The 72,089-nt window shown below is 41.1% G+C and overlaps 1 protein-coding gene across 8 annotated transcripts; it reads left to right on the top strand.

The window, feature by feature from the left end:
• Positions 1-16,774: 16,774 nt before the first annotated feature.
• Positions 16,775-64,027, top strand: Dipk2b (divergent protein kinase domain 2B). Of its 8 annotated transcripts, NR_132634.1 has the most exons (9): positions 16,797-17,170; positions 18,565-18,650; positions 28,763-28,895; positions 30,352-30,616; positions 54,477-54,650; positions 57,558-57,846; positions 58,948-59,870; positions 61,405-61,452; positions 62,101-63,313. NR_132634.1 is itself a non-coding variant. In NM_175228.4 (5 exons), exons 1-5 carry the CDS (start codon positions 16,932-16,934, stop codon positions 59,286-59,288), a joined length of 1,308 nt encoding a protein of 435 aa, NP_780437.1. In that variant the 5' UTR covers positions 16,797-16,931; the 3' UTR covers positions 59,289-59,767. The 8 variants fall into 8 exon arrangements, 3 of the variants coding, with proteins under 3 accessions (XP_006527772.1, NP_780437.1, XP_006527771.1); XR_386876.3 differs by lacking the exons at positions 18,565-18,650; positions 28,763-28,895 and having other exon boundaries at positions 16,775-17,170; positions 62,101-64,027; XR_386875.3 differs by lacking the exons at positions 18,565-18,650; positions 28,763-28,895; positions 61,405-61,452 and having other exon boundaries at positions 16,775-17,170; positions 62,101-64,027.
• The last annotated feature ends 8,062 nt before the right edge of the window (positions 64,028-72,089 follow it).

The raw sequence follows: 72,089 nt of genomic DNA, 5'->3' as shown, positions 1-72,089 counted from the left end.
ACAAAGATAATGTGTCTCTTCCAGAAATTAGCACCCTCACTGTATTGTTCCCTGGGAAAAACAACTTAACTAATGCAAAGACAATGACTTAAAAGCAGCAATTATACATATGTTCAAAGAACTCACATGCCTGAATGAGGACCGTGAAAACATAGTCTGAAACTAAGATTGAAAATACACAAAATGGCACAAGGAAAATATAATCCCAGAATAAAATGAAATAATTAGAACAATAAAGATATGACAATGGAATTTATTAAAGATGTGGAATTTCTGGGGAAATTCCAAATTTAAATAAAACTCCAAATGAAAGACTAAGACAGTCAAACACAAAGCTCAAAAGAAATTCTAATGAACAAATTGAATAGAGTGAAAGAGAGAGTATCAGGTCTCAAAGAAAATAGAAAAAGAGGAGAAAATAATTTATCATCCAGTCAAACAAAATGTTAATTTAAAAAAATTTAAAATTTTAATCCAGCAACATAGTTGCTCTGGCAAGAGATCACAACCAAAGACCTTCTAGGTCTATATGATCTGGCTGGAATGCAGACCTGCCCTGAATTTTAGTATGATCTGACTGGAACATAGACACACTCTTAGTACACACCTTTAATCACAAACAGTGTAGAAAAGGTTAGTTTGTAGCATATTGAGAAAGACAACTGAGATTGGGGTGCATCTCTGGAAAAAGTTTGAAACCCAGTGTAATTGAAACTCCCTGGAATCTATGAGGGTGACCCTCCAATGGGAGATACAGAGCCTGAACTGGCCATCTCCTCTGATCAGGCAATACTTCCAAAGTTAATGGATTTCAGATGCCAACCCAACCACATAACCTTCAACCTACAATTTATCTTACAAGATGTGTTGTAGTAATGGTGATGCAGAAATTTTGGGAATGGCCAACCATAGCTCCAGCCTAAAACCAATGCCACAAGAGGGAACCCACACCTGACACTGCCTGGATGGCCAAGACTCAGAGCTGGATCATCCAGAGATCTAGAATAGAACCAAACAGGACTGCCAAAAAAAAAAAAGGCCAGTGAAGTAATTCTATAATGGTTTGAATATGTTTGGCCCAGAGAATGGCACTATTAGGAGGTGTGGCCTTGTTGGAGTAGGTGTGGCCATGTTGGAGTAGGTCACTGTGGGCATGAGCTTTGAGACTCTTGTCCTAACTGCCTGGAAGCCAGTGTTCTCCTACTGGCCTTCAGGTGAAAATGGAGAACTCTCAGTTCCTCATGCAACATGATGGCCTGGATGCTACCATGTTCCTGCCTTGGTGATAATGGACTGAAGCTCTGAACCTGTAAGCTGGACCTAATTAAATGTTTTCCTTATAAGAATTGCCTTGATCACAGTGTCTGTTCACAGCAGTAAAATCCAAACCAAGGCAAATTCCTAATAATAGTCTGCTATACTCATAGATTGGTGCCTATCCCAATTGTAATCAGAGAGGCTGTCTCCAGCAGCTGATGGAAGCAGATGCAGAGACCCATAGCCAATCATTAGGTGGGGCTCACAGAATCCTGCTGAAGATGGGGAAGAAGGATTTTAGGAGCCAGAGAGGTCAAGGACACCACTAGAAAACCCACAGAATCAACAAATTGAGCTCACATAAGCTCACAGAGACTGAACTGAAAACCAGGAACCCTGCATGGGACTAATCTATGTCTTCTGCATATATGTTACAGTTGTATAGCTTTGTCTTCTTATGGGACTCCTATCAGTGGGAGCAGGGGATGTCTGACTCTCGTAGACTTTTGGGACCCTAGTTCTCATACTGGGTTGCTTCACCAAGCCAAGGAGGTACCTTGTCTTACTTTAACTTGATAATGCCAAGTTTGTTTGCTATCCAGGAGAGGTCTGCCCTTTTCTGAATTGAAATTGAGGTGACATGGCAGTAGGCAACAGAGAGGAGGTTGGAAGGAGAAACTAGGAGGAGAGGAGGGAGGGAAAATTACAGTCAGGATATAAAATGATGATGGGGGTGGTGGTGATGATGATGATGATGATATTGTGAAGTTCTTATCCCTAAATGGGACCTACATACCACACTCCTCACCACCAAAGACAGGCAGACGAAAAAAGGGAAGGAAGGAAGGAAGGAAGGAAGGAAGGAAGGAAGGAAGGAAGGAAGGAAGGGAAGAAGGGAGGGAGGGGGGAAGGACGAAGTTGGGCAGCTAAGAGAAGTTGAATATGATGATCAAAATATACAGTATAAAATTGTCAAAGAATTAATAAAAGTATCATTTTTTAAAAAATTAAAACAATACAAGTACCTAGAGACTAAAAACTTTCAAGTTTGCTGCGTTGTTGTTGGTGGTGGTGGTGGTGGTGCTGCTGCTGCTGCTGCTGCTTCTGCTGTGTGTGTGTGTGTGTGTGTGTGTGTGTGTGTGTGGTCTCTAGAAAATCTCCTTTCAAGCTCTTATAGCAGGCATTGGAAATTACTACATAAGAGTATGGGACCACAAGGAAAATGACATGGTGGTACATGTTTTCAGAATATAATGTAACCAACCAAGTATTTTGTTGTAATGTAAATTTTATAGTATAAATGGATTTCAGTAATATATTTATGAAGATTATTATTATCAAAAGGGGTGGTTAAAAGAACTTGGAAATAGTTAATTTGAGTACATTCTGATCAACTTAAGCAATCATATTAATGGAACTCAATTAAAAAGGCTTACATCAGATCAATCCATTTGTCTAAAAATGTCATGAATTCATTTTTTGTAATAGCTGAGTAATATTTCATTATGTAAATGTACCACATTTTCTGTATCCATTCCTCTGTTGAGGGGCATCTGAGTTCTTTCCAGTTTCTGGCTATTATAAATAAGGCTGCTATGAACATAGTGGAGCATGTGTCCTTCTTACCTGTTGGGGCTTCTTCTGGATATATGCCCAGGAGAGGTATTGCTGGATCCTCAGGTAGTACTATGTCCAACTTTCTGAGGAACCGCCAAACTAATTTCCAGAATGGTTGTACCAGCTTGCAATCCCACCAACAATGGAGGAGTGTTCCTCTTTCTCCACATCCTAGCCAGCATTTGCTGTCACCTGAGTTTTTTATCTTAGCCATTCTGACTGTTGTGAGGTAGAATCTTAGGGTTGTTTTGATTTGCATTTCCCTGATGATTAAGGATGTTGAACATTTTTTTAGGTGCTTCTCTGCCATTCAGTATTCCTCAGTTGAGAATTATTTGTTTAGCTCTGTACCCCAATTCTAATAGGGTTATTTCATTTTCTGGAGTCCAACTTCTTAAGTTCTTTATATATATTGGATATTAGCCCCCTATCAGATTTAGGATTGGTAAAGATCTTTTCCCAATCAGTTGGTTGATGTTTTGTCTTATTGACAGGGTCCTTTGCCTTACAGAAGCTTTGTAATTTTATGAGGTCCCATTTGTCGATTCTTGATCTTACAGCACAAGCCATTGGTGTTCTGTTCAAGATTTTTTCCCCTGTGCCCATATCTCTGAGGTTCTTCCCCACTTTCTCCTCTATAAGTTTCAGTGTCTCTGGTTTTATGTGGAATTCCTTGATACACTTAGACATGAGCTTTGTACAAGGAGATAAGAATGTATCAGTTCACATTCTTCTAAGTGACGCAACCCAATCACAAAAGAACACACATGATATTCATTCACTGATAAGTGGATTTTAGCCCAGAAGCTCAGAATACCCAAGATACAATTTGCAAAACACATGAAACTCAAAAAGAAGGAAGAACAAAGTGTGGATACTTCAATCCTTCTTAGAAGAGGGAACAAAATACCCATGAATCTTAGGAAGGAGTTACGAAGACAAAGTTTGGAGCAGAGACTGAAGGAATGACCACCCAGAGACTGCCCCACCTGGGGATTCATCCCATAAACAACCCAGACACTATTGCAGATGCCAACAATAGCTAGCTGACAAAAACCTGGTAAAGCTATCTCCTGAGAGGCTCTGCCAGTGTCTGACAAATACAGAAGTGGATGCTCACAGCCATCCATTGGACGAAGCACGGAGTCCCCAATAAAGCTACAGAAAGTACCCAAGGAGCTGAAGGGATTTGCAGCCCCATAGGAGGAACAATATGAACTAAGCAGTATCCTCAGAGGTCTCTGGGACTAAACCACCAATCAAAGAAAACACATGGAGGAAATCATGGCTCTAGCTGCATATGTAGCAGAGAATGGCCTAGTCGGTCATCAATGAGAGGAGAGGCCCTTCGTCCTGTGAAGGTTCTATGGCCCAGTATAGGGGAATGCCAGGGCCAGGAAGCAAGAGTGGGTGGGTTGGTGAGTAGGGGTAGGGGGGAGAGGATAGGTGATTTTCAGAGGGGAAACTAGAATAACATTTGAAATGTAAATTTAAAAAATCTAATAAAAAAAAAGGATTACATCAGCAACTAATACTCAAGTTCAAAGACCCAAAAAGTCTTCTTCTAGTCCTAGCACTTTTCCTTCATTCCTAGATTCAATCAGTAGTACCACAATTTACTAAACACTGAAATTTGAAAATTCTGAGCATTTCTGAGCTCCTTCCTTATGTTGTTGGTTCCATTTCCAAACCATGCAGATCAAGCTTCTTTTTACCTCCCACATTGAGCCTTTGCTTTTATGATCACTGACTCATCTCTAGCCCTGGGTGCCACTGCTTTCACCCAAGCTGATGTCACAGTGTCTTACATGAACATTAACCCATCTCATACACTCTTGCCTCCTCAATGGCTAGCTAGCCAAGGCCCCTGAAATCAAACCTTTCACTTGTCCATGTATTTCATCCCTGAATTAGACAAAGTATGGCGATTGTTATGCCTCTTTCCAGATGATGTTTGCTGTGCTGATTTACTTCAGTGCTGAAACCTCATATTTTCTTAATTTTCTGATGTTTCTGAAAATAGGAAAGAGTTTATAGAGTCCAGAAGAAGCTTAGAGGAGAGAAAGTAATCAAAGGGTCTTCCCTGTTGATGACTATAAGAATTTTGTTTAAAGACTTGACTATAACAATTCATCCAATTGTTATAACAACCATATATTAAATTTCTGTCTTGACCCAAAGAAGTTAAATAGGAAGGAAGGCATAATCATAGAAGGGGGAATTAAATAGTCATAAGAGGCAGATAGAGAAAGGCAACTGGGTAGGAGAGGGGATGGGGAGGGGAATGGGGGGCATTGAGGATCAGATGTGGGGAGGGAAGGGAGGAATGACCAGATGGCCATGAGAATGAATGGAAATCTGCAACGGGCAGAGATGGGGAGGTGGGGGTCATCTCCAAGACAAGACAGAGACCTGGGATAAGAGAGGCACCCAAAAATCAATGGGGAGGTGACCTTAGCTGTGACTCATAGCATTGGGGATATGGAACCCAAAGACTCCACCTCCTGTAGCCAGGCAGAAACCCCAGTGGTGAGATAGGGTCATCAACCCACCACAAAAATTTAACCCAAAATTTATTCTGTCTACAAGTAATGCATGCATGTGGGGGTAGAGCAGAGACTGATGAAATGGCCAACTAATAATCAGCCCAACTTGAGACCCATCCCATGGGCAAGCACCAATCCCTGACACTATTAATTATACTCTGTTAGTCTGCAGATAGGAGTCTAGCATGGCTGTCCTCTGAGAGGCTCCACCCAGCACCTGACTGACAGGTGCAGACACAGACCCCCACAGCCAACCAGTGGATGGAGCTTGGGAACTCTTACAGAAGAATAGGAGGAAGGATTGCAGGTCCCAAAGGGGATAGGAACACCACAGGAAGGCCAACAGGGTCAAGTAACCTGGACCCTTGAGGCTCTCAGAGACTGAACCACTGCTGCAGACCCTCTGGGCCCCTTTGTCTGCGTGGAACGGGTCTCTAGTCGCAGGTGGGCAAAGCGTAGGATGGAATGACAGACAGATGCACACAGGAGAGGTTGTGTAGAATCTGAATGTAATTTGTCAAATCGAGCATCAAACTTTTTATGCAGAAGACAATAAGAAAGTTGGGTGACATACCCGCAAGGTAAAAAGAGGTTACTGGATTCTTACATAAAACAGAGGAATGCAAACACAGGTCTAACAGGAACCACCTGGGATAGAATTCATTGTTAACAACTGGGATCAACAAGAGCTTCACCTAAGATTCACTTAATCTTAGAAGCCAGGGTCAAGGGCTTTGTGCCCTTGCCATAGTTCCTATTTTAGTCTATTGTATAGTCCACCTTTCCCTTGGGCCATTGTAAATACGTGTGTATGGGTGTAACTCAGCTATCTATAGTTCTAAGTATCTATTCTGGTTCCTTTTTAGGTCTCAAACTTCCTTCTTCCTAGAAGATGGTAAATTCCTGTGTAGGGCAGTGACTTAGCTTTTATTCAAAGTGATAGTGTAATTCTGAATGTCACTGAATAGCAACATTCTTACTGAATTCCAAGCCCATGGTCTGCTCAAGGACTTTCTAGGACATTGGAACATTGGCGAAGGCTTGGCTATGGCAGAATTCAATCTTAAAAGGCACTTATAATAAGATAATACTAAAAGAGAGCACGTGGATCCATACACCAGACTAACGTAGGAATGGAATATTAATGTATGGGTTAGAGAGGATGCCAGACTCCAGGAGGTGAGTTTCCATGAAACTCTTTGCCTCATGAGTAGCTTCCAAGCCTCTCGGCCTGTCAATCTGACTCAACCAGAGTGCGTGGCAAACCACCAACCAAAGAACATACACAGGCTGGACCTAGGTCACCCTGCACATATGTAACAGATGTGCAGCTTGGCCTTCATGTGGTTCCTGAACAACTGGAGCAGGGGCTATCCCAAAAGCTGTTACCTGTCTGTGAGATATGTTCCTCTAGCTGGGCTACCTTGTCTGGCCTCAGTGGGAAAAGATGAGCCTAACCTCACAGAGACTTGATGTGTGAGGGTGAGGGGATACCCAGGAAGACCCCACCCACTTGGAGAAGTTCTCAAGAAGGGGGTTGGAGGAAGGATTGTGGGAGGGCATGACCGGGAGGGTGGCAATGAGCGAAATGTAAAATGAATAAGTAAAAAAAAAAAAATGAGTCTTGAATTTTCACTTAGCTTGAGGTAGCATATGGTAGAAACTGCTCTGGATGATTGAAGCAAAACAGACCAAAAAAAAAAATCTCTACACTAGTGATGTATCTACATGATGAGCAATTTCTAGAAAAATCTGCCCAGGGTCTGTATGACTTTTAAGCAAAGATCTTTAGCTGTTAGCAACAAACAACTCAATTAGAGGAAATGGAAATAGTTCCAAAATAAACTGTACATACAAGGAAAACCTATTTTACTCTATGTGGAAGAATTTCCTCACCCCTACATCTCTCCCATTCCCCTTTTCCCAATGAACCTCTCTACCCCTAGAATTCCCCTTCCAATTCCTTATCTCATGAGTTCTACTTTATCTTCCCCCAAAATCCTTCCTAAATCCTCTTTTCACCAATGTTACTAACCTTTTTATAATTTTCTAGTCTCCATATACACGTTTTACAGTTAGAAGCTAGGATCCAGATATAGGAGAGAACATGAAGTATTTGTTTTTCTGTCTGTGTCACCTTGCTTGATACACTTTCCAGATCTATCCATTTTCCTCTGGATTTGATTTCCTTTTATTTATAACTAGATAAAACTCTATTATGTATATATAGCATGTTTTAATTATACATTTATCAGTTGATGAGCATCTGAGCTGATTCTATTCCCAAACTGTTTTATGAATAAACAGCATGAACATATGTTTTGTGACACTGTTTCTAGGGAGAAATGAACAAATGTCTACACACCCCAGATAGGAAATGGGTACCCGATCAAAGTTTATGAATATCACTTAAGTCTAACTTGGTAAACCAATGAATTTTACTGTAGTCACTTACAAAAATATGGGTGAGGGGTTACTTACAGGAGCAGAAATGACTCAAAGACAGCTGCAGCACCAAAGCACACCCAGCATGGGTGATTGTTAAGACTAACTGAGCTGCTGATAACAGGCTCAGACCAAGATCCTGGAAGAACAGACCAGTTATGCAGCCTACAAGAAGCAGACACTAGCTGAGCTGCTTAGCTCAGAGAAATTGAGCTGGAGTGTGCTCCAGGTTTCCTGCTTTCATGAACTTTACTGTTTTTATACTGTTGGGGAGGGAGGGACCTTATGAATCTAGTTGGTTTCAGGAACTTCTTGAAGCCATTTTGAGATGCTTACTTCCTATTTTAAAGAGCTTCCCCAGAGTATAGGATGTTTCTTCTCTCCTTTAACACCCCCTGTCTCAAAGAGTTTGCCTCCAAGATGGAAAGTTTTACTCTCAGAAGAAACTGATATACAGTGTTGAAGAGCAGGTATGTACAGTAAGGCAGAGTCCTTTGGATATGTACCTGTGTCATATGGTAGTTTTGGTTTCACCATTCTGAGGAATCTCTAGTCTTTCATTTCAGGGTCACTTGCTTGCACTCTCTCCAGCAGTGAATAAGGGGTGGTCCTCTTTCCCAAATTCCTCACCCGCATGAGGTGCCACTTGTTTTGTTGATCTTAGTCATTCTGACAGGTGTAAGAAGAAATCTCAATGTAGTTTTGATTTGCATTTCCCTGATGACTAAAGATGTTGAACAATTTTTTCAAGTACTTATTAGCCGTTTATATTTCTTCTATGGAGAACTATCTATTAACTCATTAGCCCATTTACTGACTGCCAGTTTGTGTGTGTGTGTGTGTGAGAGAGAGAGAGAGAGACAGAGAGAGAGACAGAGAGAGAGAGATACAGAGAGACAGAGAGAGACAGAAAGAGACAGAAAGAGAAGCAGAGAGAGAGAGAGAGACAGAGAGAGATTTCTGCAGTTCTTTATATATTCTATATATTAACCCCTTGCTTAAAGTATAACTGGAAAAGATTTTCTTTTGTTCTATAGGCTGTTCACTTGGCTACTAGTTTTCTTTGCTGAGCAGATACTTTTATTTCATGTTGCCCTACTTATTACTTCCAAGAGTTATTTCCTTTGCTACTCAGAAATCTTAATTTTTGAATGTATTTTCTGAGTTTACCCTACCTCTTGCTACATATCATTTTAATTAAAATCTTTAATCCATTTTTATTGAAGTTTGTGCACACTGAGAGATGGGGATCTAATTTATCTTCTGAAAGTGGGTGGCCAGTTTTCCTAGAACCATTTGCTAAGTAAGCTGGGGTTCTTTTCCAGAGTATGTTTTTAATACCTTTGGCAAATTTTGGGCATCCATATTTCTGTGTGTTTATTTCTGGGTCTTCTATTCTGTTTTATTGGTCTACCTGCCTGTTTTTGTGCTTAGATTACAGGCACACAAGGCTGTGGCTGGACAAATTCATGTCCTTTTTTTTTTTTCATTTATTTATTTTTTATTAGATATTTTCTTTATATACATTTCAAATTTTACCCCAAAAGTTCCCTATACCCTCTCTCCGCCCTGCTCCCCTACCCACCCACTCCCACTTCTTGGCCCTGGCATTCCCCTGTACTGGGGCATATAAAGTTTGCAATACCAAGGGGCCTCTCTTTCCAATGATGGCCGACTAGGCCATCTTCTGCTACATATGCAGCTAGAGATACAAACTCTGGGGGTACAGGTTAGTTCATATTGTTGTTCCACCTATAGGGTTGCAGCTCCTTGGGTGCTTTCTCTAGCTTCTCCATTGGGGGCCCTGTGTTCCATCTTATAGATGAGCATCCACTTCTGTATTTGCCAGGCACTGGCATAGCCTCATACGAAACAAATTCATGTCCTTATTACTACACAGCAAACATTTTCCTGACTAAGCCAACTCCCAGTCCTTCATCTTGTTTTCAATCCAGCTAGTCTGCATCTTTCTGTTAGTGTGTTCATGTCATTTATGTTTAAGGTTATCATATATGTGCTATTATTTTCCTGGGTAATGTTCTGTTTGGCTGAATTACATTTCTGTTCTCCATTCCACTTAACTTGGGGGTTTTTGTTGGTTTGAATAGGAAATGCCCCCAGTATTTGAAGACTTGATTCTGAGTTGGTGATGCTGCTTGTGGAGGTTTAGGTGGTGCAGCCTTGTTGCAAGAAGAGTGTCTCTTGGTGGAGAGGAAACTTTGAGATAAAAAAAACAAAAACAAAAACAAAAAAACAAAAACAAAAACAAACAAAAAAAAAAAAACAATCCTTCCAGTAGTCCTTTCTGCTTCATGGCTGCATCTTCCTGCTCCTACCACAACACCTGCTACTTGTGGCCATGCTTCCCCACTATGGTTTAAATATTCTTGACCCATAGGAAGTGGCACTGTTAGGAGGTGTGACCTTTTTTGAGGAAGTATATCACTGTGGTCGTGGGCTTTGGAGGTCTCCACCCATTGTGGAAGACAGCTTCCTCATAGTTGCCTACTGATGCCAGTCTCTAGTAGTTGTCTTCAGATCAATATGCAGAGCTCTCAGCTCCTTCTCCAGCACCATGTCTGCCTGAATATTGCCATGCTTCTGCCATGATAGTGGACTGAATCTCTGAACATGTAAGCCAGCACCAATTAAGTGCTGTCCTTATAAAAGTTGCCTTGGTCATAGTGTCTCTTCACAGCAATGTAAACCCTAAGACACTCACCCTGGTGGATTTTTATTAATTTGAACCATAAACCCACATAAACTCTTCTATAAAAGCTACCTTAGTTATCATGTTTTATCAGAACAACAGAATGGGGCAATTAATAGAGGATTTCATTTTCTTTATGGAACTGATCTTTTCTCAGCTCTTCTTTATTCAGGTATTCTTTTGTAGAATTTATATTTTCATATCTTCTCAAAGATCAGACTATCTTCTTCCATTTGTATAGTATTCATTTTAGAATCTTCTACAGTATTAGCTTGGTTGTAGTGAATTGCCTTAATTTGTATTTTTCTTAAAATATCCTTATTTATCCATCAATTTTGAAAGATAACTTTGATGGTTATAGAAATCTTGTTTGACTGTTATTTATTTTCAGACCTTTAAGTATATCATTTCATGCATCCCTGGATTTTAGGACTGTTAATGAAAAAGTTATTCTGATATTTCCACCTTTGTATGTGAGTTAGTGTTTTCCTTTACATACATTAATATTGTTCCTTTGTAGTTTTTACATTTTGACTATGATACATAGTGTAGAATTTCTTCTCTGGTCTTATCTATTTGGAATTCAAAGTGCTTCTTGTGTTCAGATATTAACTTCTTTCTCTAAGTTTGAGACATTTTTAACCATAATTAAATGACTTGTCATTTAGCCTTTATCCCAGATCCTCCTTCTACCCCACGATTCTTAGATGTGATCTCTTGAAAGTATACCAGAGTTGAAAGTATAAGACATGTTCATTAATTTTGGTCTCTCTCTATATCTGAGTATAGTATTATTTGGACTTTGTAATTACTTCTGAAAATTCATTCTTCTACATGTTCTTGTCTGGTGTTGGTGCTTTCTGAAGCAACTTTTATTTGACTGTTTCTTTCATTTTCAGAATTTTGGTTTGGTTCATTTTCAGTCTAGTAACTCCTCTGTATTTTATTTTTGACTTTCTGTTTCGTTTCACACTGAAGATTGTCTTGTTAAGGCCTTGAATCCATTTTCTAAGTTCATTCATATGTTTGAGTTTTCTATGTAGCCAGTGATCTTTTTTTTTAATTCACTTTACATCTAAATTGCTGTCCCAACTCCTGGTCACCCCTCCTACAATCCCTCTCCTCCACCCCCCTTCTCCTCTGAGAAGGTGGAGGCCCACACTGGGTATTCCCAAAGTCTGGCACCTCAAGTCTCTGCAGGGCTAGATTCATCCTCTCCCATGGAGGCCAGGCAAAACAGCTCAACTAGGAGAATATATCCCACAGACAACCAAATTTAATTTAATAACAAAACAAAACAAAACAAAACAAAACAAAACAGGGAAGGACGCTTCATACTCATTGAAGGAAAAAAAGAAAATCTACCGAGATGACACCTTAGTCCTGAGCAATTGGAGCAGGGGCTGTTCCAAAAGCCAGTGATCCTTTTAAAAATAGAATTCTGGAATCTTTCTCAGATAGTTCAACTATACTGGAATTTTTTTTTTTATTCCATTAGAGGAGGATTGAGAGGTTAGGAATCTGACCAAGTTGAGAATAGCACAAATACAAAAATATTTGGACAATATTTTGACATGACCATTTGATGAAACAACAGTAGGTCTACTCCACACACACCATGGCCTATGACCTACTCAGTCATAGACTTTTGACTAGGTTTATGTTGCCATACAGAAATCTCTCCTTCAACTCCAACTAGAAAGTTGTTCATTACTCCATTAACATTATGCTGCTATTATTCCAATAGGCATATCTTGCCTCACAAGTTGGTATTGTAATATTCAGGGTTTATTTCTAGGTAAGACCATGGATATCGTTGCTCCTCTTGCAGCCTATATAGCACCATCCAGCTCTACGAAAGGTAACAGCACAGAGTTTCTTGATCATTTGAGGTTGATTTTTCTATGTCCTGTAAGCCAAGTGTATAGTGTCTTCAAGCATACAGTCATCCTTACAGTGAGTAATCAAGATAAATAAAAAAAGTCAATGTTGTTTGGGTAGCCTTGGGGGCCTCCCTGCTAATAATTCATAAAGAGATATGAATACCAGTCAGGTATGGGGGTCCCTGAAATGAGGGTCCTTGAAGCTAGGTGGGTAAGGATTTGGCAGTGACAAACAGAAACAAACACAAAGGCATTTTGAATCTGAGTGTATTTTGCAGCTCTCGAGCAGGGGATTTTATACATTAAAAAACAAGCATTACATCTCTTAGAAACTATATCCAGTAAAACAATCACAGATACCAACAAAAATCATTTGGCAAAATAAAGCACAAAAATCATCCAAGCATTACAACTCTAAAACTATATATTCAGTGAATCACAAACAGAACAGGTATCATTATAAATCATCAAAATATAACAATTCTAAAAAGATGTGTTCAGTGGGGGGCTATCGTCCAAGGCTAGTGGCTTATTTCCAGGAGCAGGTTAATAAATCTTTAATGGTCAGTGCTCTTGACCACTGAACTAACTTTCCAGCCCCATGGTCAATTATTATTTAACATGTAGTGCCTGATTTTTTACAAATCTCCAATGTATAAATTTAAACTATTTTAATTCTTTCTAATTAAGGCTTTCTTTACCATATACCAAAATCTACCTCTGATGACACATGTGTAGCCATATGAAATTTTATTGTTGGGAAAGTTTTTATCATAATAGTTTTGTAAATGATTTAGAAAGTAAAGTGTTGGTTTCCCTGGGAACAAGGTTATATTAGTGGCCCCATCTCTAGGGATGGTTTCTTACCCATTACTCTTGCTTGAGATCTTGGTCTCGGCTACCAGGAACATGTAAATAAGAAAAGGGATAAGAGAAAACAAAGCAGATAGATTGCCATAAGAAGTACAGTTCAATATTTTTTCTCTGGTGAAGAGTTCCACAACCAGTTCCAGGAGGCCTCCCCTTTTTGAGGTCAATTGCCTCAGACTGTGGAACTTGTCACACAGATCCTACTGGAGGTGGTGTGGCAAGATATCCCATGTCTGACACTGAGTCTTTCATTTAATAACCCATGTCTTCTAGGAGCAGCATTGTCTACCTATGCAAGATACCTCTGTTCAAACCCTCTTTTTAAATAAGTTACCTATAAATTACCTTTAAAGCTACTGGATTTAAATAAGGCTTCTCCCTACATCCTTAGTTTTGAAATGACTGAAAAATGACTAAATCAAGAGAGTCAAGGTACACATTGTGAAAGGAAGGCAATTATTGAGAGATTAGAAAGGAAAGAGGTTCCCAATAGAAAGCTAGTTCAGAAATTATACCTGAAAAAAAATGTATGAATCTCTTCCACTCAGAATGGAAACATGGAGCAGAAGAATAGCTGGACAAAGATCAATTTCAGTAGGTTATCATAAGTAGAGCTACCCTATTTACATGGTAGGAATCATATAACAGGAAGTTACAGGCAGTTTCTCCCTCCCTTCCTGAGATGTAACACTTACCAGTCCTGCTGTGATCCCTGGAATTTTTTTTAATTTAACTTAATTTTATTTTATTTTTATTAGATATTTTCTTTATATACATTTCATATGCTATTCCAAAAGTTCCCTATACCCTCCCTCCGATTTAGAAGCCAGAAAGACTGTAAGTTGCAGACAAGCCTAGACTGTATAGTGAGACCCTATTTCAAAAAGGAAGGGAGGGGGAGTGAGGGAGAGATGGAGGGATGGAGTAGCAGAGAGGGGAGGGAAGTAGGTAGCAATCAGGGCCACCAATTAACTTGTAAGGAATGCACCATCTAAGAGAAAATATTCATAAGCCAGAGAGCTTTCCATTCCTGTGACAAATACATGAGAAAACCAATTTATAAAGAAAAAAGTTTTATTTCTATCTTTCAGTATATGATTAAAAGGCTCAGCCATGGCATGTGGTGAGGCAGCACATCACACAGAGAGTGCTCGGTAGAAGAATAAACTATAGTTGGGAAGCAAAGAAGAATGATGAAGAGACTCATGGCCTACAGTCTCCATCAAGGGTCAGGCCTAGAGAGATCTCCTACTAGGCCCCACCTCTTGAAGTTTCCATAACTTTTCAACAGCACCACAGGCTGGCTGGAGAACACTTTAATACATCTGTCTCTGGAGGACATTCTAGGTTCAAATTATAGCACCACATAGCCACCAAAGACCTAAGATCTAGAATATGTTTTGAAGTCTCAAAAATTAATAGTGCAAACAGGGAGATGTCTCAGCTGTGGTTAACAGCAGCACTTGGCACACAAGAAGGCCTGGGTACAGGTCTCTGGATCTCATGTGAAAGCTGGACACAGTGGCACTTGTTTGCAATCCCAGTACTTGTCCAAGAGAGTGGGAGGCAGAGCCATGGGGATCTCCTAAACCTCAGGGGCCAGCTGACAACTACATGCACTCCTTGTATACATACACAAAAATAAATGAATGCATTTTATAAGTCAGCAGTAACAAATGATCAACTGAATCACCGAGAACACAAAGATAATAAGTATAAGTTTAATTCCCAGAGAGCTGCCCTTAGCCTGCTCTGCTCATTACTATTTAACCAAATTCATTACCTCCCTGACACCATTCCCATAGCCTGTAATCTTCCTTTTCCTCTCCCCCAGCCCTGTCCTCCTGTGCACAGTAGCCTAGCAAAGTACTCCCAACCCTTGCACAAAGTCAGACAACCTGATTTGGTCCTCAATGACTATTCCCATCTACTCCATGCTGTGAACTTCATCTTAGTATCCAGAGGAAGCCAATCCTGAGCACTTAAACCCTCCCAAGTCAGGCAGTGCTGAGAAATGAGGCAAGGTGGTAAAGAAAAGAAAGGCTTTGGGGCCTCTAAAGAAGGTTGGGCACAGCTATGTACAGCAGAGTTCCTTCTGACACTGCCTTCATAAAATTGCAGAGGCCACCAGCTTCTCTCCCCTCTCTTGTTCCCAGATCAGCAAAAATGGACTAATCTGGGGTTTTCTACTCCTTAAGCAGTGTTAAATGTGTTCCTTAATGGCCAGCAAAATAACCTCTACTTATTATATGATGGAATTTGGTGAAAGTCAGTGTTTGACTACGTGCAGAATAGATTATCCAGGGCAGAGAAGGGGAAAGTTGGTGTGAGGTGGTGGTGGTGGTGGTGGTGGTGGTGGTGGTGGTGGTGGTGGTGGTGGTGGTGTGTGTGTCAGTCTGTGTGTATATGTTAAAATCTCTGTGTGTGTTACAATCTCTGAGTGTGTGTGAGTCTGTGTGTATGTTATTGGATTTCTGTTGTGAGGTACATGTATATGTGGTATGAAGAGTGTGTGTGTGTGTACACATGCATGAATGTGTGTGTGAGAGAGAGACAGAGAGAGAGAGATGTGAGGCAGCATTTGTATCTGTGTGTGTTATGGAGGATGAGAATAATGGTATTTTGTGTGTGTGTGTTAGGTTCTGTGTGTGTGTGCATGTATGTATGTATATATATGATAGATTCTATGTATGTATGTGTTTGTTATGGGGTTTATGTTATGAAGTATATGTGCTGTGAGATGTTTGTGTGATGTGGATGGTGTATATGTTTATATGTGAGTATATGTGTCTTGTGGAGGATGGGGATAGGGGTGTGATGTGTGTTAAACTTTGTGTATTTATGTGTGTGTTTTGGCATTTGTATTTTGAGGCATTATGTGTGTGATGTGGGGTACATGTGTATATGGTGTGAGGTTTGTGTGTATGTGTTGTGATATGTGTGGGTGTGTAGTATGTCTTGTTTCTGTGTGTTAGAATGTGTACATGTGTGTGTGGTAGGCAGTGTGTGTGTGTCTGTGTGTGTTATAGGGTTTATGTGTGAAGTGTATGTGCTGTAGATATGCGTGTGTTTGACTCTGTGTATATGTATGTGCATGGTAGACAGTGTGTGTGTGTGTGTGTGTGTGTGTGTGTTCTACAGGGACAGATGTACCCAGAATGAAAACAGTGGAGGGTGGAGGCCTTCAGGATTCTTTAAAACTCCCAGGTGGATCCTAGGTTCAACACACATCCTGCGGCATGGACCTTTCCTGCCCAGCTGGGATATCCTGTGTTTGTCAAAAGGACTACATGGGGAAGCCATAACCATTGTTCTTTCCGAAATTTGCCAATGTGCCCCTCCCCAGACAGAGGCAGCCGCCCCAAGCAGAGGAAGAGTGACTTTGGAAATGTGTTATCAGTATCCTCCATGGACTTCCTCACCTCCTGCCCAGCCCCATTAGCTGCTAGCTCCTCAGCATCCCCAGACAGAAACCTCAGAGGCTTGGACAGGGTCAGCATCCTGAAACCAGCTGCTTTGGGCAGCTTCCTTTCTGGTCAGGCCTAACCTCTGTGCAGCTCTGAGTGTACCGCTGACCACCACGGCTGCAACACAGAGCGCAGGATGGAGTCCCAATGGCGTGGTGCTGCAGCTACCGCCTTCCACCAACACTGGCTAGCCCGGCTGCTGCTGTGGGTCTCAACCCTGAGCTGTTCTTTCTCCTTGCCAGCTTCTCTCCCTCCTTCTCTGGTACCCAGAGTCAGAAGCAGCTACACTATGGGAAAGACATTCCTCGGTCTTGATAAATGCAATGCCTGCATCGGGACATCCATTTGTAAGAAGTTCTTTAAAGAAGAAATAAGGTCAGAATCGCCATCAAATAACTCCAAGGAGCAAATTGAGCTTATCTTAGTGTGAAGATGTATAATTTATGGGTGGGAGCTGAGAGAAAGGCATTTAATAGTGGTAATGGGTTGATATAGGAGGGCAAGGGTGGAAACCAAATTGCCACCCTAAACACTAAATTCAAATGTTCCTTTTGAAACTGAAAGGTGAACATTCTTTTCTATGACTGTAGTAGCCTGGGACTGTTGAGTTTTCCCATTCATTTTTCATAATGGGAGGAATGAAATATATAGAAAGCTACTATGAGGCAGACATTTTAAACTATTCCAGGTGTTGACAGTTTGCACCCATTATTCAGACAGTAAGCAAACATAGTAGGTTAAGGAATTTGCCCAAGGAAGACCTGGGATGCAAACAAGGACAGTTTGCTCCAACATTTCAGAGCCTGTTCTCTGTCATGTGATATTGATCTGAGGAAAAATCAGAGTTTAGTTCACTGCAATGCATGTGGTTCTCACAGAAAGAAAGAAAGAAAGAAAGAAAGAAAGAAAGAAAGAAAGAAAGAAAGAAAGAAAGAAAGAAAGAAAGAAAGATGGCCTATGAACACAGAATCACAGAGTATTTAACAAGGCTAAGAACCAGCAGGGACCAAGTGGGAGCAGCCACCACAATTCTGTTCTTACCTTCTAGATGGTCAGAAAAAGAGAACAAAATTACAAATAATAGTGAGCTTTGGTCCGATGCATGCCTGAGTACAGGAGTGCCACAGACAGGAGACACTGGTTCCAGAGAGAGATTTTCTGGAGACAGGATTTCTTCTGAACATGATCATACAGGATGAACTGAAAGTTTTTAGAAAGGAAAGGATTAAGACAGAGGAAGCATTTTAAGCAAGGCAGCAGCATGGGAAGAGGTGAGAGTTGCTGGTGGCTACGGACAGTGGAGAAGCCTGGGGGAACTTATGAGGCGCGGGCTCTTGAATGCTGAGCTAAGAAATGGGAAGCTTAGCCTGTGAACCAGTGATTCCCTGTTTTTCTTTTCAGCACTGAAGACCTTTAACCTATACTACTTCTCCTCCCTCCACCCAAACCTAACCTTATGCCTGCAAGACTCTATGATCAAACAAAAGGCATAAGCAATGATATGCAGCCTCTCTATTAGATAAAGATATCTGTGACTAATAATGCATTAAAGCACTAAAGAAAAAAAAAGTAGAAAAACCCAATCAAAAATATTAAACTTTTATTTATTTATTTATTTTTGCTTTTTTTTTTCTCTCTCTACATATTCCTTGTGCAAAATTATGGGCTTCTTTATGACAATTTTATGCATATGCATGATGTGCCTTAATGATATTCATCTTATTTTTTCTTGTCCCTCTTTTCTCAACACCCTTCTTTTTCTCAACTAGTCCCTGTTTATTTTCACTTCATATATATATATATATATATATATATATACATATATATACACTGTATATTCCACATATGAGAAAATGTGATTTTTGTTTTTCTGAATCTCTCATTTCATCAAATATATTGATCTTTAATTCCATCCATTTTCCTAAAAACCAACATACCTCTGTATGGCTGACTAAACTCCACATATGAGAAAATGTGATTTTTGTTTTTCTGAGTCTATCATTTCATCTAATATGTTGATCTTTAATTCCATCCATTTTCCTAAAAACCTCTGTATGGCTGATTAAACTCCATTTTTATTTGTGTATATATGTGTGTGTGTGTGTGAGAGAGAGAGAGAGAGAGAGAGAGAATAATAAACTTCATTTTATTTTATGTTATTTTACCTCATTTTATTTCATGTGCATGGTTGTTTTGCCTGCATGTGTCTGTGCATCAAATGCATGGCTGTACTTAAGGAAGCCAAAAAATTGTATCAGATCCCCTGGCACTAAAGCAAAAGACAGTTGTGAGACACTATTGGGGTGCTGGGAATCCAACCTGTGTCATCTGGAAGAGTGCTCTTAACCTGTGAACTCTCTTTCTATAGATCTATTAAAATGTTTTTATGGCTTCTAAATGTTTTATTGAGTTTATGTGGATATTTACTATTAAGGATGATTAGTTTCTGTTTTGTTCTTCCTGTTGATGAAATGAAACCTCAGGCACGACCTTTCAAGTGCTAGCCAAGCATTCTACCATTGAGCTACATCTCCAGCCCTCACTTGCAAGCCTTTTATAAACTCTTTGTGAAGGTTGCAAAGTTGAAGGATTCCTAATTAAGACCAGTCTGTTGCAGACAATAGGGAGACTGTCACACTGAGAGATAAAACCTGTGTTTCAGGGGGATTTCGTAGAAAACTGTAAGTAGGGTGGCCTGGGGTTGCTCACAGGGACTAAAAAACCAGAAGGGAGGTTGCTTCTGACAAAGGAGGGCAGAAAGAATACTCCTGGATTCAACTCTGTGTTATCTTTGTTGACTGACACAATATAAAAAGAAGTAATAGAAATATGGAGATGTTGAATTTGAACTCGGGGTTTCCCATCTAGGAAGTGAGATACAGAGAAATGAGAATATAGTGATTTCTCAGAAAGCAGCAGTGAGGATATGGATGTAGTTTAAGATAGGAGAGAAACAAACTGCAGGATTCCAATGAAGAGCTCTAGGCTCCCATCTCCATCAACTTCAAGAGGTTTTCCTTGAAACTCTGTTTTATTAGAGTTCAAGATATCCCATATGCATCTGAAGAGGAAGTGTGCAGGGAAACAACAGACAGGGCAGGTTCATGGGGTTAGAGCACTGTATTCTGAGAGTACTTAAGCTCAACATAGAGAGGCGGAGCCTCTGTGGTTGTGGACCTGCCTCTCATCTTTCTTGCTACCTTATAAATAATTTTCTTTTATTATAAGCATAGTAGTCATTTATTTTAGGAATGTTGATTAAGAAAAATTCAAAATAAAACAGTAAAGAATTCATTCTTAAGTGGGCTAGAGAGATGACTCCGTGGGTAAACTTCTTGCTATCAACTTGGATCCCCAGCACTCACATCAAAAATGAACGTGACTACATAGACTTCTAACTCCAGAACTGGGAAATGGAAATAGGTGGATCCCCAGAGACCCTGTTCAAACAACCAAACAAACATAATCTTAGTGTTGGGAAGGCAGAGACAGGCAGGATCCTGCAGCTCATTGACCAGCCAGGCTAGCCAGAGAGCTCCAGGTCCTGTGAGAGAACTTGTCCCAAAAAATAAAATGGTAGCCTCATTCCAGCTCTTGTATGTTCTTTGGTTGGTGGCTCACTCTCTGAGAGTTCCCAGAGGTCCAGGGTAGTTGATTCTGTTGGTTTTCCTGTGGGGTTCCCTATCCAATATTTGGCTCTGGCTATCTGCATCAATTTCAGTCTGATGCTGGACAGTTATGCTAGGATCATGTCAGCAAGCATAACAGTATCATTAATAGTGCCAGGGCTTAGTGTTTGCCAGTGGGATGGGTTTCAAGTTGAACCAGTTAGTGGTTGGCCATTCCTTCAGTCTCTGCTCTATCCCTGCATTTCTTTTAGATAGGACAAATTTGGGTTGAAAGTTTTGTTAAGTGGGTTGATGTCCTTATCACTCCACTGGAGGTCCTGCCTGGCTACAGGAGGTGGCCTCTTCTACTTCCATGTCCCCACTGTTAGGCATCTTGGCTAAGTATATTCATCCAAATATACAACTTTTAAGAGTTTGTTTGGCACAGGGAATTAATTGGGGAGATGCACAGAATCTTACTGAAGGAATGTTTGACACATTACTGTTTATAATATTGAAAAGTGAAAAATATTCATGTTGTCTCATAGTGGTGGGTTAATTAAGTTTATTATAGCTGGTTGATATAACTGAATATTATGAAGCCATTAAAATCAGATTTTGGAAAATAATATTTAATAATGAGAACAAGTGTTCTTTATATACTATTGGGATTCTTAAAGAGTATTTAAGAATGATTGTGCAGTTTCATATGTGCATGAATATGCTGTGTGTGTGTGCCTTTATAGACGTGTATTTGAATGCAAATGCTCTGGTTTGTATGTATACTTGAAGGCCAGAAGTTGATGTCAGGTATCTTTCTTTCTTTCTTTCTTTCTTTCTTTCTTTCTTTCTTTCTTTACATCCCAAATGTTGCCCCTCCTAGTCCCTCCTCACAGGACTCCTTACTTCACCCCCACCCCTTCGCTTCTGAGAGGGTGCCTCCTACCCTGGGGCATCAAGTCTTTATAGGATTAGGCACATCCTCTTCCACTGAGGCCAGATAAGGCAACCCTCTGCTGTATATGTGCCCGGGGACCTTGGATCAGCCTATTTATGCTCTTTGGTTGGTAGTTCAATCTCTGGAAGCTCCCAGGGTAGTTGACACTGATGGTCTTCCTGTGGGGTTGCCTTCACCTTCAGGACCTTCAGTCCTTCCCCTAATTCTTCCATAGGGTCCTCAACCTCCGTCTAAGGCTCAGCTGTAAGTATCTGCATCTGTCTGAGACAGTTGGTGGGTAGAGCCTCTCAGAGGACAGCCATGCTAGGCTCCTGTCTGCAAGTACAACATGGCATCATTAATAGTGTCCAGATTTGGTGGCTGCCCATGCAGTAGATCCCAAGTTCGGCCAGTCACTAGTCAGCCATTCATTCAGTCTGTGCTCCACTTTTGTCCTTGCATTTCCTCTAGAAAATGTTTAGATCGAATGTTTTGTATGTGGGTTGGTGTCCTCCTCCCTTCACTGGAGAGCCTGGCTGACTACTACAGGTGGTCTACTCGGGTTCCATCTCCACTTTGTTGGGTGTTTTGGCTAAGGTCACCTGCATTGACTCCTTGGATCCTCTTCCATTCCAGGTCTCTGGGACTTCCTAGAGGTTCCCTCTCCCATCTCCTACCCCCACCACTGGCAGCTGGATATTTCCATTCATTCTCCTGGCCCTCTGGGCCTCCTTCTCTCTCCATACCTGATCCCATCTGCCTCCTTCCCTTCCCCCTCTTCCACTCATGTCCCTCCTTCTCTCTGCCTCCCATATTTTGTGGGAACTCCCTTCTATGTGGGACTGAAACATCCTCACTTGGGCCTTCCTTCTTGTTTACCCTCTTTGGGTCTGTGGAGCATACAATGATATTCTATACATTTTGGCTAATATCCACTGATAAGTGCATACATACCATGACTATTCTTTTGGGTCTGGATTACTTCACTCAGGATATTTTCTCGTCCCATCCATTTGCCTGCAAAGTTCATGATGTCCTTGTTTTAATAGCTGAATAATATTCCATTGTTAAAGGAACCACATTTTCTGTATCCACTCCTCTGTTTGGGGACATTTGGGTTGTTTCTACCTTCTGGATATTATAAATAAGGCTCCTATGAACATAGTGGAGCACGTGTCCTTGTGGTATGGTGTAGCATCATTTGTGTATGTGCTCAGGAATGGTATAACTGAGTCTTCAGGTAGAATTATTTCCAATTTTCTGAGGAACTGGCAGATTGATTTCCAGAGTAATGGTACCAGTTTGCAATCCTACCAGCAATGGAGGAGCATTCCTCTTTCTCAACATTCTCACCAGCATATGTTGTCACTTGAATTTTGTTTTCCTTTAATGTTTTATTTTTATTTTTGTCCATTTGTGTTTTACCTCCATATATGTACGTGTAAAGTTGTAGGATCTTCTGGAACTGGAGGTATACAGTTGTGAGCTGCTAAGTGGGTGCTGGCGATTGAACCCAAGTCTTCTGGAAAAGCAGATAGTGCTCTCAAGCACCCAAACGCTTGAGGTCTTTACCTTAGCCATTCCTATGGGTATAAGGCAGAATCTCAGGGTCATTTTGATCTGTATTTTCCTGATGACTAAGGATATTAAACATTTCTCTAAGTGTTTATCAGCCATTCAAGATTCCTCTGTTGTGATTTCTCTGTTTAGCTCTGTACACCATTTTTAAATTGGGTTATTTGGTTTGCTGGAGTCTAACTTCTTGAGTTCTTTATATAGTTTGGATATTAGCCTACTTTCAGATGTACAGTTGATGAAGATCTTTTCTCAATTTGAAGACTGCCTTTTGGTTTAATTGACAGTATCCTTTGCCTTACAAAAGCATTGCAGTTTCATGAGTCCCATTTATTAATTGTTGATCTTAGAGCCTAAGCTGTTGGTGTTCTGGTTAGGAAATTATCTCCTGTGCCAATGTGTTAAAGACTGTTTCCCACTTTCTCTTCTATTATATTCAGTGTGTCTGGTTTTATATTGAGGTCCTTGATTCCCTTGAACTTGAGTTTTGTGCAGGGTGATAAATATGGATCTGTTTTCATTCTCGTACATACAGACCACCAATTAGACCAGCACCATTTGTTGAAGATGCTTTCTTTTTTCCATTGTATGGTTTTGAATTCCTTGTCAAAAATCAAGTGACTATAAATGTGTGGGTTTATTTCTGGGTCTTCAATTCTATTCCATTGACCAACCTGTCTGTCTCTGTACCAGTATCATGCAGTTTTTATCACTATTGCTCTATAGTACAGCTTCAGGGATGGTGATTCCTCCAGAGGTTCTTTAATTGTTCAGGATTGTTTTGACTATCCTGGGTTTTTTGTTTTTCCATATAAAATTGAGAATTGTTCTTTCCATATCTGTGAAGAATTCTGTTGGAATTTTGATGGGTATTGCATTGAATTTGTAGATTGCATTTGGTAAGATGACCATTTTCACTATGTTAATCCTATCGATGAACATGGGAGATCTTTACATCTTCTGATAGCTTCTTCAATTTATTTCTTCAGGGATTTGAAGTTCTTGTCATACAGCTCTTTGACTTGCTTGGCTAGAGCTACACAAAGATGTTTTATATTATTTATGGCTATTGTGAGGGTGTTGTTTGTCTAATTTTTCTCAGCCCATTTATTGTTTGTATAAAGGAGGGCTATTGATTTCTTCAAGTTAATTTTGTATCTAGCCAATTTGGTAGTTCTCTGGTAGAATTTTTGGAGTCACTTATGTATACTACCATATGATCTGTGAATATTGATACTTTGACTTCTTCCTTTCCAATTTGTATCCCCTGGATTTCCTTTTGTTGTCTAATTGCTTGTACTGGCTGATTTTGTTTCAACTTGACACAATCTGGAGTTATCACAGAGAAAGGAGCTTTAGTTGAGGAAATGCCTCCATGGGATCCAGCTGTAAGGCATTTTCTCAATTAGTGATCAAAGGGCAAAGGCCCATTGTGGGTGGGACCATCTCTGGGCTGGTAGTCTTGTGTTCTATAAGAGAGCAGGCTGAGCAAGCCAGGGGAAGCAAGCCAGTAAGTAACATCACTCCATGGCCTCTGCATCAGCTCCTGCTTTCTGACCTGTTTGAGTTCCAGTCCTGACTTCCTTTGGTGATGAACAACAACATGGAAGTGTAAGCTGAATAAATCCTTTCCTCCCCAACTTGCTTCTTGGTCATGATGTTTGTGTAGGAATAGAAACCCTGACTAAGACATTGCTCTAGTTAGGAAAGAGATTGGGCAGCCTTGCCTTGTCCCTGATTTTAGTGGAATTGCTTTAAGCTTCTCTCCAGTTTTTTTCAAGCCATATTTTTCCCAGTGTTTTACTGGTGTTTGTTGTTTGTTAAGCTATAAGTTTGTGTCCTTTACCTCCTCTCTCTCTCTCTCTCTCTCTCTCCTCTTCTCTTCTCTTCTCTTCTCTCTCCTCTTTCTCTCCCCTCTCTCTCCTCCCTCTCTCCTTCTCTCTTTCACTCCCTCCCTTCTATCCCTCCCTTTCTCCCTTCCTCTTTTCCTTGCTTACTTGCTTTGGTGCTGAGGATGGGACCAGGAGTCTTAGCATACTCAACACATACTCTATCTCCAAACACTTTGCTTAATCCCTCTGCCTTTCTTTAATGGTACTGTTGTTCATCTCATCACTGTTTATCTCCTCTCCAAACATTTCTCTATTTTAAAAAATATTCTCATTGTGCCTCAGAAGAAAGCCCATCTCAGGCTCTCAAAAATATGACTGCAATTCTATAGCCTAGTCCTTGTGTGTACATTCCAGCCCTGGGTCTCTTGATTTCCTTTTTCAGTACTTAACAATGCTTGGATGCAAATGACAATGAACTTTCCCAGGTTATTTGGGTAAGTTGAAGTTCTACAATTGGCAAACAGATGTACTTTGTCATCTTTATCTGACCTTCGTAAGGATACTAGTGATATACCAGGGGCTTTACATAGTTGCCACTGGCAACTGAAAATTGGAATGTGGCCCTGCAGTGATAGTGCACACCTTTAATCCCAGAATTCAAGAGGCATAGAGACAGGAAGATCTCTGAGTTTGAATCTAGTCAGATCTACAGAGTGAGTTACAGGACAGCCAGGGCTACACAGAGAAATCATGTCTTGAAAAAAAAAAAAGGAGGGGTGATTGGAATGTGTTCCCACTAGTTTTACTGTATAATCTGTGTAGGCTTTTGCACCCTAAATTTTAAAAAATAATAATATAAAACTGGGGAATTAGGTTGTCTGACTGACTTGTTCCTTCTACTGAAAATATATTTAGAAAAGAAACTCTACGTTGTCACATCAACCAGGAGGATCCACCAGGATCTCCTTGGTTCATATTGTGTACTTAGTGACAGTGTTTTAGAAATATTGACAGGGGCCACCAAAATGTAATTTGTGCAAGGGTCAACAGTGACTTGGTAGGATCAAAGCAACTTTTTAAGGGGAGCAGCAGATAGTGGGCATAGAAAGTTCAGAGTGAACTGTGTTCAGTAACATAAAAGTTTTGGAAAGATACTGGGTGGTTTAAGGGCTCGGTGTGGTGCAAAAACATGTAAAAGAGAGAAGAGACACAAGAAGTATTCTGGGAGTTATGCATGACCATAATCCCTCCTAGAGGTTCTTGAGCCCTTACTAGGGCTGATTTATTACCTCATCTTCTTGACTACATGTGATTGGCCTAACATGTCCAATCCCTACTCCTAAAACCTTAAAGAATATTCAAATACCTCCTACTGACTAGTGAAGGGCTTGCCAGAAAACAAATTATTAAGTCGGGCTTTGTTTGGCTTATTGGTTGATTGGTTAGTTTTTTGCCTTCCCTTCTCCCTTGCCTTTTCTTTGTCCTCTAAACAAAAGATCTGGTTGTTACTTTTTGTCTCTATGACGAAATAAATGACAACACAAACATCAAAAATAAACAAAAACAGGACATTAATGGAGGCAAGATTTATTGTACCCTATAGATTGAAAGCAATTCAATTCATCATAGCAGGGAAGGTATGCCAGGGAAGACTTGGCAGCTCTGTGGCCACAGGAGGGGTAGCAGCTGGCTGCATTGCATTGGCAGTCAGGAAAATGAAAGAGGCATATGCTGGTGTTCAGCTGGCTTCCTCTTCCCTTTTCCCCTTTTACTTAGTCCAAAGCCCCAGTACATGGAATAGTGCCACCCATATTTAGGATGGGTGCAACCTCTCTAGAATCCCCCTAAAAGACACACCCAAGAGAGATGTCTCAGGCAATTCAGAATCCATTTAAGTTTGCAGTGAAAATAAACTCTTCACCACAGCAGGCAGTAGTTATTGCTTTCATTCATTTTCTGAACCCAATTCAGAAGCCTGGACAGTTCTAGAACCTATATAATCTATCATTCATCAATTCTTCCATGTGCACATTCATCTACTGTCCAACTGCTCACTCATCAAGGTTATTCTCCATGCATTCTTCCACCCACACCATCATTTTATCCATTCTATAATCCTATTCTTTCAGCATCTCACTTCTCACATATGCATCTTACATCCAAATATTCACCATGGCCCATCTACACATTCAAGCATTCATTTATCCAACTGCAAGGTATTGAGTACTAACTTGGTAAGAAACACTGCTAAAGTCTTGAGTTATAAAGTTAAAAGAAGAGACCATATCTTTGCCCTGGAGGATCTTGTTTTAGTCTTTGAGAAAACAAAGAAGTAAATTCATGACTAAAGCTCAATATATAAAATATTCAATGCAGAGGGTCATGGGACCACTTAGAAACAAAGCTATCTTAATAAAGAATAAAATGAATGAAGATTAGAAGGAGTGGTACTTCTCTGGGATCCAAAAGGTTAAGTAGGTATTATCCAGAGAAGAAAGAAGAAGAGTTTCAGAGAAAGGGAAGGGCATGGCAGAGGCTTGAAAGGATACAATTATCCAAGAGTAGCCAGTAGTTTAGTGAAAACAACCCAATCTTATAAGGAGAATGAACAGCAGGCGATGAGCCTTTGAAGAGCATTGTGGACTGTGCTAATGACTATGACTGCATCCTGAGAGTTTTAGAAAGAAGATTGATGGTTTTAGGGTTCAGTATAGAGGTGAGGGATGGAAAGAGAAAAAAGACAAGAAATACTTAAGGCATGTATGAACATGGTAGAAGAAAAAATTTCATTCCAGTTCTACTTTAGTTTCCCCCACCCCAATCTTTACTATGAAACACATGCCTGTCCTACTCACCTTAATCGCCAGTTCTGAGGAGGTATGGTCCTGCTAGTTTACCTTTCATGCAGTAAGAAATTCAACCAACCTCACCTCAATCATATCCATGATCTCAATTCAAAAAAAAAAAAATAGTAGAAAGTTTCCTGTTTTAGTTTTTGGGTTTTGATTTGTTGTTGTTGTTGTTGTTGTTGTCATTTTGTTTTGTTTTTTGTTTGTTGGTTGGTTGGTTTCATTGGTTTTGTGTTGGTTTTTTCTTTTTGGATTTCTAAACTCGAGGCTTTTGACATTTTAGTGAATGAAGGCCCATGTTTTCATTCTCCTAGTCAGTGAAGGAGGCAGACACTGACACTGGGAGATGCGCATTTCCCCTTTGCAGTAGTAAATAAGTAAATGCCACACCATTTTGAATGGGTGAAAACCTGTTTGTTTTTCTCTCAAATTCATTATAGAATTTCTTTGGCTACTGTTAAACCTGCAGATCACCTACCATGATATCTCAACAGAGCCTCCTCAGAAAATGACAACAGAGAAAAAGGACAATGACTTTGTCCCACAGAGCAGGAAGTCTCTCTCCATTCAACTCTACAAGTTGTTGAGTGGAAGCCCTGGGAAGCTACCTCCCTTTATCACTAATTTTCTGTGATTTTTTTTCAGATAAGTCATATATATTCTGTCTTCCCTTTTCTCATCCCTAAAACAAGATGGAAATGGGCACAAGGACTGAATATGCTTTCAGGACTTGCCAGTTCTATCCTTTAAAAGTATTATTGACATCCTCCTATGAGCTAATTCATAAAATAGACTACATAGCAATAAACATTGGTAAAGTAGTGAAGGTTTCAAGCTCTGCGTCCTTAAATGCTATTTCTTCCAATTCCTGATCAAATGTCTTTGGAAAAATGATGTAGCCATTCCATGTCTCAGGGTCTTCATCTGTAAAATACATAATGATATCAACCTCATAGGTATATTGAAAAGGTTAAGTGCTGGAGAAGTAGCTCTGGTACAGAGCATTTGCCTGGTATATTTGGTGTCCTGGGTGCAATATTTAATATCACTAACAAAAACAATTAAACAAATTAATTATACACAAAGCATTTAAGAAAGAAGTTGAAATACATAAAGATTTCATAAGTGTGTGTTACTATCATTATCACATCATTGTAAATCTTAAGTTCCAGGACCTTTGTAGGTTTGGAACTTCGTGACCAAGAGAAACTACTGGAAGCAGAAACTACTGGGCCCTGAGCCCTTTCTAGTCCTTCTTACAAGGGAAAATGACTCCCCACAGTTGTCCTGAAACTTCTGGTAATGCTGACTTTTTTCAAGCTTTTTTTCAAGTTCATCTCCTTCAATATCCCCATAGCAAGGTTCTTGAGAAGAACCCCTTGTGTTTGCAACCATTGCAGATTGCACCATTGCACTGCAAAAGTAGCTTGCTGACAGCACTTTACTAACTGTGAGAGGCTGGAGCTCTAATATGGAAGACCCTCAGAGACCTGAGCACTCCAGTTCTTGTCCCTTGTTGACATTCTGCCCTTAATTTTTTCCCGTGGCTTGCCTTGTTATTAAAATACTAGGAATGAACTGTTAGTGTGATTCAGTTGTAGCACATTTGGGTGGCATACGCAAGGCCCTGAGCTTCATCCCCAGTACTACAAGTAGCAAACAAATAATCAGTGGAAAACTTGTCATCTCTTTAAACAAAGCTGAATTATATGAATAAGAAAATGAAACAATAAGTAAGTAATGAAACAATATACAGTTTGGGGTTCATCAAAATTCTAATTCATCAAAAATATACTAGCCAAAACCCATTAGCATGGGTTTCTCAATCGTTTAGTAGTGTTCAGTAACAAGAATTTAAAACTCTCATTTAAGTTTAGTATTTGATGTACTCTGATTTTCACTTGCAGTATGACCTATAGTTAATAATAATGAAGGCAAACTTTTTCTGAGTAATTTTCTCAGACATAAATCAAAAGCAGATTCAACATTCTTCCCTGATGGAAATGTCAGCACACAGCTGGAGATGTGACTCTTTAGAAAGGGTAACCATAGAGCCTAGGAAATCAGCAGATGATAATAGCCAGAGCCTTTCCCCTGAGGAGGATTAAAGGCTGACCAAACCGCAGTGCACAATCACACACCTGGTTGAGCCAGATGGCTTCAAATTTAATGGACATGAAGCAGCCATGGCTGCCTAAAATTTACTTGGTGTTGAAGACTTAAATCAATGTTGATGGTGTTCCTTGGGGTTGGATACGGTGGAGTGGTGGTCTTTCAAGTTCAGGCCCAAGAGTGTCTTGGAGAAAACTGTTTCCAAGACCCAGGCCTTGGTCAAAACATGGGTGGTTTGGACCAATAGAGTTTGTTAAGCAAAATACTTGGAGTTTTATGCCCCTGATTGTCAACATTGTGTTGGATTTTTCAACAAGATACTTAAGCTTTATATGCTTCAGTTTCCATATCTATAAGGAAAGAGTGAGATATAAAAAGAACCAAAGGTGTAAAGGTATTATCTTAAAATGGAGTTGAAGTTCAAAGAACCACAGTTGACCCTTCTGTACATTGGGGGGAAAGGATAGTTTCTGAGTGACTTCTTTTGGCATCATATATTTGATCAAATATAGGTAATCTTTTTGTAAAAGGAGTTTAGAACAAATCAAAGGAAAAGAAATGATCAGAAAGGCTGTTGTCCCATTTCCCTGCTCTTCAGCTCTGCTGACTTCTGGCTCACAGGTTTGCCCTGTGCTTCCCGCAGGTTTGACAACTCACTGGCTTCCCACCTGGGACTGCCTCCTCAGGACTTGCATTCTTATGCTGCAAATTACTCAGATGACTCTAAAACCTGGCGCCCTGTGGAGATTTCTCAACTGGTCAGCAGGTACCAAATTGAGATCTCTGACAGGAGGATCTGTGCCTCTGTATCAGCACCAAAGACCTGCAGCATTGAGCGCATCCTTCAGAAAACAGGGAGGTTCCAGAAATGGCTGCAGGCCAAGCGCCTCACACCTGACCTGGTGCAGGTGAGTGTGGGCCACGGGTGGAATGAGGGGTGGCAAGAAATAGCCACTCATACATCACACCTCAAAACACAGAGGCTCTCAAACCTGTGGGTTGCCACTCCTTTGGGGACCCTTCCACAGGAATCACCACAGATGACTGGAAAACACAGACATTGCATTATGATTCATAACAGTAACAAAATTACAATTATGGAGTAGCATAAACATGCTACTTCATGAGGAACTATATGTTTTAAAGGGTCACAGCATTAGCTAGCAAGGTTGAGAACCACTGCTCTAACAAAAAGCAGGAGTATTGGTTTATCTAAAGTGACAAAACAATCATAAAACATCTTGGCTTGTGACAAGAAAAAGACTAATCAAAATTGGCTTATAATGCTCTGTTATATTGTCATCCACCACCCTCTTCTATGTGATCCTCGGTGGTTATTTGATAAAGAGTTCCTGGCTGTCATCTTTGAGCTGAAGATTGCCAAGCCCTTAGCAGCCCTTACCAGCCCACTCCTCTGACAAGCTTAAACTCAACTGCAATATTCCCCCTGGATGCCTTCACAAACCTCAGGTGAGCTGAGCTGCTCTCTATAGAAACTCCCATACAAAGGCCAGGCATGGTGGCATGTGACTGTAATCTCAGTAGTCAGGAAGTAAAAGCAGGAGTAGCATGCCACAAGTTGGAGGCCAGTTTGAACTACATAGTAAGACTATAACACACACACACACACACACACACACACACACACACACACACACACACAACGTTGGTTCTTCTCTGGTGCTTTAGGAATCCTGACTAGTATACGTGGAAACTGTCTTGAAATCATGTGTCAAGGAAAGTACCATCTGACACTTAAAGGTACCATCTGACACTGGATAAAGCTGAGTCTACCAAGGCTGTCCTTTTGCCCTAGCTTCTTGCTAACAAGTCAATAGTAAGATACACAGTCCCCCAAGGCAAGACTATTTTCACCTTGAAACTTAGAAACATTGCAAAAGAAGGAACTTCCTGGCATACAAGATGAATTCCAAAGTCTGTAGGGCTCTCTGCTACCACACCAGCCAGCAGAGTGATGATCCCATTCCAGGGAGTGATGAAAATAGTTCATTCAACACAACTAAGTAGCCAGTGTTGGTCCAAACTTCAGGACTCTGAACTCAAGACGTTTATTTAAGACATAGCTAAGCACAGCAAAATTTGGTGAATGGCTTCTTGGTGATATTAATAACTCAGTCCCATGTACACAAGACATGACTTCATTGATACTCTTTGTAAAGTACATGTGACCTCTTCCATAATTATAGATCCTATAGATTGACAAGCTCATGAGAAAAGCTCATGTCTCCACCATACAACGCAAAAGTCACCAGTCTTCTCCCAGCCTTCTGGATGGGAAACAGGTTATACATTTCTCTCTTTGGAGAGACAGCTCTGTGTGTTTAATAATTCCTGGTTCCCCTAGTGCTAATCAGTGAGCACAAGAACCTTCATTTCGGTGAGACACATGAGAATATGTTGAATTGAACTTTATTACGTCTATTCTGAGCTCCTGTTTCTAATATATTCAAATGTATTAAGCATTTTCAGAGTTTTCTGTTATCTTTTTCTTTGAACTATTTTTATTGTGGTCTTAAAGTAGACACCATGTGTTTTGCTTTTTGGTTTTTTTTTTTAAATAAAGTGTGTTTTTATATGAAAAAAAAAAGAACCTTCATTTCTCTCACAAAAGGCATTACAATGCAGCTAGATCTCTTAGGCTCTAGACTAGTGGTTCTTGGCCTTCCCAATGCTGTAAACCTTTAATGCAACTCCTTATGTTGTGATGGTCCCCAACCATAAAATTATTTCATTGTTACTTCATAACTGTAATTTTGCTACTGTTATAAATTATAATGTGAATATCTGATATGCAGGACAGCCTATAAGAGTCTCAACCCAGGTTGGAAAACACTGCTATAGACTAAGGTAAACTAGTCCCCTTGTGCCCTAGACACTTTCATAATAACAATAGATTAGGAATTATCTGTGAGTCCTGACAAGTTCAAAGCACCCTTCTGGTACATCTAGAGTCACCTGTTTTAGTGTATGTGGACACCAAGGGATAGGCTAGAGACCCATTGTGGTGGTTTGAATATGCTTGGCCCAGGGATCGGCACTATTCGGAGGTGTGGCCTAGTTGGAGGAAGTGTGTCACTGTGGGTGTTGGGCTTGGAGACCCTCCTAGGTGCCTGAAAGCCAGTCTTTTCTTAGCTATCTTTGGAACAAGAAGTAGAACTCTCAGCAACTCCAGCCCTACATCTGTCTGTATGCTGCTATGCTTTCTGCCTTGATGATAATGGACTGAACCTCAGAACCTGTAAGCCAGCCCCAATTAAATGTTGTCCTTCATAAGATCTCTTGGTCATAGTGTCTCTTCACAGCGATGAAAACCCTAAGACACCCATGGAACGTGAAAACTGTTCTTGAACTCAGATCTGTCACTATAAACTGAGGCAGAATGAAAAGAAACAGAATCTCAGGCAGAATTAGTGCTTCTGATTCTCATTCATACATTCAACAAGTTTCCACAACTGTGCTTTGGCTGTGGATTTGGAGATGAATCATGTGCAGCCTCCTCTCCCAGGAGCATTGGGCTTAGTGGTGGAGACAGAAAAGCCCACAAACTATCAACTCTTTCATGTGTATGAGGACAAGGGACAGACTACTGACTTGAATCTTTCATTCACTGACCTTGAGTTTAAGCCTTGGATTTACCTCACGCTGCTTTGACCTTCCTGCTGAAGAGTGAGGTAGGAAGAGGTGCTTCTGGATAAGCTCAAAGGCCCTCTAAGCTCTGCCATTCTTTTACTTCTGTGGCTCTGCTGTGTTCACTTCACAGATGGATGTGAAGTCTACTATCACTGGATTTACTCGTTTCAAAAATGGCAGTACATGCTCCCTGTTCTGCCTGATCCCTTCCTCCTAGTATGCTTAGAGATAGGAGATGCTTTCAAAGAAACCCATCACTGTAGAAGTATACATGGTGTTTTGGTAAAAAAGAAAAAAATGAGTCCCTTTCTTTTATTTATTGTGCAAATATTTTCTCCATCCATTTTTTTTTTCATTTTGCATTTGGCATGTATTTACAAGTTTCATTTCTTTCTGCCCAAAAAACATCTCTTACCAACACTAAGATAGCCCATACCATAAATATATTCACTTTTCTTTGTCCCTCCCCTAACCCATTTTTCATCCCCAGTAGACATTCTCCTTCCCTATAAAACAAAAGAAAAAAAAAACATCAAATGCCATTTTATAAATTTTGGACAAACCCCATAGTTTTTCTATTGACTAAGATCAAAGTCATCAGTATTCTTTTCTGACAGCTTCTTCTCCCTTTCTTGTCATACTTTCTTCCCAGAGATCCTTTTCATTTGGCATCTTCAACCTTGCCCTTAGATTTTTGCTGCTCTTTGCTGCTCCCAGATCTTATCTTATTATTACTCACATGCTTATTCTTTTCTTTTTTAGCAAAACTCAGTTTCAAATAGATTTATCAGTGGAGTTTAAAACTCTCACCCAGTGTAACCCAGGAAAATAATAACAACAAAAAGCATTTAACTGTCAGCACTTGAGGAAAACATTTGGATACAAAGCCAAGAGTGTAATTCTCTGGCATAACAATTACAGTGGTATTTTGTTAACTATTTCAGATGTTCTTAATGCTGCCAGCCTTCTGTATTAGTGGACTCCGTGTCATGTATTCAATCAACCACCAATCCAAAACAATCTGGGGTACTTACTTATAGTCCTAGCTACTTTGGATTATGAGGTGGAAGAACCCCTAAAATTCAAGAGTTCTAAACCAGTCTATGCAACCTAGTGAGAACCCACCTAAAAAGACTAAAATGAAAGTGACTCTCTTAACTGTAACTGTATTTTTCCTTTTTATCTTTACCTAAGCAACAAAGCATAATTATTTGCATATGGTGTAGGTTATTGTAAGTCATCTAGAAATGATTAAAATTTTGGAGTTCTGCCTAAACTCTACACAAATACCCCAACATGTTCTATAAAGGATGAAGTGTTGAGGATCGTGTACCCAAACCCACACCCATATATTCTTTCCAAAGAACTCAAATATAGCACCACAACCATCTCAAAAGCATTCTAAGCAAGCAGTGTCTATCCCTTATCTCATCTGGAACAAGCTGAGATCCCTGAGCCCTAGATTTAGTTGAACAACTCTGACCTCTTTTTCTGACAATCCATCAGGCATAGGGACTTATTTATGGTTGGGAAATCCTGCTTATACTTATGTGGAAGTTTTATGCACCAAATGGGAAGCTATTGTAGAATAGATGGGAACAAACTATACCTCATCTTTCGATGTACACCAAATAGCCCAGAGCCAGCTCAGACTACCAGCCAAGCCTGACATTCTGACAGTGTTTGACTTAAGCCTCCTACCCCAACCCCATTTTCTCAAGAGCTACTTTTTAACAGTGATCTAGACCAAATCCCTTAAGAGTGTGTGTGTGAGGGGGGAGAGGGGGAGGGAGAGAGAGAGAGAGAGAGAGAGAGAGAGAGAGAGAGAGAGAGAGAGAATGTACAATTGTGATTGTTGGTATGTGTTCAGGGAAAGTAGGAAAGTGCCATAATAAACTAACAACCCTTGTGCAGAGAGAGAACTGGAAAAGCAGAGAGGAGAGGAGAGGAGAAAACAAAGAAATAGAAGTAAATAGAAGGAGCACAGCAGCTGGCCATTGGGCCTTCGATCTGGACACTGTGTCTTCTTGTTTATTAATAAAGTCAGCATGGATGAACAGCCCAGTGGTCCTCATCAGAGGCAGAGTCTGGAGTCTGAGGCTCCCCTCCTTCAGGGCCAAGTCCAACTTTGTCATGTGAACACTCTTTGGAGCCACAGAATATCTACAACAGGGTCTGCCAAAGACGGTGGCAGAAGCAGTAATCAAGAGGAAGTTGAAAATCCAGGGCGTGTGTGGCTATGAAACCATGACTTTTCTACATTGTTCTGATGGAAATATCCCACAGCCTGAATTGCTAGTCCCCAAACAGAAGCACAGCCAAGAACACCACTCTTTTTTTTTTTTTTTTTTTTTTTCACAATACGCTTGTTTGCAAAACTACGAAGAAGGCTTCCCTGGTATTATGCCAAATGCAAAAAAAAGCAAGCACCCAAGCTAGCCAGTGGTTAGAAAGGGAAAAACACTTTCGCCCTATCATGTCTGCTTTCCATCCTCTCAAGAGCCATCTAATCGGTCTGGACATAATCCTAGGTGCAAATCAGGTTACCATCTCCAAGGAGAATGGGCGAGGAGCTTTTTGACCACTAGATGGCAATACAGAGTCTTCCAACAGCTTTGTTTAAACCCGGACAGCTGACAATTTTACTTCCTAGTTTCCATTTTTTCTTTGAACAGATAGATTCAGAAAAGAAGCAAATTCACCAAAATGCAGCTTAATCATTCAGTCAAAATACAGGCTTATATGTAACTGCTGAACAAGATAAATTCATTTTTGCTTAAATTTAATTCAACAATATCTAAGGATTTTTGTTTTGGGTTTTTTGTTTGTTTGTTTGTTTTGTTTTGTTTTGTTTTGTTTGACCATTTTATTAATTTATTTGATCAAATTCCTCAGAATCCCCTGGATCTGAAGGGTTTCTATTCATTTTACATCCGTTCTTTGCCTCCCACTCCTGATCACTCCCTCCTCTTTTCCTCTAAGCGAGTGGGGCCCCCTCATTATCCTCCACACCCCAGCACATCAAGTCTCTGTGAGGTTAGACTCATCCTCTCCTACTGAGGCCAGACAAGGCTGCCCAGCTTGAAGAACATATCCCACAGATATGCAACTGCTTTTGGGATAGCCCCTGCTCCAGTTTTTCAGGACCCACATGAAGACAAAGCTGCAAACCTGTTACACATGTGTGAGGAGGCCTAGGTTCAGCCTGTGTATGTTCTTTGATTGGTGGTTCAGTCTCTGAGAGCCCCTAGGGTCCAGGTTAGTTAACTTTGTTGATTTTCCTGTAGAGTTCCTATTCCCTTCGAGGTCTGCAATCCTTCCCCCGAGTCTTCCATGAGAATCCCCAAGCTCCATCCACTGTTTGGCTGTAGGTGTCTGCATCTGTCTGAGTCAGCTTCTAGGTGGAGCCTCTTAGAGGACAGCCATGCTAGACTCTGGTGTTTTACAGGACCTAGGAAGACACTGGAAGGGCATGAGTTTCCTGCACGCTAGAAGATGACATCTCAGTGTGGTGAGAGACTGTACTACCTACATTCTGATACCAGACAAGGAATGACAGTGTTTTCATGGAAATGCAATTTTATATTAGGTTCACAACTACTTTTCAGAATATAAATTTTTAATTTCTCACAAGCCACTACTAGCTCAAGAACCCTTCCACACCTTTCAACAGGTTTTTGTTTCTTTCTTTGTTTAAATGTTAGGGTGACTATATTGATGCTGAAAATTTAAAAAAAAAAAAAAGCTCACTACTGGCTGCATTATTTTCATACTTGTCTAACACTGGAATCAAAATTGAAAGGACTACATGACTACCCCAGCTGGATTGGGTACATCTGTAATTCCAGAATTTGGGAAGCTGGGGCAAGTGGAAAGCCCACCTGGGCTATAACAAAAACAAAGAAATGATTGTTAGTGAACAAGAAAAGTTAAGCAACCAAAAACGTCTTGCCAGTGTCACTTGAGACAGGTTTTTTTCTTCCGCACCCTTTGCTGAACAGTCTTTCAAATCAGAGCTCCATCAGAAGCACATGGTGACTACATCACGTGACCTTGCTTCTGGGAACCCTTGGAAGTAACCACTGTACTGTTTGTTGCCCAAGGGGTTTTGAAGGAGCACTGGAGAGATGCTATGGGATGGACTGAGTGTCTCCACAGTATCATTTCTCCTGCTAACCTTGGAATTGCTGAGAGCTGAAAGAACTAAGATTTTTTTTTTAATAATGGGATTTGTTTGGTGTTGGTATTATTGAGGCTTACGCAAATCACATTTGTGACACACTGTTCAGAATAGAACTGAGACCCTCTGGGGTGGTTTGAATAAAAATGGCCCCAATAAGTTCATGTTTGATACCTGGGTCCCCAGCTAGTAGAACTGTTTGAGAATGACTAGGAAGCTTGTTGGAGAAAGTATTTCACTGGGGGCAAAATGAGGTGATTTGAGGTTTCAAAAGACTGCTATCCCAGTCCTATCTCTATCTATCTATCTATCTATCTATCTATCTATCTATCTATCTATCTATCTATCTTGCTATCATAATCTATCTCTTTATTTTTATATCTCCATCTCCCTTACTCTCTCACATTGCCTCTCTCTGCTTTCTTCTTGCAGATCAAAAGGTAAGCTCTCAACTATTCCTGTTGCTATGCTTTTGCTTCACCAACAAGCACTCTAACCTTCTAAAATCATCAGCTCAAACCAAACACTTTTATAAGTTGCCTTGGTCATAGTGCCTTATCACAGCAAGAAAAAAGTAATTAAGACACTTGACCTACTAATTTCCAGGCCCTCACTGCATTGTAGATTCACAGGAGGTGGGGGGGATAGGTCACCTACTCAGTCCAATAAAATGACTCCTAATTCATTCTTCACAGACCTCATAAATGAAGACAAAACATGGTAAAATGTTTGCCTAGGCTTAACATAGACAAGTTTAAGCAGAAAAGGGAGGCAAAGTGGGCATAAGACAGGTCACCAGGGTACTCAGGCCTGCCCACATGGCACTCAAATGTAGACTAGAAGAGCCCCCCAACCAATGCATGACTAAAGTCTGAGCAGTTAAGACAGAACATGTAAGAGAGCCTTGTCTATAGAGAAGGGCTTTGAACTTTTCCAGCATTTACTTACACTTTAGTGAACCAAGCCCCCTCAAAAGACATTGAGCCATCCCCCATTTTTGCTATAAAATCCTTCCTTTGAGATCTCACTACCTCTATTCTGATGTATAGTAGCCCCTCCCCTTATTTGAAATTTCACTTTACAATTCCCACTACCTAAAGTCAACCATGGTTCAGAATATTAAATAAGAAATTCTGCTCTTTAAGCTCTCACCTTTCTTACTCTCATCTCTAGCCCTCCTTCTCTTTCTCCCTTCCCCCCCTTCTCTCCACATGACCATTGCTGGTCTCCCTCTTTTCTACCTTCTCTCTTTCTCCCTGCCTTTCTACAATAAAGCTCTAAAACCATAAAAAGAAAAAATAAATTCCAGAAACAAGCAATTCATAGCTTTGAAATAAGTATTACTATAGTATATTGCTATAATTATTATATTTTTATTTAATTGGCATCATGATGTCTCTCAAGCTGTCTCTATATGTGGTAGTTTGAATAGGTATGGCCCCATAGTCTCATCTTTTTGAATGCTTGGCTCATAGGTAGTGACACTATTAGGAGGTGTGACCTTGTTGGAGGAAGTGTGTCACTGTGGGGGTAGTGGACTTTGAGGTCTCCCATGCTAAAGCTATGCCCAATATGGTACATATTCTCTTTCTGCTAACTTTGGATCAAGATGTAGATCTTGGGTCCTCCAGCACCATGCCTGCTTGCATGCTGCTGCCATGGTTCCTGCCACGATAATAATGGACTAAACTTCTGAAACGGAATGCCAACCTCAATTAAATAGTTTCCTTTATAAGAGCTCCAATGGCCATGCTCTCTCTTCACAGCAGTAAAACCCTGACTAAGACATTATGTTTCCTTTCTTGTAAGATCCTGTTTCTTACTGAACCTAGACTTAACCACTTTAGCTAGGCTGGCTGACCATGAGGATCCACCTGTCTCTACTCTCCAACTTCCAAGTTATGGATGTACGCCACAATCCTAGGGTTTTATATGGATACTGAGGAGACAAATTCATGCTCTCATGCTTGCACAGAAAGTACTTTACTATCTGAACCAACTCCCTACCTAGCCCTACACTTACTGTATTTTAATATTAGTTATTGTTATACTTTACTGTGAATAATTTGTAAATTAAACTTTTTCAGAGTTCTTTGCATATGTGGAGAAAAATAATTAATTTGGAATTGCTTTATTTAGAATTGGTGCTATATATATTTTTTCTCATGTACAGAGTAGTGTAGAACAAATTACCTGCAGATAAGAAATGAATGTTTTTCCTGTAAATGTGACTTGGCTCTGAGGTCTCTGGACTGGCTATATCAGTATGTACGCTCACATAACATAAAGAAAACATAAGCTAAATATATAACTATAGATAATTTCTGTAAAGAAAGTCACATAGAAGAATAAATTATAGAACCAGCTTATATATTACATTTAAAAAGTGTTAATTAGGCCATAAAACTCTCAATAAATTTTTGGAACTAGAAATATTAAAGACTATTATGTCTAATTAAAATGCTGTAACATCAGACAAAAAAAATAAAAAAATAAAAAGACAAAAACACAGGGATTTAACAGCTTTATCTTTACAGCACGGAGCAAAGAACTGAAATTGTAATGTGGACAAAATAACAATGAGAAAAATTCCATATTACCACTATGTACATGATTTATTAGGCTTTGCCAGATCACTTCAGAGGAAAGTCAGAAATCAATGCAGAGGTGTGTCCTGATGTGGAAGAACAAAAGGATATAAAAATGAATGTTAGTTCAGCCAAAATCAGGGTAACTTACAGTAGACATAATTTTCCCAGCTGAGTTAATTCTCCTCTTTGAATATTATCTAGACTTCTGTGGAAGGCATGATTCATACACTTTTCACTTTTATGTTAAGAGGTAAATTTACTCCCAGTTTATATATGACAGCAGGCCTCAGAGCAAGATTAAAATAGGTTTCTAAGGCCAGTAAGATGGATCAGCTTGAAAAAGGATCTGCCAGCAAGTCTACCAGTCTGAATTCAATCCCAGGACCCCACATCCTAGGAGAAAACTGACTCTCACAAGCTGTCTTCTAACCTCCAAATAAGTGTCATGTGCTCCTTTCATACACACACTAACTAATTAATTGAAGACTTCGAGAGAGAAAGGAAGGGATTATTTGGGGTACACAGTTTTAGGGGATAGTCCGTCATGCTGAGGAAGGTATAGCTGCTGGAGTAGGAAGCAGCTCTATTTCTGTTTGTCATAATTATGTTCTTGAAGTAAACTTGAAACATCACCAGTTAAAGAAAGTAGCGTAAACACACACAAAAAATGATTGTCTACCTTACCATACAATGACAGGAAACACATTCCTTCAGAAAAAAACTATTTGGGGGTGGCAGAAGAAATCCCCTGAAAATTCACTGTTAGTCTGTCTTCTTGTAACTTTCATGATATAAATTATTTCTATTCACTTGCCCAAAATTCTCCCTCCAAAATGGTTGCATCTCTAAAAATCCACAGTTCTCTTTCTTATCTGCCCATGGACCTCACATTGAAGTATATTAATGTTAGCTTATATCTTAACTAAAAACTCTTCTCACTAGATTTTCATTTATAAGAACAGAACACTTAGCCCACAAAACTGATCCTAAATTAAATCTATTACTCTAGCCTCTCAGCTTAATCCTGACTCAAAAAAAGAATCATATTTATTTTTATCTTATATGTGTATACCACATGTGTGTTGTTGCCCACAGAAACCAGAGAGAGGTTTTTGATATGCTGGAATCTATATAGTTGTGAGCACTGAGAATGAAACCCAGGTCCTCTAGAAGAGCAACAAGTATCCTCCTCCTCCTCCTCCTCCTCCTCCTCCTCCTCCTCCTCCTCCTCCTCTTCTTCTTCTTCTTCTTCTTGGATTTTCGAGACAGGGTTTCTCTGTATAGCCCTGGCTGTCCTGGCACTCACTCTGTAGACCAGGCTGGCCTCAAACTCAGAAATCCGCCTGCCTCTGCCTCCCAAATGCCGGGATTAAAGGCATGTGCCACCACACCCAGTGCCAACAAGTATTCTTATCTGCTAAGATATCTCTCCAGCCTCTTGATTCTGATTCTTTCTCATAGGTACTATCATCCCAAGTACATATCATCTTCAGTTCTAATTAACAAAACATTAGTTATATACTATTGTTAATAAAGTTGTTACACAAGACAGGGCCAAAGGAAATGCCTTATTTTCCATGAAATTTTATTTATTAGCTTTTAGAGAAATCCAGTTAGCCAGTTATTATTAATTATCTTTGGGTTCGCAGCCAAAATCTTTAGTGTTAAAATAAGAATCACTGTTGAGTATCTCACTACATTCATGTATTCTATTTCTGAGATTAAAAAAATAATAATAAAATAGCCAGGTCAAAGAAGAAAGTCAGTCAGAATTTATTTGAATTCTCAGTGGTTCCATAATATCAAGTGTCATCCCAGAAGCTTCTACATCTTTTTTTAGGATATTTACCATGATCCAGGATGAGCCTATTAGTCACCAATTTCTCTAATGCACCCCTCCCTCCTTCTGAATACCAAAAACAAGCTTTTGGGTTATTTTCTGATCTCTATATTTACTGCCTATGGTTCAGAAATACTGTCTGCAAACTCTCTGCGGGCTTTTGTGCCAGGAAACTTGTTCAGAACAATACAAGCTTTTTTGGTGTAGCTGGCTTTTCATTCCTGCTCAGCCTACTATGTTCCACCCTTTTTCAGATCAAAGTCTCATCATCTGGCAAAGAAGACAGTCAAACTTTAAACAAAAGCAGAGATTCAATTTGTTGGCCACCAAAATTCTTCCTGTGACCCTATTCAACAAGCCTTTCCTTTTGTTTTTTAATAAAACCTCTGTACAATGTCAATTATTGAGGTTGTTTTAAGATTTGGTTAGTTGGTTGGTTGGTTGGCTGGGTAGTTGGTTGGTGGTTGGTTGGTTGGTTGGTTGTTTGGTTGGTTGGTTGGTTGATTAGTTGGTTGACTGGTTGGTTGATTGGGTGGTTGGCTGACTGGGTGGGTGGTTGGGTGGGTGGTTGGTTGGTTTGGTTTGGTTAAGACAAGTTCTTGCTATATATGTCAGGCTAGTCTTAAACTACTTTATTCTTCCTACTTCAGCCTCCTAAGTGCTAGAATTTCAGGTATGCATCACTATTCAGGGCAAATAGCTGTTTTTAAAGACTTCTAACTAAAGTATAAATAACATATACAAATACACAAATCTTAAGTATACTAGGTAAAATTTAACATGTGGGCTCACTCAGAGATACCACCCACAAGATACTGGATGTTTCAAGCACCTCAGAAGGCTTCTTCATGTCTCTTTCAAAAAATGTTCCTTGATAGGGTAACAAACCATCCCTATGTCCTGATAAATAGTTGATTTTTGGAATGAAAATACACTATCCTAGCAAACCTTACAATCCCAGCCAAACTGAAGCAGTAGCTTTTCCTGTCTCCCCCTCAAAGTGCTTACTATTCTGGACTGAGTCACCTTGGATGATTTTTGCACATTTTTGAACTCCATTTAAATGGAATAGTACAATGTTAGACTACTAGAATATCATCAAGTCATGGTATTTATTCATATTATTATGAGTATCAAAAGTTTATTTTCTTTTCCTAGAAGTGTAATACTTTATTTTTACTGATACAGGTTATATAGTCTGCTATTGATGAGCATTTAAGTTATATTTAGTTGGGGCTATTGTGACTTGGAATTGGTGCCAACATTGTTACACGTGCCTAGACTACAGTTGAACATCACAGTTGAACACAAATATGTTGAAGTGAATTTTCTGGGTCATAACATTATATATGGACAGAGTCTGAAAGGACTGCAAGTTTTCCTATTCTCAGTATGCAATATGTGCTTCTGCCTATATGCAATGGAAAAGAGAATACTAACTGCTGATTCCTATCTGCATCAATGCCACTTTTAATTTTGAACTTCAGTTATTTAGTGGGTGTCTAACAGTCTTTCACATGATCTCACTTGCATATTTCTGATGACTTATGATGTGGGGCCCTTTCTCATGTATTTATTGGCTTCTTTGACCTTTGAAAAGGTACTTACATGGATCCATTTTGTACAGTTTTCTGTTTGTTACTGATTTTCACAAGTTACATATTTATGTTTTGAATACAATTTCTTTATCAGATACATATATTCTAAATAACTTCTTTTTTGATGCAAAAGCAAGAGGTTTATTTTCTGATGCATCAGGGTCAGCCTTCAATTAGTCCCTCAAGGTGAGTGACTAGAAGGTGACCCCAAATGGCTATTACAAGCAGTTTTTATACTTTTTAGGGGTACAGGTTACATCAGCAAAGTTACAGTTCAAACTTACTGACTAAGCATATTGACCTTTAACTAGCAAGCATGACACACATTTGAATTCTACCTGGGACTTTCCAGAGGGTCAGTACATTCTGAGAATTTTTACTCAAGAATGTTCCTGTGGGTGGAGAATGGAACTTGGCCTAGCCTTGACCCCAGGGAGGAGAGGGAAGCTGTAAGGAGGATGTGGGACTGGAAAAAGCCCTTAGGGTCACTCATTCCGCCCTTTTTCTGATATGAGCTCTAATCCTGGAGTTACACTCAGGGGTCTTGCATAACTAACTCATATTCTTCAAGTCCTATCCTCAGGGTCTCATATTGTTAGTGCAGGACTATCAGCTGTACTGGTCCTATGCTCGCTTTTATGAAAGCCTTTTCACTTGTTTAGTACACAAGGTCCAAAGGTCAACAATAGTAGGAGAATAATTAGGGGTCCTAACAAGGTGAATATGAGAGTAGTTAACCAAGGGGAGGAGTTAAGATTTGAACCAGCCCTGAGTCTGTTCTCTTCCACTTGGCTAGCCCTTCTCTCACCTTGGCCATGGAATTCTTAACTAACCCAGAATGGCCTGCAGTATGTGCTTCCCGATGTTTCAGACCTCCCAGTAGCACAGAAAAAGTGGGTGGCTCACACACACTGATGGGCCTGCTACTGGTTCCTCACATCTTGCGGGCACTCGTTTATGGGGGTTTCTCTCAGGACACTCCTCAACTTCGGGTGTCCGCACCCTAAGCCCCACCCTCCAAGGTCACTTCTGAGACACAGTTTAGATTCACAAGTCCCTCTTCCCCCATCCCCCACATTCAGGTAATCCCTCCCCCTGTGTCTCTAGGGTAGAGATATCCCAGGAGTCAAGGCCTACCGCTACGTACAGGCAGGTACTGCTACCGTAAAGGCAGGTGTTCCTCTGTAGTGGACCAAGCTACACCCCCCCAAAAAAAAAACAAACAAACAAACAAAAAAAAGCGGCAGAAAGCACTTGCTAAGTCACTTTGGTAGGGTTGTGGAGAGTGCTAAGGCTCCTCTCCAGAAGGAAGATACACCATAGCCATCTCATGGTTTCTCTGGCCTTTCAGAAGTGTGGGTAATCTTGAGTTTGAGGGGGTTGCTCGGATGTCTGTTTGCTATCCAGTTGGCATAAAGTTCAGGTGCTGGTCTGACATGAGTTACATGAACCCAGGAAGTTACTCCATCCACTTTTTCAGAGGTCGGGGCGGTCAACACCAATAACAGCCCTTTCCACTTTGCTTCCAACTTTTCAGCATGATTCCTCTTAACATATACCCAATCTCCAACTTGATACCCACATATACAGGGCACTAAGTTTAAGCCACAATTCCTGGTGACTGATCTGGAAAGCTTGCAATCAAGCCGTAAGATCCTCATCTGCCTGAAAAGCCACTCTGGGGGATCAAGAGACAGGGTCAAGGGAGTGGGAGTCCCATACAGAATCTCAAAGGGAGTCAGGTTAAAACGGTAGGGGGTGTTCCTGGCTCGGAATAGGGCCAGGGGATAGAGCACCACCCAGTTAGTGCCAGTCTCCAAGGACAATTTAGTTAAGGTCTCTTTTAGGGTTCTGTTCAATATCTCTGCCGATTCCTGATTTACCTTAGAAACAAAAGCAGGACTGTTGTCTAATTCATTTACCTTGGGCACTCCAAACCTTGGGAAAATTTTCCTCTAATACATTCTTGGCTACCACAGTACCTATTTCCTGCTTGGTGGGGAAGGCCTCAACACGTCCAGAGAAAGTATCCACAAACACTAGAAGGTATTTGTAACCATGTTAACTTCTGTAAAATCAACCTCCCAATATACCCCAAGCTGTTCTCCCCTAGGCCTTTTGCTCTGTTTACTCTTGGCCACATAAGCATTCCCTTTCTGGCATACCTTACAGTGTTCTACTATCTCTCTGATCCAAAACCTGAGGTCCACTATGTATACTTTAGATCCCTTAACTGCTTGGATAAGCTTTTTATCCCCTAAATGAGTCCATCTGAGCATTTGGCCTAGTAAGTCTTTTGCTTGTTTTCTGGGGAGTATATATAGTATTTTCTTCCTGTGTGTTGTTGCCCTTCCTCCTCTAGGTAATAGTTGATAGGGTGGCTAGCAATCTGAGTCCTTTCTTCTTCTGTGTATTTTAAGTGAGGTCATCCCTTAGTCCAGTCCCATTCCCCAGCGGGTGTCTCTTGCAGGTCCATAACCGGGATAGGCTCCTGCATACCCACTTCTCGAGCCACTTGATCTGCCTGGTTATTGACCTGGGCCACTAAGTCTCTTCCCTTCTGATGTCCTGAGCAATGAATAATACTCACAGTTGTCATCTTCATCATGGAATGCAAGAGATCCAAGATTTCCTGCTTTATTTTTACTTCTTTTCCCTCTGATATGAGCAGTCTTCTCTCTTGGTATACAGCCCAGTGGGTGTGGGCTGTTGCAAAGGCAAACCTGCTATCCATGTAGATGTTATTTTTCTTTTTTTTCTTTTTTATTAGAGATTTTCTTTATTTACATTTCAAATATTATCTCCTTTCCATGTTTGCCCCCACCATGAAACCCCCTACCTCATCCCTCCACCATCTGCTTCTATGAGGGGGTTCCTCCACCTACCTACCCACCCAGTTCTACCTCCCAGACCTCGATTCCCCTACACTGGAGCATCTATCGAGCCTTCATAGGATCAAGGACCTCCACTTCCATTGATGCCTGACAAGGCTAGCTATCCATTGCTACATATGCACCTGGAGTCATGTGTACTTCTTGGTTGGTGGCTTAGTCCCTGGGAGCTATGGGGATCTGGTTGGTTAATATTGTTGTTCTTCCTAAGGGGGTTGCAAACCACTTCAGCTCCTTCAGTCCCTTCTCTAACTCCTCCAGTGGGGACCCCATGCTCAGAACATCTGCCTCTGTATCTGTCATGTTCGGGTAGGGATTCTCAGGAGAAAGCTGTATCAGGTTCCTTTCAGCAAGCATTTCTTGGCATCCACAAAAGTGTCAGGGTTTGGTGAATGTATATGTGATGAATCCCCAGGTGGGGCAGTCTATGGAAGGCCTTTCCTTCAGTCTCTGCTCTACACTCTGTCTCCATATTTGCTCGCATGGGTATTTTGTTCCCTTTCTAAGAAGGACCAAAGCACCCACACTTTGGACTTCCTTCTTCTTGAGCTTCATGTGGTCGGTGAATTGTATTTGGTGTATTCAGAGCATTTGGGCTAGTATCCACTTATCAGTGAGTGCATACCATGTGTGTTCTTTAGGGACTGGGTTACCTCACTCAGGATGATATTTACTAGTTCCATCCATTTGCCTAAGAACTTCGTAAATTCATCATTTTCAATAGCAGGGTAGTACTCCGTTATGTAAATGTAATACATTTTCTGTATCCATTCCTTTGTTGAAGGACATCTGGATTCTTCCAGGTTCTGGCTATTATAAATGAGGCTGCTATGAACATAGTGGAGCATGTGTCCTTGTTATATGGGGGAGAATATTTTGAGTATATGCAGAGGAGTGGTATAGCTTGGTCCTCAGGTAATACTATGTCCAATTTTCTGAGAACCACCAAATGGATTTCCAGAGTGGTTGTACCAGCTTGCAATACCACCAACAATGGAGAAGTGTTCCTCTTTCTTCATATCCTCACCAGCATCTGCTGTCACTTATCTGCTGAGTTTTTGATCTTAGCCATTCTTACTGGTGTGAGGTACAATATCAGGGTCATTTTGATTTTCATTATCCTGATGATTAAGTATGTTGAACAATTTTTTCCTCAGAATTTCTGAGAATTCTCTATTTAGCCCTGTTCCCCATTCTTTGATAGAGTTATTTGGTTCTCTGGAGTCTAACTTCTTGAGTTCTTTGTATATATTGAATATTAGCCCTCTATCAGATATAGGATTGGTAAAGATCTTTCCCCAATCTGTAGGTTGCCGTTTTGTCCTATTGATAGTGTCCCTCACAGAAGATTTGCAATTTTATGAGGTCCCATTTGTCGATTATTTATCTTAGAGCATAAGCCATTGATGTTCTATTCAGGAAATTTTCCCCAGGAAAGTTTCCCCTGTACCCATGTGTTCGAGGCTCTTCCACACTTTTTCCTCTATAAGTTTCAATATCTTTGGTTTTATGTGGAGGTCCTTGACCCACTTGGGCTTGAGCTTTGGACAAGGAGATAAGAATGGGTTGCTATGCATTTTTCTACATACTGACCTCCAGTTGAACCAGAGCCATTTGTTGAAGATGCTGTCTTTCCCCCCCCCCCCCCCCCACTGGATGGGTTTAGCTCCTTTGCCTAATATCAAGTGACCATAGATGTGTGGGGTTCTTTTCTGGGTTTTCAATTCTATTCCATTGATCTTCCTGCCTGTCTCTGTACCAATACCATACAGTTGTGGTTTTGTTTGTTTGTTTGTTTGTTTGTTTGTTTTTTATCACTGTTGTTCTGTAATACAACTTGAGGTCAGGGATGGTGATTTCCCCAGAAGTTATTTTATGGCTGAGAATACTTTTCACTATCCTGGATTTTTTGTTATTCCAAATAAATTTGCAAATTGCTCTTTCTAACTCTATGAAGAATTAATTTGGAATTTTAATGGGGATTGCATTGAATCTGTAGATTGCTTTCAGCAATATGGCCATTTTCACTTTATTAATCCTGCCAACCCATGAGCATGGGAGACCTTTCTATCTTCTGAGATCTTCAATTTCTTTCTTCAGAGTCTTGAAGTCCTTGTCCTAAAGATCTTTAATTTGCTTGGATAGAGTCACACCAAGGTATGTAATATTATTTGTGACTATTGTGAATGGTGTTGTTTCTCTAATTTCTTTCTCAGCCTGTTTATCCTTTGAGTAGAGGAAGGTTACACATTTGGTTGAGTTAATTTTATATCCAGACACATGACTGAAGTTGTTTATCAGCTGTAGGAGTTCTCTGTTGGAATTTTTAGAGTCACTTGAATAAACTATCATATCATCTGCAAATAGTGCTATTTTGACTTCTTTTCCAATTTGTATCCCTTTTACCTACATTGTTGTCTAGTTGCTAAGGCTGGGACTTCAAATACTGCATTGAATGGGTAGGAAGAAAATGGGCAGCCTTGTTTAGACCTTGATTTTAGTGGGACTACTTCAAGTTTCTCTCCATTTAGTTTGATGTTGGCTACTGGTTTGCTATATATTGCTTTTACTATGTTTATGTATGGGTCTTGAATTCCTGATCTTTTAAAAACTTTTACCAAGAAGGGATGATGAATTTTGTCATCACTTTTTCAGCATCTAATGAAATGATCATGTGGTTTTTTTTCTTTGAGTTTGTTTATGTACTGTATTACATTGATGGATTTCCATATATTGAACCATCCCTAAATTCTTGGAATGAAGCATACTTCATCATGGTGAATGATCATTTTAATATGTTCTTGGAATTGGTTGGCAAGAATTTTATTGAGTATTTTTGCATCAATGTTCATAAGGGAAATTGTTCTGAAGTTCTCTTTCTTTGTTTGGTCTTTGTGTGTTTTTAGGTATAAGCATAATTGTGACTTCGTAGAATAATTTTTGGGTAGTGTTCCTTCTGTTTGTATTTTGTGGAATAGTTTGCACAGTATTGGTATTATGTCTTCTTTGAAGGTCTGATAAAGCATAATTGTGACTTTGTAGAACAAATTGGGTAGTGTTCCTTCTGTTTGTATTTTGTGGAATAGTTTGCAGAGTATTGGTATTATGTCTTCTTTGAAGGTCTGATAGAATTCTCCACTAAACCCATCTGTTCTTGTGCTTTTTTGGTTGGGAGACTTTTAATGACTGCTTCTATTTCTTTAGGGGGTTGGGATTATTTGGATGGTTTATCTGGTCCTGTTTTTAACTTTGGCACCAGGTATCTGCCTAGAAAATTGTCCATTTCATCCAGATTTTCTAATTTGATTGAGCACAAGCTTTTGTAATAGGAGCTGATGATTTTTTGAATGGTTTCCACTGTTATGGCTCCCTTCTCATTTCTGATTTAATTAATTTGGATACTGCCTCTGTGCCCTCTGGTTAGTCTGGCTGAGGGTTTATCTATCTTGTTGATTTTTCTCAAAGCACCAGCTCCTGGTTTTGTTGATTATTTGTATAGTTCTTTTTGCTTCTATTTGGTTAAGTTCTGCCCTGAGTTTGACTATTTCCTGCCATCTACACCTCTTGAGTATATTTGCTTCTTTTTGTTCTAGAGATTTCAGGTGTGCTGTCAAGCTGTTAGTATAAGTTCTCTTCAGTTTCTTTTTGGAGGCACTCAGAGCTATGAGTTTTCCTCTTACCACTGTTTTCATTGTGTCCCATAAGTTTTGGTATGATGTTTCTTCATTTTCATTAATTTCTAAAAAGCCTTTAATTTCTTTCTTTATTTCTTCCTTGACCACATTATCATTGAGTAGAGCATTGTTCAGTTTCCATGTATATGTGTGCTCTCTGGGTTTGTTGTTGTTATTGGTGGTGGTGGTGGTGGTGGTGGTGGTGGTGGTGGTGGTGGTAGTGTTGGTATTTAAGACCAGCCTTAATCTGTTGTGATCTGATAGGTTGCATGAAATTATTTCAATCTTCTTGTATTTGTTGAGGCCTGTTTTGTGACCATTTATATGGTCAATTTTATAGAAGGTACCATGAGGTCATGGGAAGAAGATATATTCTTTTGCTTTAGGATGAAATGTTCTATAAATATATGTTAGATCCATTTGGTTTATAACTTCTGTTAGTTTCACTCTGTCTCTGTTTAGTTTCTGTCCACTGGTGAGATCTGTCCATGAGATCTGTCCATTGGTGAGAGTAGGATATTGAAGTTTCCCACTCTTATTGTGTGGCATGCAATGTGTGCTTTGCGCTTTAGTAAAGTTTCTTTTATGAATGTGGGTGCCCTTGCATTTGGAGCATAGATGTTCAGAAATGAGATTTCATCTTGGTAGTTTTTTCCTTTGACCATTATGAAGTGTTGTTCCTTGTCTTTTTTGATAACTTTGGGTTGGAAGTTGACTTTATTCGATATTAGAATGGCTACTCCAGCTTGTTTCTTGGAACCATTTGCTTGGAAAATTGTTTTCCAACCTTTTCCTCTGAGGTAGTGTCTGTCTTTTGTCACTGAAGTGAGTTTCCTGTATGCAGCAAAATGCTAAGTCCTCTTTACCTATCCAGTCTTTTAGTCTATGTCTTTTGCTAGGGAAATTGAGTTCATTGTTGTTAAGAGATATTAAGGAAAAGTGATTGTTACTTCCTGTTATTTTTGTTGTTAGAGGTAGAATTATGTTTGTGTGGCTATCTTCTTTTGGGTTTGTTGAAAAATTACTTTCTTGCTTATCCTGAGGTGTAGTTTCCCTCCTTGTGTTGGAGTTTTCCATCTATTATCCTTTGTAGGGCTAGATTTATGGAAAGATATTGTGTAAATTTGGTTTTGTCATGGAATATCTCATTTTCTCCATCTATGCTAATTGAGAGCTTTGCTGGGTACAGTAGCCTGGGCTGGAATTGTGTTCTTTTAGGGTCTTTTTTACCTCGGCCCAGGATCTTCTAGCTTTTATCGTCTCTGGTGAGAAGTCTGGTGTAATTCTGATAGGTCTGCCTTTATATGTTACTTGATCTGTTTTCCCTTAATGCTTTTAATTTTTTTGTTTGTTTGCTTAGTGCATTTGGTGTTTTGATTATTATGTGATGGGAGGAATTTCTTTTCTGGACCAGTCTATTTGGAGTTCTGTAGACTTCTTGTATGTTCATGGGCATCTCTTTCTTTAGGTTAGGGAAGTTTTCTCCTATAATTTTGTTGAAGATGTTTACTGACCCTTTAAGTTGGGAATCTTCACTCTCTTCTATACCTATTATCCTTAGGTTTGTTCTTCTCATTGTATCCTGGATTTCCTGGATGTTTGGGGTTAGGAGCTTTTGGCTTTCTGCTTTTTCTTTGACTGTTGTGTCAGTGTTTTCTATGTTATCATCTGCACCTGAGATTCTCTCTTCTATTTCTTGTATTCTATTAGATATATGCTTGCATCTATGACTCCTGATCTCTTTCCTAAGTTTTCTAACTCCAGGGTTGTCTCCCTTTGTGATTTCTTTATTGTTTCTATTTTCATTTTTAGATCCTGGGTGGATTTGTTCATTTCTTTCACCTGTTTAATTGTGTTTTCCTGTAATTCTTTAAGGGATTTTTTTTGTTTCCTCTTTAATGGCTTCTACCTGTTTACCTGTGTTCTCCTGCATTTCTTTAAAGGAGTTATGTCCATCTTAAAGTGCTCTATCATCATCATGAGAAGTGACTTTAGATCCAAATCTTGGTTTTCCTTTGTTATGTCGTATCCAGGACTTGCTCTCATGGAATAATTGGGTTCTGATGATGCCAAGTAATCTGAGTTTCTGTTGTTTATGTTCTTATGCTTGCCTACCCACCATCTAATTATCTCTAGTGCTACCTGCCCTGCTATATCTGACTGGAGCCTGTCCATCCTGTGATCCTGATTGTGTCAGAACTCCTCAGAGTTCAGCTGTTTCTTGATCCTGTGATCCTCTGATCCTCTGATCCTATGATCCTGGGAGTGGAACTTCCTCTGGGTGTTGTGGGACTGGCAAGTTCAAACCCAAGTTCTGCTCAGGGCACCAACCCAGACCAGAGGGTACCTGTGTCACTAGTCAAGCGGGGTTCCTGTGACCCTGGCGTTAATTTCTAACCAGCCCCAGGTTCCAAAGTTTTGATGAGGGCAAATAGCTCCACTTTCTGTGCCAACATGCTGGGGGAGGGGGGGTAGATGTTCAGCCCAGATGACATTTGTTCCATCCACCATGGCAGCAACTGCTGTGCCCTTCATGGAGAAAACTGTTCCCATCTGTAAACCAGGTAGCCTCGGCTCCCTGCAGGGGAGGTCAGAGAGGTCTTTCCATTCAAAGGTGAAGTATTCTTGACTTTGAGGTGCCAAGGGTAGGCAGAAGAAAGCATCTTTCATGTTTAAGATTGTGTACCAAGTTCTGTAAGGTGGCAAAGATCTCAACAGATTGTAGGTGTTAGGCACAGTAGAAGAGTATTTTTTGACAATCAGAATTCTCAGAGCCTCCTGGAGCAGACTTGTCAGACATGCTTAGCTTCCTTTTTTTAATTAGAAAAAGAAGTAGAAAATAGAACCAGTAGCCTAAAGAAAGAAGTAGCCCAATGGAAAATTGCAATTCACCTTCCCATATTTGAATCAAAATGACAGACCATTAAATAATGTGTTTTGCTCTGCGTCAACTGCCCTGACTGCCCTAGCTGTCAGCGGCTTTGCCTGCCACAGTGACAATTGTATCTGACACAGTGAAAATCTTTTACCAACCCACAAATACTACATTGGCAAAGCCCCAGAGGCCCTGAGATAGAGGAAGATGCAGGACTGGAGGTGGGAGGAAAGAAAGGAAGAAAGAAAGAAGTTTAGGAGAGAAAAACCAGGTTAGACTTCCATCTACCAGGTAGTTCAAGATTTTGGCAACCCTGTGAGCACTACCAGGTGAGATTTTGAATGTCAACCATTTGCCAACAAGAGACATGGAAACATAAAGGAGAAAAAGCCTGACTAGGGCTATGGCTACATAGACACTAAGCATGGCAGTGTAGGATTTTAAGCTAAGATGGTCCTCTACTTCAACATGACAAGGCAAGTCTGCTAAATATATATATATATATATATATATATATATATATATATATATATATATATATATCATGCAGTAATGGTGGTGGTGGTGCTGATCACGGTACTGGTATTGGTGCTGGTGGTTTTGAATGGGATCTCACTCTACAGCCCATGCTTACCTAAAACTTGGTCTCCCTACTTCAGCCTCCCCCATGCTGGGATCAAGGAAGTGTGATACCACATTCAGCTTTTCATTTGTATCTTAATCAGGTTTGGGTTAGGTTAGTTACAAGGATCAAAAAGTAGGCTCAGGCTTTTTAAAGTCAAAAAGGGAATTAGCATTATCTTTGGTCTTGGTTTTTAATTTGACTAAATTTAGAATCACCTAAGAAACACATGTCTGGTAATACTGTAAGGGCGTTTCCAGAAAGTTCAATGGAGGCGGGAAGATTCACAGTGAATGTGGTAATACCATTCCATGGACTGGAGACATGAACTGAAGAAAAAAAGAAAGAAAGAAAGAAAGAAAGAAAGAAAGAAAGAGAGAGAGAAAGAAAGAGAGAAAGAAGAGGAGGAGGAAGAAGAAGAAAAGAAGAAGTTAGAAGAAGAAGAAGAAGAAGAAGAAGAAGAAGAAGAAGAAGAAGAAGAAGAAGAAGAAGAAGAAGGTGGTGGTGGTGGTCAGCTGAGTACCAGCATTCATCTCTCTTTGATTCCTGACTGCAGATACAACATAGCCATGTGCTTCATGATCCTGCTGCCATGCCTTCACTACTATACCCAGAACAGAACAACAACACAGAACACAGCAACATATACCCAGCACAGAACAAGCATTCAATAATATTAGCTACTGCTTTTATTCTCATAAACTCAATGGGCATAATGCCTACTAACTTTCTACACAGTTGACCCTTTCAACACACTTGTGAGAAGGTAACTTACTTTTTAGGCTGTGTCACTTACAAACACTCAGCAACACTTCTGAGTCCTAAGTCTCTTTTGTGTGTGTCCAGGGCCTGCCCAGTCCCTTCCTGCGCTGCCCTTCACAAAGACTCTTGGACCGTGTGGTTCGACGCTATGCTGAAGTAGTCGATGCTGGCAGCATCTTCATGGACCACTTCACTGCCGGTGACAAGCTGCGTCTCCTCTACACGCTGGCTGTCAACGCACACCCCATCATCCTGCAGGTACTCAGTGACCCTCTACATGCTTCCCCTCCCAGGTGTGTTACCACCCCTGGGTTGATTTTCTCCCTTTCTCCCTGCATATCTTGGGGCCACAAAGATGTGCCAGTACATTTGCAACATCAGGTAAATGTTTGACAGCCTTGGCAGCTATAAAGGAATGAGGTATGAGCATGCAGGGCTGAGGGTGTGAGTAGCAGGGAATAGTAGCCAACTTAACAAGCTGAGGCAGCCAAGAAGGGCTTTGTGGAGGCAGGCAAATTTAATCTCTGCCACTAAGGTAAGTAAGATTTGAGCAAACTTGGGGGCTGGTGAAACAGCCACCCACAGATGCACCCTGAAAACTATGTTTGGAAAGGAGAAAAAACTGGAAGTGACATAGTTGAAAAGTGGTTAAATAAATGAGGATGTATTGGGGCCTAGGGGCATGCTTAGTCAAAAAGACAGAGACACTTACCATGTTAAGAGACATCCATAGAACCTGTGGGGATAAATCCCCCTGACCAAGGATCAGCACACCTAAGTCACATCGTGGACAGAAAGGATGCCAGAGGTCAAAGGGGAATAAAAGCGGCTGAAAAGGAATAAAGGGTAGAGGAATGGGTGGGAGAGGAGAAAGGAGGAGAGGAGGAGGAGGAAGAGGGGGGGGAATGAGGAAGGGAGGGAAGAAGAGAGGGAGGGAGGAAGAGAGGGAGGAAAGAAGGAAGGGAAGAGAGGAAGGAGAGAAGAAAAGAGGAAGGGAAGGAGGGGAGGAAGGAGGGAGGAGAGGAAAAGAGGAGGGAAAGCAGGGCATGGTAGAACAGCCTATATAATGAGACCATCTTTTAAAATACTATATATAAATATGCAGGTAGATAAGGAAGGAGCCACAACAAAGACAGTTCCTAAAGATTAGCCAAAATGTAAGTGTTGCTTATTGGATTCTTGCTACATGCCAGGTATTACGCTGAAAATTTGCTATCACTGTCAGTGCTCACTACAATCTCCCCAGAATGTTATCATTATCCCCATTGGGACTCAGAAAGTTTCAGCCGTGAAACCTAATCCCGAAAGTGTCTAATATCAGAGGCAACAGAAGCTGTACTCTTTTCCCTAAAACCTGCACAGAATCTTTGACACCAAACATACTAATGGCAGAGAAGGAGCTGCCACTTGCCCTACAGGCTCAGGGGTCTTGTTGGAGGTCTTTTATCCACAATTCTAACTTTCGTTGGCACCTTAGTTACCTTAAGGCTTGGTTCCTGAGAGACATAGCCTGGAACCAGGGAACTGAGATATTGCACTCAACCCTGGGCTTTACCCTGAGAGTGTGTGGGATGGGGGCCCAGGAGCAGTTTTGCACATTTAGACAAGGTCCATAGGTGTAGGATGCCCCTGTGAGACACAAAGTATGTAAGGTGACTCAGTTAGGTGAAACTCAAAGCACAAAGAGCATGAGTTCTTTATAACATGACTTAAAAGGGGTAGAAGGTACCACAAAATTGTCAGGGGGAAGGGCTTTGAGGTCTACCTTTTGTTTTGTTTTCTGTAGTGTTGGGGATGGGACCCAGGCCCTTGTGTGTGTGAGATAAGCAATCTGCTACTTAGATACATGAACTAGACTTATTTTGTTTTCTTAAGAAGGTAATCAAAGGGTAAAGTGGTATTTATAATTTTTCTTATCAGTTCATTACAGCTTCATTAAAACATATTCAAGAGTTGACATTCTAACATAGAAATGGACTATTTCTACATGGTCTTACCCTGAGATGAAGAGCTATGTGTGGTCAATAGGAAAATCAGTCTCTTCCAGGACAAACTCCCACAGAGATTGTCCAATAACAAATGGCGAGCTCTGGTCACATATGCATATGAGTAATACTACATGGACACAGAAGGCTGTATATACACATGTAAAGATATATGCATATAAATATATATGTATCTGTGTGTAGCTATAATAAAGATCATGGATTTTGGAGAAAGAAGGGAGACACAGGAGGAGTTAGTGGGAGAAGGGAAGGCTGGGAGTGATGGAGATGCAGTGCTCATTTATGAAGTGCTAAAAAAAAAAAACTATTTTGAAAAATGGTCAAGAAAAATCTAGCTAGGATTCCCTCCCCAAATCCACAAGGTGAGAAGAACTCTTATAAGTAGTTAGGCTGAGCCACACTCTCCCAGTATTTGTCTATCTGGAAGCTTCCATCCAGTTGAGAAGAACCTTTGAGTATGTAGTTACTGGAGCAAGGCAGATATGCCCAGCCTAGCAGTGGGGACATCCAAAGAACAGTCACTGGCATGATCCTTATCCTAACTTAGAACCAGGTACTTGTATTCTTCTATTTATTCATGAGCTCTGTTGAGACAGCTGGCCTCAACCCTCTTGCCTCAGCCTCCTGAAAAACTGAAACTATATACATACATGATACCCTGTTTGTAATATTATTATTATTATTATTATTATTATCATTATTATTATTATTTGTCTTGTAGTTACCCTGAAGTTAATCTTTTATTATTTTTCCCATGGCCTCTAAGCAATGATATCTTGGAAATTGCAGACTAGTCATATATTTTAAATGACACATCTTAAAATAAACATATTCAGTGATTTTCAGTGAAGGTTGGTTAGCATTCTTAAGTCTCACTTGGAGAAAGTTGTGAAATATGATCCACAGCACAGATGAGAGCAGCCTCCTTCTCCCTGAATTCCTCCTTCCATTAGCAATGCATTACAAAAGTGGAGGAAGAGCATGAGCCTTACCACATGGCAAAAGGTATAAAAAGATGAAGAAATGTTTTGCCATCATGTTTTGAGATCCAGGCTGGCAGTAAGACATATTTATGTGGGCTGCAGGAGAGAGGTAGAAAGCAAGCTGTCTCTGTGATATTTCTCTCTGTGTCTAATGCCTGTTCCTTCTGGCTTGACAGATCTTCCCTGGAGCAGAGGGCTGGCCAATGCCCAGGTACCTGGGCTCCTGTGGTAGATTCCTGGTCAGTACCAGTACCAGACCATTGCAAGAATTTTATGATGCCTCTCCAGAGCAAGCTGCTGACCTTGCCTACCAACTCCTCAGGGTCCTGGAATCCCTGAGGAGCAATGACTTGAACTATTTCTTCTATTTCACCCATGTTGATGCAGGCATGTTTGGCATCTTTGACAATGGGCATCTGTTCATCCGAGATGCCAGTGCGCTAGGCATCATCGACAAGCAGGAAGGTACGCAGCATGGGCTTGGCTGAGCAGCTGTCAAGGGGGATATCAGGGTGACCAAAGCTAAGGAGGGGTGACCTGGGGTCACACTCCTGGGACTTTATACTCTGTGTGTCACTGAGTAATCAAACTTTGGGGGATGTTAGCAGCCATAAAACAATGCCCCCTCTCCCCATTTGAATTTTGGTTTCATCTTCAATCCCAAACAGAAAGTGAGCTTGGCCTTGCCTATGAGAAACATTGTCCATTGTGGTATGAACCCTGATGAGCCCTCCCAGGATGGTTCTGTATCTCACTCATACACAAGTCACAGGTCCTTCTCTCCCTCAAGCTTTTCTCCTTAGATGTTCTTAGCCTTCATTTAAGACCCAATTGTCGGCCTGTTGCACTAGTACACTTTGCAATCAGTGTTGATACACTGACTGTAAAGATTGAAACTTAAAATACAAGGAACCGAATGAGATGTGTGAGTGAATTGTGTTTCTCGGTGTTTATAAGGCTCAACCAGTGTTCTAAAGCCCATTAACCCCCAGTTTCTCAAGGTGACCAAATATGCTGAGCACAATAATAGGACAAGAAACTTTTCTCATTTATGACACTTTTTTTTACAAAGTGCAAAGATAGAGAAAACAAACCCTTTTTCTCACTTCCTGATTTACCTTTATTAAGAAGAATCAAATTAGAAGAAAGGTTGATTCCAGAATATTCAGGCTATGCAAACATTGGTCCCATTGCAGTCTGCTGAAGGCATATTATGAATGATATACCCCCTCCAACTTTCTATTTTAAATATTCAATGAAACCAATCCTAATAGCATCCTTACTTCCCTAATTCAGTAATCCAGATTTCTACAATTATAGCCCAGCTTCTGGGGGACAGTGGATTCCCCACACTTGCACCTTAGCCTAATTGCCAGAGAACATTATGCAGTGCTGTTCTCTGAAGGGGCTATTGCATTCCTGAGCCCTAAATCTTCTCGTGATAGGAAAATAGGTGAAGCCCTTCTCTCAGCAGTTCTAATTGGCAGTGCCCCACCCTATCCTACCCCACCTCCCACATGCAAGAATAGTTTGTACAGTATCTGATAGTTTCTATTTCTCTTCTAGGCAGCCAAGCAGCTGCCAGGACTGGAGAAAATGAAGACATTTTTAGCTGCCTGGTTTCTGACTGCCAGATCCAGCTGTCCTCCTGTGACACTGTCCCTGAGAAGCAAAGCCTTGTGCTGGTGTGTCAGCAGCTGCTGCCTCAACTTCTCCAGGGAAAGTTTCCCTCCCCTGTGCAAAAGGAAATAGACTCTGCTCTCAGCCTGTGCAGCAAGGATAACAGCACAGACCTAGAAGTTCTTGGGGCTACCAGTTGGCTGAAGGACATCTTAAGATCTTTGAGAACCTGTGATCCTAGATTTGCCTACCGTTACCCAGACTGCAAGTATAATGATAGATTCTGAGTGGCTGAAGGGACAATCTGCAAGCTCTTCCATGTCCTTGGTTGAATTACTGCCAAATTATAAGAAGCAATTCCATTTTGAATATTTAAGTACATTAATTTCCTAAGAAACACACAAAACTTGTGGGAGAAACTTTGACACTGCATGTTTGACCTCACTGGCTAGAACACCATGGCATAGTCAGGAGGTAGACACAGGAAGACCAGGTGTGAACACTCAATATCTTTGAACCTCCATTTTCTGTATATTTTACCAGACTTTTGCAAGTTTAAAGAAAACAGAGGTGTAAGGAGCCCAGAAATACAATTGTGACCAACAAAACATGTTCCAGAAACACACGCAGATAGGGCAAGTAAGAAAGTCCCATATGTTGGGAGGCTAGTGTAGGTAGAGGGCAAGGTGAAGGCAGGGCTTTGAGCCATTGGAACTCAAGGCCCCCATTCCTACTCTCCTGCATCTCCGAGAAGAGACTATAAGCCAAAAGGATGACCTCACCTGCCACCATCTCCTGAACTCTCTGGGTACCTGGTATTCCTTATGCATGTGCAAAAAATCACCTCAGGACATGGAAAAGAGTCAAGGGTAAGATGAGAAGGGGGACAACTGGGGCCAATGTGCTTGCTTAGGTTCTCTAAAAGCAAGGGTCAAAACCCAATTACCTGAGTTTTCTTAGAGGATATGCATACAGAAAAGGTAGGAGGGAAACACGCAAAGGCTGAAAGGCAAACTCATGCTACAGTTTGACCATCAGCAAAAGTTAGACAATGCAGTAAAGACTTTCTGGGCTTCTACAAGACCAAGACTGAGCTATACATCAAAGAAATCCCATATCTCCCATGAATAGATACATTTTATTATCCAACTGTGTTCAGGACTGGCCAGAATAGGCTATGGCAAGTGTGACTATAGCTTAGTTGCAAAACCAGATTTCAGAGCACAGCAGCCTGCAGACATTAAACAGGTTCCACTGCCATTGTAGGTGCAGCCTGGGACCAGGGCCTGCTCTCTCTGCACCACTCAAGGAGTCCTAGAACTCTTATCCGAATGTGGCCTTGCAAGTCATTATAAAAACAACATTTGTTTTCAACCAATGGAATACATTTTACTAAATAATTCCTTCGACATACCTTTAACGTATTTAACTACATGGCTTATGTGCCTCTGTGCATGATATTGTCTGCCCTCCATAACAATCATAAAGGTCTCTTAGACCTTTATCTAACCTCACTATAAGACCTCTACTTGTGGGAATTGTTTGGTCTACCTCCTTTCTTCTACCTCTAAATTAGCACCTTGGCAGTCAGAATACCTGATTTAACAAGCCTCACTGCATACAGAAGGAAACAGAGGCCCAGGGAGGCCATGATTTTCTGAGAAACAGCTGAAACTCCCTACCAGTCCATTCCTCAGTTCCCTTCCTCATCAGTCTCAGACTCTCATCGTGGACTATAGAGTTCTATTTTCATTCACATTTAAAGTTGAATCTCAAAGGTCCTATCTTGTGGTATATCATGTGGCCTTTTGGTGTTGCCTTTTGACAACTGCTCCAGACATTGTCCCATGGCAACCACAACAGTGAGGATAACAGACCAAGCTTGTACTGTACCTGAGAAGCTTTAAAATTGGTGTCCTCTGGCTGGCTGTGGAGAATGATGTTTGACCACATCTCCAACCTGAGTTATCATGATTTTCTCTCCCTACCGACTTGCTTGAAGTATGTGATCCTAGGCATCCTACTGATCAGAGAACGCAGGGAAGGGGCTACAGCCTCAGATTCTCCAAAGATGCACAGGAACATAAGACTGTCCCCATGACAACCCCCCTCATGTCAGGATCAGCCTATCTCAATAGAACCATTGCGTTTCCACTGAAGACTGTGAGTAACTTTGATTTAGGCTCCACAGAGTGGAGAAATGGAACTTATAATAACCCTCCTCTTACCTCTCTACCACATATTTGTGGGGAAGAAAAGAAGGAGGGAATGAGTCCTCTATACCAGTGGTCTGGGACTCTGAAAAATTATCCTTCAAAATCATGGAGCAGCTAAATCTAGGAAGGAAACAGCCCTAGATACCTACTGAGTCAAAACAAAGAAATCTTATGTCCTCTTTGATAGAGACCCAGAAGCAAGCAAAGAACAAAACTACCTGAATACCTGCAGGAGGTGAGTGGAAGATTTGTTTTTAGTATGAACTAAAACAAGCACTATGTCTGCAGTTCAGGTCAAGAGAAGACAGATAACCTTTTAGGCAGGGCCTAACACTTTGAAGTGGCCTAGAAATGGCTCCCCATCTAGTGGCCTTTTATAAGATCATGAGGTTAAGAAGTCCTTTTCTCATACATTTGGAACGCAGACCTTTTCTTGCCAACTTGATGAAAGATCACAGACCCCCTCCTAGGTGTTATCTCCAAGCCATATCCTCCCTAATCACTCCCTGATATCTGTTGATTTTCTATCCATCCCTACCTGTGATAGACGCAGAACAGAGCTGCCAGGCCTCCCTCCACAAGGGACACTTCTTTGTCGAGTGCAGTAGTGTAGGTTGCAGGCAGCACTGACTATCAGCCCTTTGGGCTGTGCCTTGGTCACTGTGGCTTCACTTGAGACCACACTTGTCCTAAGACATATCGATACCTAGTCACTGGGCTTGTGATGAAATGTTTTGCCTCAACCATTTTGACCCAGTTAGCTACAATCCGGATGGGTAATTTTTATTCCAAAACTCTACATGCATCAGACCAAGACTCTTCTGGGCTTGCATCACAGTCTAACTGACCTTGCCCCTCCTTTTTCTACGAATTCTTTTCACAGGTGTTGACTAAATGAGCACCAATGAGTGGACAAAATGGTGGCTCCACAAAAACATGTTCACATCTTAATCCCCAGAAGCTGTGATAATTGCCTTTATGGGAAAAGATGTGGTTAAGGACTGTGGGACTTTCCAGGATTGTATAGGTAGGTCTTAAATGGAAGCCCATGTGTCCTCATAAGATGGAGGCAGAGGAACTTTTGAGAAAGAAGAACCAATGATGTGAAGACAGAGGTCAGTCAAGACTGGCACAATGCAACTGAACTCAAGCATCCATCAGGAATTGGCAAGGAAGGAATCCTTCTGCCAGATCCTCCACAGGAACTATGGATCTCATGCTACCCTAATTTCAACCCAGTGAGCCCCAAGAATTGTGAGAGAATACAATTCTATTGGACTGCACCACCTCCTTCATAGTAATTTATTTTAACTCTTGCAGGAATCCAATACATACTCTGTAGTCTACTGAATATCAGTGTCCGGAGAGTTCCACCTGCAACATTCACCCACAGTCTTCTGTGAGTAAATGGAAGTAATACTTGAGCTAAGATGTACTGCACTGGTAGAGCACTTGCATAGCAAGCTGGGTCCCTAGTTTCAGCCCCCAATACAGCAAAAGCATGGCCTGGCATGGGAAGTATAGAATAGATCCTCATGCAGAGCTGAAGGTTTCCTTCCTCCAAAACTCTAGACATTACTGAAGACCCTGCTCAGTCTTATGATTATTCAGAGGCTTTCTTGATAGTCCAGCTACCAGAGATCACTTTCTGAACCTTGTCCCTTATGTTCTGGTCCACATATCTGTGCCTCATGTTTGGTTTCAGGATGATCTGTGTCCTGCTTGCCATCTAGCTCAGAGCTTCCTGAGTCAGGGGCGAGTTGGGGGGAGGGGGTAATGTGAAGAACTTTGTGTTTCCAATAACATGGGAGGGCTAGACACAAAGCAGAGGCTAGGAAATGCTCCTACTGAGACAAGTGATTGCCTTCTTTTACCCTTCTCTACATTGTTCATGTGCTATCCTGGCTACCAATCAAAGAGAGCCACTTCTCAATAGCCATGAGACAAGTGAGACAACATACAAGAGACTTCAACCAGAATAGAATTATAATCGGCTATATTCTACTGGCTGAGATTTGAGTGGAGGCATTATTTTGCCAGTTTATATCAACCACACCTTTTAGCCGGTAGGCTGAGCTATATGATTTGTGGGAACCAAAGAAAAATGGAAATGTGAGATGGATCTATTCAGAAACAGCTCATAGTTGTAAGATGAGACAGCAAAGCTAATTTGAGGCCCTCTGCTGTGTAGGTTACAGGCTTGTCAAGCAGGCAAGGACTGCAGATACATTCCTTACACTTGGCATGGAGTGTTGTTACCATTTATCGGGGGTTCCTTTGCCATACACACTCAAAAGGAGCAAGTATAGGACAGAGGTGAAATATAATATATACTTAAAGCTTATAAGATCAGACTCAGTAGAGTGAACAGCACCCCAGCCCATGAGTCTGACTCTACAGGAGTATATTGATTTCAGTGGTTTGGTAAGTATGGTAATTGCCTGTGGTCTTACAACACCTAAACCTAAACATTTTCTCTGTAGTTAAAATAAATCCTATGTCGTTTACCTTTTCCAGGACTTGCTTTTTGTGTGCATAAAAATATGGAGGATTAGCTTTACTCTTGAAGAAATATTGTCCCCTGTAAGTCATGGGATGTCTCTATTTGAAGGCAAATTTAGGAAAAGAACAGAGGCTGTCTCCATAGAGAATGGAGACCCAAAATGCCATCCTGATTTGCTGTAGAAATATTTCGTTCCAACAGGGGTTTTTACCCAGCCTTGATCATTCAATTCCATAATAAAATATGCACACAACCTTTATATGTTTTTTATACAACAATACAACAATAAAGCTTAAACAGCACAAGAGCTGGGCACATATCTACCCTCTATGCTATTAGAATCTACTTTCCTATCGATAACCCTGAGTTATTACTTATGATGCTTCATCTGGGGTGCTCTTAACTCCAATTGGCCAGCCCTCAGGCCCACACTTTTATGGCTCACCATGGTGACTTTTCTCTCTTCTTTCACCTTCTCCTCCTCGTGGTTCTGTTCCAACTCCAAGCCTGGGAAACCTAAACCCCATCTATGTCTCTTCTGCTTAGCTATTGGCTATTGGCATCTTTATTAAATAATCAGAAATAATTTGGCGACAGGGTCACTTAGGTCTACATGCAGATTCCAGGTCTTGGGGGCCCACACATAGCACTATAGTAGACAGCAAGACCAAACCTCAATACTGATTCCTAACCAGGGAGCCCCCACAATGCCTCCAGCTGTTAGATAGTCTGACTGTAGCCATTTTGGGTGCAGTCATGAAAGACAGCAGCCTCCCTCCCTCCCTCCCTCCCTATTCTGGCCCTCCAGCAGGCTCAGGAGAGAAACTTGCAGAGAATGTGATACAGGGAGCTTTGCCAAGTCCACCTGTGCTCATTATATGAAGATAATTGGCCCAGTGAGCACCAGTGTTCACCTGGTTCATGGTAATATGGCTCCCCCATCCACTCTACCCCTGTTGTCCACAGACGTTGGCCCAGTTGAGCTTACAAGAACATAGGATATTCTCTGTCTTTCAGCTTTTGAAGGAACTTTAAATCATAAGAAAAGGTTGACACACAAGCAGGGGACAACAGCATTTGCAAATGCAACAGCTCTCCAGGAAAGCAAGTTGGAGGCATTGCACACTGAAGACAGGATATGTCAGTGACACATACATTAGAACTTTGAAGAGACAGTAAGGAAAAAACAACATTTCTGTTCCACTCAGGAGACCAAAGAATGGTTTCAAGCCTAGACTATGACCCTAGAGCCAGCATGGCAAACCCAAGGGAAAATTGGCTCAGGAAGAAGACATGGACCCTTTTGGATCCTGCTGCAGTCATTTGCAAAAATCAGTATATCAATGTTATTCTTTGCAGAAATGATATTCATTGTAATTGAGTAATAAACATACCATTTGTAGTAAATAATAATGCACTATAATTGCAAACTGAACTGTGAAAGGCAGCCTGTTTTCTGGTCAAACTAGGTTCAAACCCTGGAGACCCAGCAGATTAATCTTGGCTTAAGGGCCTCAGGGGCGGTTTTCCTTTGGCTGTCTTAGGTGGATAGGAGAGGGGCCTGCTCTGCCATGAGGTTGCAGTGTGCTCTTAGCGGACAGATTCCTGTTCTCCCCCATTTGTTTTTTGCTTGGCAAGCAGGAAATGAAAGGCCAAGCTTGAAGAAAAGCTTAAAGGAATCACAGTCAGGGACAGCGGGAGTGAGAGGCAGCACCTGCAGTTCTGTTATATCCGTACTTCTAGCTGAAGCGGCACTAGCCCACTGGCCAGTGTGAGAGCTTGAAGCCTGTCTTTTGGCCTGCAGGGACCTCAGGGAACCACGTGTTGGCTGGCAGAGAAAGCAGAGAGCTCAGAGCAAGTGCTGCCATCTGCGGAAGCAGAGAGAGCTTAGGGCAGGTGTTGCCATCTGAGGAGCAGCACTCTATGGGGACTCTTGCTGCAGTGCTGGGGGAGCAAATTATGGACCACCATTTTGGAGGAGACGTTTGTACAGACGCAGAGCAAGGGTGGGGGCAGCGGAGCCCATGAACCTTTCAGTCACAATGGGAACCTGTGAGAGTTAGCAACTGAGGGAGGAGGGGAAGAAGCTGGCCAGGAACTTGGGGAGAGGAGAAGAGAGGAGAGGAGAGGAGGAGGAGGAGGAGGAGGAGGAGGAGGAGGAGGAGGAGAGAGAGAGAGATCAGAGGAAGGCCTAGTTTTTTTAAACTAAGTCACTCATGGTCTTGGGCAATCTGGAGTTCCGATGTAGGTCTCTTGTGTGTGGAGGGTACGCTTTAGCTGGTTCTGTCTCTGGTGGATGGTGCAACCATCCTCTGCTGCCACTTGTGGGGCACTGGTCATGGGGAAATAAAAGAGGTGGGAGAGGTGACCCAAGTCTTGCCAGAGCTCTGGGGCTCTGGGCAGGCAGACGTGGGATACTGCCGAAGAACCTCACGGAACCACTGCAGGATGGGTGTTGGGCCATGTTAGGCCACTGGACCCCACTCCACGAGGTGGGGAAGGCACAGTCTCTGCTCCGACTCTCGGGCACCACAGACCACTGGGTACCACTGGAGAGTTGGTTCTGGGGTCTCTGGGCCTCACAGAGGCCAGAGATGACAGGTTCTAAGTCTCAGATGCCTCTGGATGTCACAGAAGAGCTGAGAACAAAGTAGGGTCCTGGGAGCAGCTCGGTCAGGGCCAGGGCCAAAGAGAAAAGGGGCGGGAGGGGGGGAGGCGCTGGGTAGTTTCTGGGTGAGTGAGAGTCTGGCTAGCTCAGGCTGCTAGCTCAGCGGGTGGCTTGGGTTGGCTGATGGCCATGGCTAGAACACAGAAAGGCCTCCCGGTAGGAGGTTAGATGCATGGCTCTTTACAGGGAAACCTGCTCCATTGTTGCAGCCCAGTGGATCCTGATGAGAAGAGAAGGTCCATGTTTTCAAGGTGTTTATTGTAGAAAGGCGGAGAGAGGGAGAAGAGTAGAGAAGTAGAGGGCAGCCATGGCCATGTTGAGAGAGGAGAGAAGAGTGGGGACGAAGGAGGGCAAAAGGTCAGAGTAAGACCAAGAGCTTAAGAGAGAGAGAAGAGACAAGAGAGAGAGGGGAGAGGCCAAGCAGCCCCTTTTATAGTGAGCTAGGCTACCTTGTTGTTGCCAGGTCACTGTGGAGAGGAGCATACCTGGCTATTGCCAAGTAACTGTGGGGGTGAAGTCCAGACAGCCTATGTGACTGATGGCCACAAAATTATGGAGCTGAGTCCTCATGTCGGGAGCCTATGTCTGGGAGCATGGCAAACAGGTTTTCTGTCCCCTGCAGATTAATCTGTTGGATCTCCGGGGTTGGAACCTAGCTTGACTAGAAAACAGGCTGTCTTTCACAGTCCCGTGGCTACACAGAACAGAGGCATAATGAACTACAGTGTATCCACACAACAGCATGCCATGCCCTGTATAGAGCGAAGATGAAGGGCTTCAAGAACTCACATGAGGAAAAGCATCATGGGTATTTATAGGGAGCTAATTTTTGTGCAGGAAAGAAGATATGTAAAACCCCATTTACATGTTTGCTCACTGGAAATATTCTAAACTAGATGCTATGAGAAATTGGAAGTAATGATTTGATTGTATATCTTAATGCATGCACAGTACAGGCTAGTAGGCTAGGAAGTATGCCTGGAGCTCCATTAAGAATGGATACAGAAAATGTGGTACATTTACACAATGGAGTACTACTCAGCTATTAAAAAAATAAATTTATGAAATTCCTAGGCAAATGGATGGACCTGGAGGGCATCATCCTGAGTGAGGTAACCCAATCACAAAGGAACTCACACAATATGTACTCACTGATAAGTGGATATTAGCCCAGAAACTTAGGATACCCAAGATATAAGATACAACTTGCTAAACGCATGAAATTCAAGAAGAACGAAGACCAAAGTGTGGACACTTTGCCCCTTCTTAGAAAAGAGAACAAAACACCCATGGAAGGAGTTACAGAGACAAAATTTGGAGCTGTGACGAAAGGATGGACCATCTAGTGATTGCCATATCCAGGGATCCATCCCATAATCAGCTTCCAAACGCTGACACCATTGCATACACTAGCAAGATTTTGCTGAAAGGACCCAGATATAGCTGTCTCTTGTGAGACTATGCCAGGGCCTAGCAAACACAGAAGTGGATGCTCACAGTTAGCTATTGGATGGATCACACGGCCCCCAATGGAGGAGCTAGAGAAATTACCCAAGGAGCTAAAGGGAACTGCAACCCTATAGGTGGAACAACAATATGAACTAACCAGTACCCCGGAGCTCTTGACTCTAGCTGCATATGTATCAAAAGATGGCCTAGTCGGCCATCACTGCAAAGAGAGGCCCATTGGACTTGCAAACTTTATATGCCCCAGTATAGGGGAACCCCAGGGCCAAAAGGGGGAAGTGGGTGGGTAGGGGGTTGGGGAGGGTGGGTATGGGGGACTTTTGGGATAGCATTGAAAATGTAAACGAGGAAAATACCCAATAATAAAAAAGAAAGAAAGAAAAGAAAAGAAAATGGCAGCCCTTGGTTTGGGTGAGAGTGAAAGATGCTTGGTCATTCTGTCTGCACAATGTTCATGTTGTTTGTGTTAAGCATGAGTACAGAGTAGCCTTGTTTTATCTTGATCCATCTTAGTCAAAGAGGGGCCTTGTTTGATTTTGGCAATCTGAGGCATTGTTTATGTCTAAGGAGAAAACAAGGGCTGTACTGTCCTGGCCAAAGCCAGCTGTGGGCAACACCGAGGCTAAGGCCTAACTGATAGTGCCAACCCAACTCCACCTCTCAAGAATTTCTGTCTCCTTTTCTCTAGGACCATTGGTAGAATTCAAATAGAGTCCATATAAACAGGGCTATTATCAATGTTAATTTCTTAGTATCATTATCAGTGAAGATTCAAGTTAAGTGATATGTTAGCATGTGAGGAACCTAACTGAACAGTATAAATGTATTCGGCACTCTATTTTGTACCTTTGTTATAAGTATAAAATTATTCAAAAATAAAGACAGTATTTTAAAAAAACATCAGTTAACCCTCTGTGTGTGTGTGTATGTGTGTGGTATGTGTAAATGTGTGTGTTATATGTGTGTGTATGGTGTATGTATATGTGTGTGTGTGTGTGTGGTGTATGTGCTTATGTGTGTGCTTATGTGTATGTGTATATGTGTGGTGGGGGTGTGGGGTGTGCCACAGCAATCAAGTTGATGTCAATTCTTTCCTCCTACCATGTGGCTCCTTCAGGTTATCAGTCTTTTCAGGAGGAACCTTTTACATTCTGAGTCATCTTGCTACCTCTAAGAGTTTTGTTTTATTTTATTTATTTTATTTTTAAACCTTTACTCATAGAGCAGAAATTAATTAGCACTGTGTGGAGAGGTTAATTTGGATGTCAGGGTTGTGCTGTGGAAAACAAAACATGTATCTCAAAAATCCAAAGCATCATCTGTGTGACAAGATGGCCCTGACTATGACAAACACATGGAGTTGACCTGGCATTACAAGAGGATTTGGGTCTCCCACAGTAGGTATAGTCTAGGGCAGAGTTCATCAGATAGAAACATTACTGCTCCATTTCCATTGTTACTGACATTTCTCTCCATCTCTTTGATCCAATCTGTTTATGTGAATGTATCCATCCTGGGACAAGTGCTGCTTGGACCACAGTTGAAGATCACAGACACTTGGGGCTCCCCTATGGGCCCATCTCAGATCCTTTCCCTGCTATACACAAACTACAGTGTCCCTTGGAAAGCAGCTGCCAAGCATAGCTTAATCCACTCCCATTACCCTATCCTGCCATCTCTACAGTTATCACTTAGCCAAATCTATCTATTTGAATCTTGCCTGTGCGTGCAACAACTCCCTAAGAAAAATTAATCTTTAAGAGAGATTGTGCCAAAAGTAAGTCAGTAGTATTTGGCTTGTCAAAATAACAAATATTTTATTTTATTTTTTTTAATGATCCTACCCAGGGCAGGAAAACAGGCAAGCCATGAAAACTTTGTAAGAACATCATCCCACTGAAAAGCAATTTGGCAAAGTTCATCAAGAGTCTTAAAAGGGGAGTGGTGAGTAGAGTGGGGAGAAAAAGCCTAAAAGGAGATGACACATTCTACCCAGTAATTCCACTTATGGGATGCAAGCCAAAAGAAGTCTTCAAGAATTCAGAGAAACATATTTGCAGACTCCTGCAAAAATCATGTGTTAAATATCCATGACATCTACTAAATGAGAATAAGTGGTATTTTTAACAGGTATAAACTACAAGACAATGTAACATGGAAAAGGGGAAAACAGAATCACAAATTTGAAAGCCAAACAGCAAATAATTTTGGACCAAGAGAACGGGATCTTAAACTGGCAGCAAAAAAATTAGAGAACCATCTCAATTCATACCAAAATCCCTTTCCTCCCAAAGTTTGAGACCGACAATACCAGATCACATCAGAAATGAGAGCCAAGAAGTAACTGGAGTCTGGATAAGGCTTCTTTTTAGAAGTAATTGGATCTCTGCCCTATCCCCAGTTTTCAGATCCAAAGTCAGGGCTCTGAAAGATCAACAACAACAACAAAATCAGACACTCCTTCCCTAGACAGCATGCATGCAGAGAGGACCTGAAAGTTTGTATGCATGAAGACTGTATGTTCCCCACCCTCTCTCAAAACTCTAGGCTGGAGAATAGAGGAGTGATCTGGCTCCCAGAACCCCAAGCAGGAGATTGACATCAGAAGCTCCTCAAATAAGGCACTCACCAGGTGCCCACCAGGAGGACTCTGGGCTTTCCAAAGTCATCTTTTTCAGTTCCCTGTGATTTTTGTTTCCCTTCTAGTTTTGAGTCTCAACATTATTTTGGAATTACTTCAAGCTTTCAGAAAAGCTGATAGAAAAGTCCAAATACCTCCATGCACCCTGAATCTGCACTGATCATTGTTTGCTTTCAGCCCTCACTGCCCTCTTCACCTGTCTCCCTGTCTCCATTCCTGGATGGCTCTGATGCCGCATGCTCTGCCTTTTATATTCCCACTCTTTTCTGAGCTATTTTGGAAAGATTATAAATGTGCCCCTACATGCTTAAGTCCATATCTTAAAAGCAAAGACTTTTATAACCACAATATGAGGACCCAGACCAGAGCAGTATCACTGAAATCCTATTAGCTGACTCCAGTATATCTTCAATTTTTATAAATTTCCCCAAAACTGTCCTTCAAGAAAGTTTGGGATTTTTGGTTTTCCTGTCTCATGATCTAATCCTGAACCACACATTGCACACAGTTGTATGTCTCTGGTCTCCATTAACTTGAAATAATTTCTCCACTTGTGTGAATGTGCTTTGTCACTTGGATGTCTTTCTTTAAAATGGAGGGGCTGCTTGTTTTGTAGAAGGTCATTCAGTTGAGGTTGTCTGATTCAATATGGGTTTTGCAGTTGGAGTAAGAAGTGACACTGCAATTTTGTCACTGTGTCATATCACAGGGCATATGAGGTTAGTTGATGAGATGATCGGTGATGTTCATGTGGTTAAGATGACCTGTACTCACAAGCCTCCACTGTAAAGTTAACATATAATTTAGAGGTAATACTTTGAAATTATCAAAATAGCCTCTGTTCCTCAAACTTCCCGTGTACTAATATTAGCATCCATTGGTAATTCTTATCTAAATCAGCTGTCACTAGAATGGTTGCTGTACTGGCTAGTTTTGTGTCAACTTGACACAGCTGGAGTTATCACAGAGAAAGGAGCTTCAGTTGAGGAAATGCCTCCATGAGATCCAGCTGTAAGGCATTTTCTCAATTAGTGATCAAGGGGGAAAGGCCTCTTGTGGGTGGGACCATCTCTGGGCTGGTAGTCTTGGTTCTATAAGAGAGCAGGCTGAGCAAGGCAGGGGAAACCAGCCAGTAAAGAACATCCCTCCATGGCCTCTGCATCAGCTCCTGCTCCCTGACCTGCTTGAGTTCCAGTCCTGACTTCTTTCAGGGATGAACAAATGAATAAACCCTTTCCTCCCCAACTGCTTCTTGGTCATGATGTTTGTGCAGGAATAGAAACCCTGACTAAGACAAATTGGTACCAGCATAGTGGGGTATTCCTGTGAAAATCTGACCATGTTTTGGGGCGGACTGTGGAAAGACTTTGGAACTTTGGGCTAGAAGATCCATTCCGTGTTAAGAGCTCTGTCAAATGTTGTGTAAGAGCTTGGAAGATAATGTTGAGAACAGTGCAGAAGATGGAGGCCTAGCTTGTGAAATTTCAGAGGGAAAATTAAAGACTCTTTTTCAGGGCCATTGCTATTTGGAAATTTGATTATTCTGTGGTTCTGGTTAGCTGGGGCTGAAGAATCAGCTGTGATTAACAAGAT

Source organism: Mus musculus, chromosome X, assembly GCF_000001635.26.
Source record: "Mus musculus strain C57BL/6J chromosome X, GRCm38.p6 C57BL/6J".
NCBI lineage: Eukaryota > Metazoa > Chordata > Mammalia > Rodentia > Muridae > Mus > Mus musculus.
Note: the sequence above shows the minus strand (reverse complement) of the source record. Positions and strands in the feature narration are given on the sequence as shown.

Excerpts from the sequence above, each read along its gene's own strand:
- Dipk2b (NM_175228.4), top strand. The coding sequence starts at position 16,932 with ATGGAGTCCCAATGGCGTGGTGCTGCAGCTACCGCCTTCCACCAACAC. Across the intron at positions 17,171-30,351 it reads TTCTTTAAAGAAGAAATAAG|GTTTGACAACTCACTGGCTT; the intron begins GTCAGAATCGCC and ends TGCTTCCCGCAG. Across the intron at positions 30,617-54,476 it reads TCACACCTGACCTGGTGCAG|GGCCTGCCCAGTCCCTTCCT; the intron begins GTGAGTGTGGGC and ends GTGTGTGTCCAG.